The 70,673-nt window shown below is 47.4% G+C and overlaps 2 protein-coding genes across 5 annotated transcripts; one reads left to right on the top strand and one right to left on the bottom strand.

The window, feature by feature from the left end:
• The first annotated feature begins 14,283 nt into the window (after nt 1-14,283).
• LOC102969639 (BLCAP apoptosis inducing factor) lies at nt 14,284-24,640 on the top strand. Of its 2 annotated transcripts, none has more exons than XM_007077700.3 (2): nt 14,284-14,379; nt 22,670-24,640. In XM_007077700.3, the coding sequence occupies exon 2, from the start codon at nt 22,846-22,848 to the stop codon at nt 23,107-23,109; it is 264 nt and encodes an 87-aa protein (XP_007077762.2). In that variant the 5' UTR covers nt 14,284-14,379; nt 22,670-22,845; the 3' UTR covers nt 23,110-24,640. The 2 variants fall into 2 exon arrangements, with proteins under 2 accessions (XP_007077762.2, XP_042836365.1); XM_042980431.1 differs by lacking the exon at nt 14,284-14,379 and adding an exon at nt 22,055-22,476.
• NNAT (neuronatin) lies at nt 18,431-21,023 on the bottom strand. 3 transcript variants are annotated; one of them, XM_042980434.1, is made up of 3 exons: nt 20,704-21,023; nt 19,693-19,768; nt 18,431-19,448 (listed from the first exon to the last, which is right to left on the bottom strand). In XM_042980434.1, exons 1-3 carry the CDS (start codon nt 20,773-20,775, stop codon nt 19,219-19,221), a joined length of 378 nt encoding a protein of 125 aa, XP_042836368.1. In that variant the 5' UTR covers nt 20,776-21,023; the 3' UTR covers nt 18,431-19,218. The 3 variants fall into 3 exon arrangements, with proteins under 3 accessions (XP_042836368.1, XP_042836366.1, XP_042836367.1); XM_042980432.1 differs by having other exon boundaries at nt 19,262-19,448; nt 19,688-19,768; XM_042980433.1 differs by lacking the exon at nt 19,693-19,768 and having other exon boundaries at nt 19,262-19,448.
• Nucleotides 24,641-70,673: the final 46,033 nt, after the last annotated feature.

Raw genomic sequence — 70,673 nt, forward strand, 5'->3', positions numbered from 1 at the left:
CTAGTTTTTATTTTAGGCTTTCAGATAGGCATATAGTGCTTTCTTGTGGTTTTAATTTGCATTTCCTTAATGGCTAATGATGTTGAACATCTTTCCATGTGGTTGCTTCCTTGCCATCTGTATATCCTCTTCCCTGAAATGTCTGTCATGCCTTTTATCCAGTGTCTAAGTGAATTTTTTTTTAATTTTTGAGTTTTGAGAGTTCTTTATATATTCTAGATACCAGTCTCTTAAGTATTTCCTCTCACTGTACACTTTATCCTTTATCCTATATCTCTTGATCCTTTAATATAGTCTTTCATGGAGCAAAATTCATGATGAGGATTTTTACAGGAACTGCAATAAACTAACAGGTCAATCTGAGACGTGACATCTTTACCAGGTTGATTGTTCCAATCTGTGAACACGGTATGTTGCTCCTTTGACTTCTGTCCTCAGCATTGTGTAATTATCAGCATACAGATCCTGTATGTGTTTTATTAAGTTTGTGCCTTAGTATTTTATGTTCATTGGAAAGACCATAAATAGTATCATAGACCACCCAGCTGGTATCCACAGAGAATTGGAAAAATTATTGATGTACGGGAAAACCCATACTTTAGGTGTCAGAAGTAAAGTACTGTGCACAGTAGTAGGAGTAGACAGAGTGTTTTTCCCTTTAAGAACCCCTAAGTATTTTATGGTTTATAGTGCTACTTTAAATTGAATGTCTAAAAATTAATTTCCAATTATTTGCTGCTAGTCTATAGGATTTCATTTATTTATTCACTTTTTTATTATACAACTTACTTGAACATTTTTTTTTTCAATATATGAAGTTTATTGTCAAATTGGTTTCCATACAACACCCAGTGCTCATCCCAAAAGTACTTGAACATTTTTTATTGTGGTAAAATACACATAAGTATTCGATTCTTTCTGATGCTAGTATAAAGGCAATTGTTTTTGTAATTTCCTCTCAGAGTGTTCATTGTTTGTGTATAGAAACACAACTGATTTATGTGAGTTGACTTTGTATCCTGCTACTTTGCTGAATTCATTTATTAATCCTACAAGTTTTTTGGTAGAACCTTTAGGGTTTTCTACAAATAAGATCATGTCATCTATGAACAGAGATGACTTTACTTTTTCCTTTCCAATTTGGATGCCTTGTATTTATTTTTCATGCCTAATAGCTGTGGCTAGCACTTCCAGGACTGTACTGAAGAGAAGGGATGAAAGCAGACATCCTTGCCATGTTCCTGATCTTAGGAGGAAAAGCTTTCAGTCTTTCACCATTGAGTGTGATGTTTGTGGTTGTTTTTTCATATATAAGTTTTATTATGTTAAGGTGGCTGCTATTCACGGTTTGTTAAGTATTTTTTCTCATGAAAAGGGTTGAATTTTGTCAAGTTCTTTTCTGAATCAGTTGAGATGATCATGTGACATTTTTTCTTCATTTTGTTAATGTTATTCTAGGAATAAATCCCACTTGGTCATGGTGTATAATCATTTTAATATGCTGCTGAATTTGGTTTGCTAGTATTTTATTGAGGTTTTTTGCATTAATGTTCATAAGGGATATTGGTCTGTTTTGGTTTGTTTGTTTGGTTTGGTTTTTTGGGTTTTGTTTTGTTTTGTTGTTTGTACTGCTTTCGTCTGGCTTTGGTATCAGAATAATTCTGGTCTCATAGAATGAGTTAGGAAGGGTTCCCTCCTCTTCAATTTTCTGGAAAAGTTTGGAAGGGTTGGTATTGGTTTTTCTCTAAATGTTTGACAGAATTAAGGGGTGCCTGGCTGGCTCAGTTGGTAAAGCATGAAACTCTTGATCTCAGGGTCGTGAGTTCAAGCGCCATGTTGGGCATAGAGCTTACTGAGAAAAAGAGAGAGAGAGAGAGAGAGAGAGAGAATAAGCTAATAAATGTTTGGTAGAATGCACCACTGAAAGTATCAGGCCCAGAGCTTTTACTTTGTTGGAAAATTTCCGATTACTGATTCAATCTCCTTACTAGTTACATCTCTATTCAGATTTTCTATTTCTTCCTGATTTATCTTGGAAGGTCTTATGTTTCTAGGAATTTGTCCATTTCATCTATAGTATCCAACCTGTTCACAGTACTCTCTTATAACCCTTATTATTTCTCTAGAATCAGTAGTAATGCCCACTTTTGTTTCCAATTTTAGTAATTTGAGTCTTTTCCCTTTTTCTCTTAGTCCATCTAACTAAAGGTTTGTCGATTCTGCTAATCTTTTCAAAGAGCCAACTTTTGATTTCATTGATTTTTCTCTATTGTTTTTCTATTTTCTATTTCATTTATCTCTGCTCTGATCTTTATTATTTCTTCCTTCTGCTAGCTTTGGGTTTAGTCTGTTATTTTTCTAGTTCCTTAAGTTATAAACTTAAATTGTTGATTTGAGATCTTTCTTGGTTTTTTTTTAATTTTTTAATGTTTATTTATTTGTTTTGAGAGAGAGAGAGAGAGAGAGAGACAGAGCATGAGTGGGGGGGGGGAGCAGAGAGAGGGCTGATGTGGGGCTGGAACTCAGGAACCATGAGACCATGACCTGAGCCAAAGTTGGGGGCTTAACCAAATGAGGCGCTCCTTTATTTTATTTCTTTAAAGTTTATGTATTTACTTTGTGTGTGTGAGAGAGAGAGAGAGTGCGTGCATGCACATGCAAGAGGGGGAGGGGCAGAGAGAGAGGAGAGAGAGAATCCCAAGCAGGCTCTGAGCTGTCAGTGCAGAGCCCCATGTGGGGCTCAAAGTCACAAACCGTGAGATCATGACCTGAGCCAAAATCAGAGAGTCAGACGTTTAACTGACTGAGCACCCAGACTCCCCAAGATCTTTCTTGTTTTTCAGTACAAGCATTTATAGCTATAAATTTCCCCTTTAACACTGCTTCTGCTGTGTCCCATAAGTTTTGGTATTTGTGCCTTCATTTTCATTTCTCTCTAAGTCTTCTCTAATTTCCTTTGTGATTTCTTCAATCATTGGCTATTTAAGAATTTATTGTTTAATTTCCATAAACTTTTGAATTTTCCAGTTTTACTTCTGTTGAGCGACCTCTTTTTTTAAAATGGGAGAGTACAACATGTTAGTGCCACACTCCTCAGTAAAGAGAAAGGAGTATTTATGAGCTATTAGAACAAGCCCTTCATCTCAGTGCTGCTCGGTTTTGGATGAAGATGAAATTCCAAACAATAAAGTAATTAGAGGATTCTCATGTTCAGATTTTTTAAAAATCCAGCAGTGAGAATCTCTCTTTATACTCAGAAAGTCCTTGGGTTCATTCATTAAACAAACATTTACTATTTCACCAAACATTGCGCCAGAAAAGAAGAGTTACACCAATGAATGAAACAGGGAAACATCCCTGCCCGCATGACGCTTCCATTATAGAGGGGGAAGACAGACAATGAACAATAAATATACTAAATAAATAAATTACATAATATGTTACAAGGCGGTAAGAGCTATGGGAAGAAAATAGAAACAGGGTGAGAGGGATCTGAGTTCGGGGCTAGGTTGCAGTTTCAGAGAGGATGGTCAGGGTCAACCTTGTTCCATACACAGGCCATGGTCGAGTAAAGATTTACAGAATGTGAGGGGGTAAGCCATGAAAATATCTGAAGGAAGAGCATTCCAGCAAAGGGAGGAGCCAGTGCAAATTTGAAAGGGGAGCACATGTCTGGAATCTTCATCCAAAACTATGAGACTGGAGAGCGATGGAAGTGATGTCAGAAGGGTAGAAGGGAGATGGCTCATGGGGAGTCTTATTGGATTTAGGAAACAACTCTGGAACAGATAAAGGGGCACTGAGGATTTTGAGGAGAGTTTTAACACGATTTGACTAATTTTGAACAAAATCACTGGGGCTGCTGAGTCTTGACTGTGATGGAGAAAGGACCCCAGTAGGGAGGCATCTGCAGTAATCCAGGTGAGAGAGGATGGTACCTTGGATATTAGTGGTAGAAATGGGGAGAAGTGGTTGGATTCTGGAGATATTTCAAAGGCGGAGTCACAGAGATTGACCAGATGTGGAAAAACAATCAAGGATGACTCTAAGATTTTTGGCCTTAGAAAATAGAAGGATGGCATTGCCATTGGCTGAGATGGGAAAGGCCACAAATAGAGCAGATTTGGGGGCGGGGGGAAGGATCAGGATTTCTGTTTGGGACACACTGAGTTTGAGATGCCTGTTAGACATCCAAGTGATGGTATCCAGTAGACAGTTGAACATTGGGAGTTCAGAAGAGTGACATGAGCTCCTTCTCTGATAGGGTTGGACAGTGAGAATCAATTCCTTATCAAAATGATGTCATTACATTTGCACAAGCTTTTGTTTCTGGAAGCCATCTGAAGCAATCTCCAGAATCTATCCTTCCACTGAGTGTGCCAAGTTATTTACCGATGTCTGCAAAGTGATGGGAGAAGGGTTCTTATCCACTCACAGCTGCCTGCCAGCTTGTGAAAATACTCACAATGATCTTTCAATTCAACGCTAAAGTGTCTCTTCATCTTGTGCAAAATACTTTCAGTGAGTTCTTCAGCTGCGTTTATAACCAGACCATTGAGACCACACACACAAAAAAAAGGTTTTCAGCATTTGTCTTAAGGCTGACAGACTGTGCGGGATTGGTGATCTCCCTCCTAAGGCACAGGTGCTTGTGTGGGACCCCAGAGGTCATAGGGCAGCCACTGCTTCTTGAGTGCTTACTGCATGCCATGCCCTGTGCTGTGCCACTTGGCGCGTCTGCACAAACACATCGAAGTGTCGCAACTGTGCTGGGAGGGAAGTACTATGCTTATAGCCATAGAGCTGGGGAACCTGAACCTCCAACAGATGGAGTGATTTTCCCCAGTTCACATAGTGCATGAGTGTTGGAGATAGGACTAGAGTGCTTTGAGGGTCCCTGGAGATGTCTTTGAAGCAGCTGTAGTCTCCTGGGTCAGAGCATTGAGGGCTGATTCCAGGTGCGAGGCTTTGGAGGCTCCAACTTCCCACTCTGAGCATTTGCTGAGGGCTGGGCCACCCAGCACTCCAGGACTTGGAACCACTCCGGACTCCTGGGCCTGGCCTCGGGATCAAGGCTCTGGCTAGTCTGCAGCCCCCATGGAGGGGCCATGGGGGCAGGGCAGACCCTGCTCGGTGTGTACCGGAAAGACACTAATGATCAAAACAAGAGGACACCACAGCCACTGCTCTCATTTCCTCTCATTCCGCAGACCTTCCCTGCACTACCTAGAATGCCCTCTCGCCCACTTCTGACAATGCTGGACAGACTAAAAGTAGGGTGTGGGGGCAGATGGGTTTTTATTGACCATTCTCCTGCCTGAAACATCAGCTTCTCTCTGACTGTGGCCCTGATAATCCTCGAGATCCCCTCCACCCTCCTCCTGCAGTGTCCAGCCTCATTAATAAGAGGTGACAGATGGAAAGAGGAGGTCAAGGTGATCATGGAATTAGAGTAGGGCTCAGGGAAGACGGGGGAGGTGGCATTCTGACAGGGTTGGTGGTGAGGTGCCCCTCAGACTCGGAGGGTGACGCAACCACCCACAGCCCTCTTAACTGTGTTTGGGACTGGAGATTAGTTTCTGGGATGCCATTAACTGTCAAGCAGGTTGCAGACTGCACAAGAGCACTCAAGCAAGGAGAGACTAAAATCCAGCCGTTGGCCCTTTCACTGTAGAGCCGAATCCACCCCGAGGAAGGGGTGACTTTTTCTGATTCACACAAAGACAACATATGGGCTAGAGGTAAGCCTGTGCATTAAAGACCGGATCTTAGAATGTTATGTGCAAAGCTTAAGTGTTTTATTTTGACTTAAAACATATAAATGTGTATTTACTCTCCAATCTTTTGATATAGGTCCAAGGCCTTTTCTTTGAGGAGTCCACGGGTCGGAATTCCCATTCATTACCTATGTCTATAATTTCTAATTTTGGTGTCTCGAAAGTGCAAGGGACTCTTGTGAAGTGACCCGCAGGCAGAGGTCTTGCCGATTTCTCTCTCACAGCTGTCCTGTTCGTATCCAGTTACAAAGCGCTATTTTTACAGTTTGCCATTATTGGGGCCTCACAGACACCTAGCTAGATCCCAAAGCTTCTGCACGGCTGCCTTTGTCCGTGGGTATTTGCAAGATATTGTTGCTGAAGGGGGTACCAGCGGAAGACCTCACGTGCTGCCACCTTACTGGTATCTTTCCTCTACCAGTTTTTCAAGCTAGCATTTATCAAGCATTTACTAGATGCCAGCTGGATACTAAATATTTTTCATGCGTTTTCTGCCACACTAGGAGGTCAGATCTGTCAGTCCCATTTTACAGGTGAGGACCCTGAGGCATAGGGAGAGGGAATGCTTTGCCTTGTTTTCTGACTGCACAACTCCTATGTTGACTCAGTTCTAAGACATATTTTTTTTCACATTGCTAAACTTAGGATGTCGACGAAATTTAGAATAAATGAAGAAGCCATGATGTGTAAACATGCTTTTAAAAACTTGTAGACTTTTAGTCTGAAAGCATTTCAAACTTACAGAAAAAAGCACAAGAATACTGCAAAGAATTCCCATATGCCCTTGACCCAGAATCACATATATTATTAACATTTTGCCACATTTACTTCAAAATTCTCTCTCTCTCTCCATATATATGAATCATTTGAAAGTAAGCTACAGACATCATGCCTCTTTTCCCCTAAACATTGCCCAAGAACAAGGAATATGCTCTTACACAAACATAGTATAACTATTAAAATCAGAAAATTTAACACTGAACAATATACTATTATCTGGTTCATAGTTCATAGCCTACATTCAGATTTTGCCAACTTTTCCGGTAACGTCCCTTACAGCAGATTTTTCTAGCACCAAATTCAATTCAGAATTACATGTTGCATTTTGGTGTTGTATCTCTGTCATCCCTTTTAAATTCCTGTCTTTCCTTTCTTCCCGTTGACATTTTTGGCGAATCAGGCCAGTTACTTTGTAGAATGTCCTAAATTTCAATTCGTCGGGTTGTTTTCTCACGATTTCATCCAGGTTACACACTTTTGGCAGGAGGACCAGGTACGTGATAGCTTCTCGGTATATCCCATTGAGAGGCACATATGTTGGCTTGTCCTATCAGTATGATGTTAACCTTGAACACTGGGCTAAGGTGGAGTCCATCAGGTTTCTCCACTATCGTGATCGCTCTTCTTTTGTAATTAAAAAGCCATTTGGAAGGAGACACTTTGAGACTGTGAATATTCTCCTAGCAAACTTTCAACAGTTTTAGCACCCATGGATGATTCTTATTCCAGTTTACTGCTATTACAGTTGCAAAGCTGTGATTTTCGTATGCTATCACCCCTTCTATATTTATTAGCTGGCATTCTGCTATAGGGAAGATGTCTCCTTCCTCTCCCATTTATTTCAAGAGTAGAGACTCATGGATTCTTCTCACATTAGTCAGTGGGAAATTATGCATTACTGTCATTATTTATGCTGATGTTTTATTGTCACTGAGGCAGGATATGAGCCCAGGTCCATCTGATGGCAGAACCTATGTTCCAGACCACTCTTCTATGCTCCACTCTGTTTACTAGCTTTTACCTTGAGCACACTGCCTAAATTCTCTAAAACTCAGCTTTAATACTGGAAGGATCTAAGAGACACGTGTGACACATGACTGAGATTCTAAAGGGAAAGTCTGTGGCATTGGCCCTCTGCTGGGTCCTAGGACAAACCTCGTTCCCTGCCAGGCCCTCAGCACCGTTCTGTTCAGTCAGGTTCAAGTTGCACCAACCTAACACCTGGTCCTCTACTAGGGGCTTTGTATACACAGATGAGTGAGACCTGGCCTCTGCCAGATTGAGGCTGCTCCACACCACTGCGTCCCAGAGAAAAACAATGTGGAATAGAGCCACAGCTGAGCCACGATGGGCTTGTAGCACGAATGAGACATAAACATTTGTGGTCATCAGGCCCTGCGGTTTGGGACTGGTTTGTCCCTGCAGTATAACCTGTCTATTACCCCCTGTCCTAGTTTCTGAAAGTACAATTAGGACCAAGGCAGACTTAGTTCCTGCTTTCACGGAGCTCACAGTCTACTTGGGAAGACCGATGCTAACCAAATGAATAGTTATTTAAGCACAATTATGTTAAGGGCTACAAAGGAAAAGCACTTGGTACTGGGACATCACCTAACCAGGGTGCCTGCCTTCATCGAGAAAACCAGGGAAAGCTTCTGAGGAAGCAACAGTAAAACTAAGAATGAGTCTGAGAGGGCCTGGTAAAGAAAGGCAAGTGAGATATTTCAGCAGAGGGAACAGCATGTGCAAAGGCCCTGGGAAAGGGAGCCTTCAGGTTTCCTGCACTTTCCAAGCTTGCTTCTTCAAGTGCCTCTCAGTTCTGTGAGCCCAGAGATCCTACTGATACATTTCCTTTGTGCTTAAATTAGCTGAAAGTCTACTGCTTTCCACCAAAGAAATATACACTGTGTACTTTAGGCAGGAATTTTTGGCTACAGTCTGTACCCAGAGTCAACATCAACCCAAGTCTCTCAAATAAACTCCCACCTCAACAGACTCCTTGGCCAGAAAGAAGTTCCTGTGCTGAGTATATGTGGGCTCATCTGGCTTCTCCAAGCAAAAGTCGAGAGTATCCTTTTGTGCAACTAAGGATCGAAAAGCAATCTGATTTCCTTTTTTTGTTTGTTGGTTTAGTTTTGTTGTTGTTGTTGTTGTTGATTCTTTGGAACAAGGCATCGTTCTACAGAGTGCCAGGGGAGCAAAGCCCAGCAGAGTCTCTCAGCCACACTCCGGCACCCATTACCTCCTCCCATCCCCATGTCAGGGGTAATCTCCTGGCATAACCTGAGGCAAAAAGAAAGAAAAAAGAATCTCTGCCCTCTGGGAGTTAAACTCCCCAAGTCTTCTCTTTCCTCAGCCTTACCCATTTCAGTCAATCCTTCTATTTTTAAAGCCAAAATCCCAGGAATCATCCTCAATTCTTTTATTTACCCCCTCACATTTGAGCAGTCATCCAGTGCTGACAGCCCTGCCTCCAAAATACATCACAAATTAGCCCACCTCCCTGTATCACCACGGTCTCCACCCTGGGCCAAGCCACCACCACCTAGACACTTATCTTGGCCTCCCCACTGTCTTCCCACCTCTCCTCTTGCTCTCCAATCCGTTTACTTTATAGTTAGAGAGATCTTTTAACACAGAGGGGTTAAAAATGCAGACTTCAGGTCCATGTGGCCTGGAGTCAAATTGAGCTCGATCACCTGTGGCTGTGTGGCCTTAGGCACTTGACTTCATCTCCCCGAATCTTCTTTTCCTGGTCTTTAAAATAAAGATAATACAATCTGTTCTTTATAGAATTACACTGAAGATTAACAATGTCAACGCTCAGTGTCTGGCACACGGGGAGAGCTTAATACATCATTATTGTTCCTATCATTAATGGGTTGAGGACGGGAAGAATATTAGGCACTTGCCCACATTACCACTAGATGTCGCCACAGTCCTTGCTAAAATAGCAGCACTTGTTTCCCAAGTCTGGACCAAAAAAAAAAAAAAAAAAACCTTAGAGTTGGAGAAACTGAGGAAAAAACCAGCAGGAACCTCTGAAGTTCATGAAAGCAGGTCCAGGATTCCAAGCCACTGGTCCTGCCCCCTTAAGGATGGCAAATTCCACACCAGGGCTCCCACAGCTCATCCTGCCCCTGGAATAACCTGCTATCCATTTGAACTAACAGGTACCCGTGAGTGCTAACTGCGCGACAGGACCCATTCTAAGCATTTTACAATATGAACTCACTGAATTGCCAGAAATAACTATAAGAGGTAGATTCTAATGTTTTCTTCATTTTATGGATGGGAAAAGTGAGGCACAGGGAGGGTCAGTAAGTTGCTCAAGGACACACAGCTAGAAAATGCAGAGTGGGATTAAAACCCTGGCATTCTGGCTGCAGTCTGTGCTATCCTAGAGCTTACTTCTTTGGTCACCTTGGCAATAATGTTAATTATTACATTTTAAATCTTTTGATATCACATAGCTTCTTTGATGATTTAACAAATCACCGCTGTTCCATTACAGGTTACCTTTCCCCAGTCTATGTCTTGGGAAGGAAACAATGTTGATTTTCAGAAAAAGCAATTGTCAAATGGTGTGATTACATAGGAAATTAAGTATTGTAGTTTCACAAAACATCACTCTATAAACAACATAACCTTTTGCTGATTCTTCATCATTTAGCCCTAAGTTTGCTATCCAGTCCCAACAGAATTCCATGGACTTGGTCACTGGCTAAATTGGAGGCTTGGAGGACAAATGAGAAAGGAAGGAGCTTGGCCAGGTCTTTAATTCATTCACTCATTCATTCATTCCACAGTGACCGCGTCCTACTCCCTGCCTGGCCCTGTACTAGGCTCTGAAGCCAAGAAATGACCCCTACATTAGCCCTGCCCTCAAGGAGCTCACAGTCCAGTGAGAGTTAACAGACAGGAAGTACGCACACATTGGCCCTGCTTAATTGACCATCTCCCCAGACCGTCTGTAGATGGAGTTTGTCTATTCCCTCCATTCCTAGCATAGTGCCTGGCCCATGTTAGGTACTAGATAAATGTTTGCTGAAATGAATACAAAAGCTCCACGGAGCAGGCAGCAATTCGATCTGGGGCTTTGAGGATTAGAAAACTCTTGACAGGTGAAGACAGAGGAGAGGACACACCCTCTCAAGAGGAAGAACGACAGGGTCATTGTAGAAAGATCATCCTGGCTTCTGTGCAGAGGATGATGGCTTTGGGTGAGATGCGGGGCACTTAGAGGCTGGTTCAGGGCCCAGGGGTGAGTGGATGGTGGCCTGGACCAAGGCTTTGGAGGTGGGGACAGAAAAGGCCTGATGGAGGATTGAGGAAAGATGGACAAGCCTTGGGGAGTGGGGAGCAGGAAAAAACAGGAGCCGTGGGTGAGTCTGGCTGTCTGGTGGAGCAGAGCAAGTTGGAGAGGACTTGGAAGGAAGTTGAGGTCTGTTGAGCAAAATTTGGGGGCATAAAGACCCTTCAGGTCCCTCAAGTCAGAGCCCAGCTTTGGTGTCATTTCTACCACCTGGAACTGCCGTTGGAGGGTGGAACAGTCTTGTGGATACAGAGGAAGCGAGCCAGCTGGGCAGGAGCCAGCCACATGTGAGTGAGAAGCCCTGCCTCACTTTCTGCAGTTTTCTGGGGCCCCAAGGGGAAGAGGGCTGGCCACGGAGGCTTTGTCAATGCCCAGACCTAGCATGAAGGTTACTGGAAGGCAGAATCTCTCCAAAAAGTGCCTTCTGATTCTTGCTCGGCAGCACAAATCACATACCGTGGATTGGGAGGACATCGTCCTCTCTTTTATTATATTTTATTTTTCTTGGGCTGTAACACACATAAAGTATATAAAGTCTCCTAATCTTAAGGTATAGCTTGATGAATTTGTGCCCATGTAGTCACCAAGCAGATTAAGATATAGACCTTTTCCAGCATCCCAGAAAAGTCCCTCTTATTCCTTTTCCATCTCTACTCCCCTCCCCGTGACCCAGGTAACTGCTACTCTGATTTCTATCACCATAAATCATTGTTGCCCACCCTTGAACTTTATATATGAACGGAATCATACTATATGTATTGTTTTTGTGTCTGGGTTCTTTTAGTCGGCTTAATGTCACTGTATGTGATATTAATCCACATATCACATGTCAGTATATTGTACTTTTCTATGTATAATATAGTATTCCATTGGACGAACGTGCCATAATTTGTCAGTTCTCCTACTGATGGACATTGAGCTATTTCCAGTTTAAGCTATAAATAAATCTGCTAAAATTCTTTCGTGAGTCTTTTTGTAGACATAGGCACTCATTTCTCTCAGAATGAATACCTAAGAGTGGAAATTCTAGGTCACGGCAGAGGTGTATGTTCGGATTTAGTAGAAACCGTCGGTTATCAGAAGTGGCTGTACCAATTTCCTCTCTCACCAGCTGTATGCAAGAATTTCAGTGGCTGCACATCCTTGTCTCTACTCCGAGACTCCTCTTTTCTTCCAGTGTTGGATACTGGAACACCAGAGATTGGAATGGGTACATTGATCCCTCAGCCCATTAGCAGCAAGACAGACAGAGGCCACATCCAGTTTGTTTCTCAGCTGGGGGAGGAGTGGACATCTTGATGTGGATGTGACTCTAGGAACTGGGGTAGTCATCTTATGACCATGAGCATGAAATCATCATGAGGATAGCAGATCAAAGATGGAATTAAACCTGGGAGATGGAATGTCCATGATGACACTGCACTGCCAAGCCACTCAATTAATTTGCCATTGGGTGGCAGCCTTCTTATGTTTAAGCCAATTGATTTGTGGATTTTTTTTTTTTTTTTTTTGGTGGTTTTCTTTGTTTGTTTTGTTTTGTTGGCGGGGGTGGGGGACTTATAAAGGATGTAGTCTATTAGCCCTCCTTTTAACCAAACCCAGTGGTGCCATTTCTGTCCTCTACAGCAATCAGCCCCACTGAGCACTTTCTCCTTCTTGAAACCTTCTCGTTGGGATCCCATATTCACCTGGTCTTCCTCCTACCTGTCTGGACACTGCTTCTCAGCTTCCTTTCTTGGCTCCTCCTCCTCTGTCTACTTTTTTTTTGTTTTTTTTTTTAATCTATCTTCCCTCCCTTGGGATCTCATCCAGCATCATGATCCCATCCATCACCTGTGTGCCGATGTTACCCAAATATGAATCTCCAGCCCAGACCTCTCTTCTGAGCTCATCTCATATAAAAATGCCTGTTGACCCTCTCCACCTAGATGTTGCCCAGGCATTTCAGATTTGCCTTCTCAAAGTCAAACTCTGTATCCTCTCCCTCAATTTGATCCTTCTTCAGGTTTCACTACCTTAGGGAAGGGCTCTTGACTCCTTCCTACTCAAGGCAAAAACCTAGATGTTATTGCCATTGCCTTAGCACACACCCACATGCAATCTTTCATCCTTTACTTCTCTACCTCCCCAAACCGCCACCCTGAGTCATTGTTACTTTGCAGCTAGAAAGTTGCAACAGCCTTCTAACTGGTCCCCCCACACCTGCTCCCAACTGTCTTCCAAGCCATGCAGCCAGGGTAGCGTTTCAAAAATCCAAATTTGTTATCATTCCCCTTATGAAAATGGCTCCTCATTACTCTCAGGATAAAATCCAAATTCATCTGGTACCATTACCTGCCCTACTCCTTGCTCATCCCTCATACCCCTCCCCCCCCCCCCCCCCCCCCCCCCCCCCCAATCCTTCCCACCTCATCTGGCACAAATGGTTCTTTCTGCTTAGTGCATTTCCCCTCTTACTCTTGCCCTGCACAACTCCTAACTGTCCTTGGTTTCTCAATCTAAATGCCAGCTTCGCAAGGATGATCCACCCTTACCCTCACCCTATGGCAGGACCCCATTCATTTTTCATAATCCTCCTTACTTTCCCACCGCGCATCCCATGCTGCATAACTATATATTGATTTGATTAATATTATTGACACATAGTGATTATTTGGTGACTCTCTTTCCTCCTCCACCCGCCGCCCCTACACTTCACCCCACTAGAATGGCAGGTTGGAGCAGTGTCTAAGCCACCCTCCACTCCACTTGCTTTTAGCAATGCATTTAACAGAGAGTAAGCGCTCAAGGAATGCGCTTAATTAGCTGATAAATGACTCATTCAATCCCCCATAACAACGCTGTGGAGTAGGCATTTCATCAGACCTAGGGAAGCTGGGTGAGAACCGGGGTAGGCAAGTTGCCCGAGGTATAGTGAAAGCGGAGGTCCTGCCCCACGTCTGGTCTTAAATTCTGAACCTGGTTTTTCCGCTCCTGAACTTTGGCCGCTTGGTGAAAGAGCCAGGGAGGGGGCGGACTTTGAGCCACAGGAAGGTTTTCCCGGATGACACGGGTGATCCGCATGGGGCATTGGAATCAAGAGTTCACCCACGGAAACTAAGGAACGCCCCCTCCGCTCTCAAAGAGTAAGGATCACAATCTGCTGCATATGCATGAGGGGACCATGAAACCGTGATTCGGGACTACCCAAGACGCGCCTGATTGAAAATTCTTCGGGCTTGAAGACTTGAGAACCTCCAGAATTCCTCACACATACATATAAAGTTTTCAAAGGCTCATATAAAGCGGATGTTGAGGGAATATCGGGTGAGGACGACCCAGGTTTGGGTCTTTTGATCAGGCGTCTGCTGGAGGCAGCCCGATCCCAGGAGGGGTCCTCGGTCTGCTCCACTAGAAGACGAAGGGGGCGTCTCCCCGGCTTCCTGCGGCGTCGGCGGCGAGCTGAGGTGGAGGCAGGCTGCGGCAGCGAAGGCGACAGTGGCGGAGGCGCCATGGCAGGGCTCGCAGGTACCGTGGCGTCGGCCTCCTGGGGACGGGATAAGAGGCCCTCAGTGCGGCGATGCCGCCATGTTGTCCCCTCGGGGTCACCTTAGGCGTCGCCCGGTCCCTTTCTGGGGTTTTCCTTCCGCGCACCCTGGGGGCCACCCCTGTCCGGTGTCACGTGATTGCCCTGTGTGGCCCCAGCCTGGGCCTTGGGGGTCCTTTTCCGGCCCGAGGGCGGGTCACCGGACCCCTGGGTCTCGGTCTGGCCTCCAAGGTCAGCGCTCGCCTGTCTGTTCCCAGGAAGGGACAGACAGAGCCGGGGAGCGCGGAGCTGAGGGGCGCGACTACCGCGTCTTCGGCCCGGGGCCCACGGCAGGGGTCCCGGGTTCTGAGAGTCCTGCCACTCTGTCCCCGCCACTTAAATCGCATTTTTTAAATCAGAAAGGGCGTGGGGGAGAGGGGAGAGAGGGGTCTTCCCCACACATACAGGCACCCGCTTTGGTGTCTGAGGTGATGAGGTAATAGGTTGACGCTCTGCCTTGAGTCGCGGGTGCTTCTCACTCCCTCGTAACTTTTCAGGTCTGGACACCCGTTCCCTTTTCTCCAGTGTATATGGGGAGTGGCCCTCAAGGGCAGCTGAAGGAACGGAATGCCTGGCACACCCGTGGCCTAGAAAGAAGAATGGGGGCTGGGGAACAGTTGCTTTTTCCTTCCCCCTTCCCCCGTCCCAACCTTCTGTAAATTCCTTCCAGGCCTCCGTGTTCCTTTTCAACGCTAAATGTTGGGACAGCCTGGGGTCTGTCCTGGGGAGGAAATGATCTTTCTGTTTATAGGTTCGGATCGTGTTTTATCCCTTTCAGGGAACTGGTGTGTTGGGAACAGCTTCTGTTTGCCCTGCCTGACACGGTCCAACCATCCCCTCAGCCTTCTGGACGGCAACACCAAAGCCAGGACCAAAAAAAAAAAAAAAAAAAAAAAAAAAAAAAAAAAAGTTCCAGCTTAAGTGCTAATGCCAAGTGTTAGATCTTGTCTATGTGTTTGTTTCAAATCAGACAGACTAATTAACGTCAAACAAATCTGTTAGGAGATTCAGAGGCCTGGTCAGTTTCCAGTGACCAGATCAATTCCATAGCTGAAATTGGTCTTGTTAGAATTGCTGCCAGAAACAGCTTAACCTTTTATCTGTAACGTGTTGTTTCAGAGAGGAATCTGGAAGTCTGGGTTTGGCTGTCTTTTTTGTTGTTCTCTTATCTTCGAAACATATGCATTCCATTTCAAGCCTGTCACTGTGTGCTATATACCAAGGATCATGCGTTGCCTGCCTCTTTGACTTCCTGTTCTGGGAATGCTCAGGAATCGGGATCCAGCCGGGGGTACGGGCCCTGTGGGAGGGAGAAGGGGCGGAAGGGAGGGCGAACCAGATCCTTCTCAGAGAAGGTGGTGACCTGTCTCTGGGGCAAATAGAGGAAGTCAGAGGTCATCAGGGAAAAAGAGCGTGTTGCTAAACCAATGTTTTGTGTGGTGTGTGCACGCTTGTGCACATTTAAATCTCGGGGGGTAAAACTAACTGCAAATTCAGAATTTCACTTTAGGATGCTGGCTGCTGAGTAGACACAGTTTGAAAATAGGTGATCTAGCACATGGCTCTCGGCAAACCTGCTCCCTCATCCAACCCAGGTGTAATGAGCTGTGGCTGTCCTGCATGAAGCTTGGGAAACGCTCCGCCCCCTCAGTCACAACCCAGATGCTCCACGGATAGAGATGACACTGTCACATAGCACCCCACACCTCTGAAAGCCACGGTACCCAAGCCCTCCTGGAGCTTAACCTGACTGCTTAGGCTGAGACACTAACATCTTCTTGGGGTATTAGTGCCAAGGATCGTGCCCGTTGGTGTCCTGCAAAGCCATTCCAATCCCCTCACAACTCATCTGCTGTATCCTTGGTCTCACAGGGGCAAAGCCTTGTGGTGGTGGCAGAAACAGTTTAGGAAGAAGGGAGGCCTGTGGACTAAGGGTCTTGCAATGAAACTCTAGTGATTTTCAACTTCTATCATTGCTCTCTATCAGAATAAAATGTTTTCATGGTACTGCTTCTGGAAAAATTTTTGTAAACAAGGTGTGTCTGGGCCAGACTTCTAGGCACCACACAGGAATAGAAAGTGAACGCATTCCCTCTGTCTTCTCCAGTGGGCTGTGTTTGCTGCCAGAACATGAGGGTTTGGGGGATGAGGGGTGAAGTGGAAGAGTAGACATTGCACACTCAAGCTACCCATGTGGATGCGTCTGTCATCTCACCATGCCACACGGATGGACGGATGGACAGATGGAGCGGCCCCACAGGTGGGCTTTGCCAAGATTATCTAGAAAGCCCCCGGGCTGCCAGCAGCCTCCTGGCTTTTAAAGGGGGCACAGGAGGCTAAGGGGAGAATGCTGTGTCCAGAGCAGCCAGACCCTTGCATGCCCGTCTACCTGAACCTGGCTGCCTTATAACTGGGCTGAGGTTAGAGCATCTGGGACAGTGGGGCTGTGGGCACACCCCTCGAAGGCTCTGAGGGGAGGCAGCCTTCATTGAAAACACATGGGGAAATGTTCATGGTTCTGTGGGTTTAGTGTGGAAAACCACAGAAACTCCCAGTCGAGGCCTGCCAAGGTACAGCTTCGGAAGGGAGGTGTGGGCATTGCCTGCTGATGAGTCACCCCGGGGCAAGAGGAGACCTGTCTTACCTTCAGGCTATAGTACAAGCGGGAGCCACCCAGCCTAAGGAAGATGGAGTCTCTCATTATACATCCCTACCCCAATCCTGAGGAGTCCTGATTGGCACTTTGGTGACAGAGTGTTTCTAGAATCCTGGAGTTCACTGGGATCTTAGCAGCCCTTTTACAGAGGGGAGCTAAAGGTGAGGGGTAGGAGGTAACCTGGCCAGCTTCCCTGGGCTGATTGATGATAAAGCCCAATACCGGAACTGAGGTCTGCCCCCTCCACCCACGTAATTCTCTGATGCTGTACTGAAGTTATAGATGCCTCTAGAGGTGGTTGCAGTGGGTTTAGAAACAAGGGGGTGCTCAGAAGAGGGGAAACACTATCTGGCTCAGGGTGGGCAAGGTGCTTTGTGCCCCAGAAGTGTTTGTGACAACTGTGACTAAGGGATTTGAGGAAGTGGCAGAGAGAGAGAGATTTATGGCCCTCCAGATTCTCCCTTGGTGTTGACCCAGGAACAGGTGTATAGTGACAGGGACACATGAAGCCAGAGACAAGGCTGAACAGGCGGCAGGGCCATTTGGTGAGGCAGTCAGCTGACCATGCGAAAGGAGTCCTGAGTCACTCAGGAGTGAAAGAGGGGAGAGAGAAGTGAGGAGCCAGCCAGCCCACCTACCCTGACATGACAGGGGAGAGCCCAGGGCCAGGGACCTGGTAAGCATCCCTAAAAATACGGAGGCTAATGCCTACAGAAGTGAAGAACCCACTCATGGAGAGATCTGGAGAGTAGTAGCGGGGCAGGGCAGAATGCCCTTGCAGTGGTCCTGGTAGAGGTTATATGGCCTAGAGGGATAAGCTGGGCAGGGGAGGCACCACACCATACCTCTTATCCCATACTCATTAAGCCAGTGCCTACCCTGCCAGTGCCCATTTCCTTGGGGCTCCTGGATGGAGATAAAATTTTGTGTTGTAAAGTCCTGATCGTCCCTTGGTCCTTAGCACCCCATCTTGAGGGCTACTCCCACCTGTTGCCTCCCATCTTTCCTGCTGATTACCTGCCACGGCCCCTTATTCCAGGACAGTGAAGGCACCCACCCCTCTGGGGAGGGGAGATGGTCCCTGATTCTAAGACCACAAACTGAGATGTAGACTTTTCTCTTTGGAGTGGGGGAAGTGGTCCTTTTTCTCAAAACAGCGTTAAATGAAGTTGGAACTGAGTGTGTGAGGGTCCCAGCTTATTCCCATTTTGTTGCCTCCCCCTCCCTGCCTCTCCCAAGTAGTGTGCTGCCGCACCCCCCCCCCCCCCACAGGGGGTGCATCAGCCGGGTCTTAGGAGTATGTTTCGAAGCTGCAAAGGAGTCACAGGAGACAGCTGTTTGGTGCACCTCCACCACCCCGCAGGGTCCTAGGACACTGTGCGAGATGGGGGAGGTACTGGTTTTTTATTTTTTGTAGAGGTGGTCCCTGTCCTCCAGGAGCTTACAATCTAGCTGGGGAGACACAACTAATGCACACTTATACAATCAGTACAATTAGCGATTACCACAATATTGACCACAACTGCGTGAGACCAGGGAAAGCAAGATCAGTGAGGGGCTAGGGGCTCGGAGAAGGTGTTTTAGTAAAGATGGGACTCATTTACTGGTTGAATAAGTCCAAATTTAGTGACATTTCTTTGGGGTGGGCTTAGAAGGCAGTGGCGGGGGGGGAAGGGGAATCGAGGGAGCAAAGGCAGCAAGGCTGGAATGCACGTGTTGTAGGCAAGGGACAGTGAGAGGGCCCCACTCTATTTCTTAACCCTCTTCCCTCACTCTTGCCCTCCAGTCCCGCCACACAGGCACGCAGTTGGCGCCTTGTCTGCTGCATCGAGATTCAGGGCTTCCGCTGGTGATGATGGAATGTCCATTCTGCTGGCTGGTATGGTTGTCTGGATCTCTGTGGTGGGGCCTGCTGGCATGGCCATGGCTGCGGGGCTGGGTTGGCGTTGTCCCGACTTGGTCCAGATCAGAATGCATTGCCTGTGCCCAGATCTCGGGGGTCTGCTCCCCCCACCCCCCTCCTCCCTCTACCCCACCCAGTGGTCAGAGGGGCGCAAAGGGGTTTGGAAGGGATCTGGTATTGTCGTCATTGTCGGTGCTGCTTCTCCGGGGGCCTACCGGCCCCTCACTGACCTTGGCAAATGCTCCTCTGGCGAGAGAGCACAGGGGACCCCCCATTCCTGCGCGGCACTGGCTCCCATGCTGGCCGAGAAGCACAGGAGCACCTGGTGACGCGGCCGCCCAGGGCTGGGGGTTGGGGCCTCAGTTGGGGGCTCGCTGCCGGCGCTCTCCCAACACCTGCCGCCCGGTCCTCGACACCGTGTACGCCAGCTTCTGCAGAGAGTACCTGAACACCTGCGGTGAGAGACCCAGGACCTGCCCTTAGAGGCAGGTACCTGCAGCGAGTCTGCAGCGCTGCCGTGCCCGCCTCCGCCACCTCCCCCCCCCCCCCCCGCCCCTGCCCCGCCTGCCTGTCGGACTTCGAGAGGCAGGCGCGGGCGCAGCTTGTCCACGAGTCAGGGCAGCTGGAGCTTTTCCAACTGTGCTGAAGGCTGCATGGCAGCAAGCTGATTGGACCCACAACTTAGGTATACCTCACTTCTCGCAATGGGCTGTGTCCCTGGAGGATTCCGAAAAGCGAATCCTACCCAGTAAATGCAGCATTCCAGGAACACCTTAAAGGAAATATGCGATTCCTTTGGCAAAGGGATTCCTTTAGCAGGGAATTCTTCCTGCAAGGGGGTGCTTTTAGGGTAAACGATTTTATGGGCAAAGTGCTTTCTTCTGATTTATTAATTTTTACAAAGCACTTTGTCTCTATGATTTCTTTTTTAAATACAGTGAATTGTCCTTTATTGGGAGCGCTTTTTTTCTCTTCCATTTCTCCTGCAAAGAACCTTTTCTAATTGTTTTCTTCAAAGCGCTTTTATCCGATTCATTTTTTCTGTTAGCTCCTTTGTCTAATTTTTTTCTGCAATGCGCTTTTTATCTAGTGCATTTTTTTTCTGCCAAGTGCTTTTACCAGATTTATTTTTCCTGCAATGCGCATTTTCTCTAATTCATTTTTCCCGCGAATTACTTTTCTTTAATTCGTTGTGGGTTTTTTATGAAGTGCTTTTTATTTTTTCTCTGAGAAGTGCCTTTTTCTAACTTATTTCTCATCCCACCTTCGCAAGCGCTATATATGTTTTTAAAAGACAATTTCCCCGCAATGCGCAATTTTTTAAGACGGAAAATTCTGCTATGCGAGGGTAAAGTCTCTTCGCAAAACAGGAGTGCCCCGCCTCCCTCCTGGGGTCGAGTCTGGGTGTAGCGGGTTTTTCTTACCGCGTTGGTCGCTAAGAGCCTTGGCGATCGTCAGTGGCTGGCGCCCGCCGCGCCCCAACTCTTTGTTCCCGGCCGGGCGCGGGCGCACTGGGAAGGGTCTGCGCGTGGAGGAGGGCGCAAGGAACGGGCGGGGACATGCGGTGCCGACCGCGGCACTCGGGCAGGCAGGGATCGCGGCAATACGGATAGGACGGGTCTGGGAGGCGGCAATTGCGACGTGGGCTTGCCGGTTAAGGGGCGCGCATCCGGACCCCTCTCCCACCCGGAACCTGGGCACACTTACCTGCAGTAGCACGCGGAAAATGTACCAGCCGATGATGAGCAGCTCAGCTGAAGCTGCCGCCACTGCCGCCATGGTTCCAAGAGTGGTGGGTGAGTGGTTGAGAGCGAGCGCGGTTCGCCGAGGTCCGCCGGTCTCGGAGTCCGCTGTTGGGCGCACTGCCGCAGCCGCCGTGGCCGCGCCTTAAGTATCCGCCCGCCACCCAAGTGCGCATGCGCGCTTGGGGGTGTCCATGAGGAGGGGTGGCCGGGGGCGCTCCTCATTCGCCGGGAGAGGAAAAAATAATCCATCTGCTCTTTCCACACCGACCCCCGCCTCCTGAGTTCCATCTTAGCCCCTTTCCAGAAGATTCCGCTGTGCCGCTTTTGAATTTTAGTGTAAAATGGAGGGGAACTGCAACTCTTGAGAAGCGCAAAGGGTTAGGGTAGGGGATGCACGTCTTTGGTGTGGAACCCCTCCCTCTCCGGGCCGTGGCCTGCAAATTTAAGCCCAGTGTCCCGTGACGCGCCAGAACCCACCTTGGGCATGGATGGGAAACCAGGAAAACATAACTTAGAGATCATCTGACCCGCAGAGCAAATAAAAGGTGCCCCTTCCTGGAGCCTTGGCTTCACAGGCCCCTGGTCAGTACTCTTCTAATATTTGATGTGCTGTAAGCCTACATTCTCGGCTTCACAAGAGTCCCTGAGCACATAACCTTTCCCTCATTCCTCGCGTCCCGCTTCGTACGGTTACTACCACGGTGACTATTGTAGGAAAGTGAGCCAGAGCATTGAGCTCTAGGCGCAAAAGTGGTAGTCCCCGGGTATCTACCTTGTGGGAGGGATGCAAGAGGGATTGGTGCCTTTGTGTGCGTGGAAGGAATGGGATGAGCTTACCGAGAAGTGGTCGGCAAGTGCTGTGGGATAGTTTTCTGCTGGACAGGTCTTTTCAGCCTCCCTCTTCTGCTCCCCTCCCCCCAGGCCCTGGTAGGTCTTAACACAGCCAGGGAGGCTCTTTGTACCCGTTGCGCTGGGTGGCTGCAGCCTGGAATGGGGTTTTGCTACCGCCAGCAGAGGGTTGTGGCTGCCGTAGCTCCATTTCCAGGCACAGCGGGAAGACCTGAACGCGGTCTGGGAGCTCAGCCCCAGCGCACTGGTGGCCTGCCGCTCCAGAGCGCCTCTCCAGCAAGCTGCCTAGCACAGGGGCCAACTGGCATTTGCCCCTGTGTGGATAGAAAATTAATTTTGATTAAAAGCTTACAGAGGTCAGGTTCTATACGGTTGCCAGCAGCAGATGGAAAGTGTAAGTGATCCAAGCGAGGTCGGTGTGGATGAAGTAGCATGGTGATTTTTTTTTTTTTTTCATGTTGACTTTCGAAGAAGTTGGCTGGTTTGGACAAAATGATGCTGGGCTGCCATCTTAAACAAAATATTTGGTAGTGCCGTCGCTGCGGCTTCGCAGAGCATGCAAAGATCCATTGCCTGCAAACTCCAGCCGGCAGCACGCTGCTCTAGTTCTCCCCTGAGCACCTGCTATGATAGATACTAGATACAGAATCCTATTCTTATTACTTCGGGGTACAGCACTGAGCCCATGGCCATCCATGGCAACCACAGGGCGGTATTGTGAGGTCTGGGCCCTTTGAGGACGGGCTGCAGCCCCAGGAGGCGATACATGATCTCTGCTGGGCAGGGCCCAGGCAAAGCCAGTCCACTGTGCCGGACCTGCCCGAAGAGCCCTCTGGCCCAACCCCGACAAGCCTAGGGGAGACACCCCAGGAGGCTTCCTGGACAGGTGATGTGGAGAGGAGTAGACTTCCATGGGTGGGCAGGGAGGAAAGGGCATTCACATTTGCTGTTGTTAACCATGATCCATTTTCCCAAATAAGTATACATTCTGTTCCTGTTTTTTTTTTTTTTTTTTTTGTCTGTCTGTCTGTCTGTCTGTTTTTTGTCTGTTTGTCTGTTGTGTTGACTTTTCTCTTCAGGATCCCTGCTGCCTTGGTGATCCCGGGCTGACAGCCAGAGAGCACAGCGGCTCAGCTCCTGGAGAGTGAGGGTTGAAGAAAGCGGAGGGCAGCTGCCTGCGCCCGCTGGCTCCCATTGGGTCGGTTCCTGCAGCGGTGCCCGGTGGCCTTGGTGAAGGCCCTGCCCGGCAGAGATCATGTATTGCCTCCAGTGGCTGCTGCCCGTCCTCCTCATCCCCAAGCCCCTCAACCCCGCCCTGTGGTTCAGCCACTCCATGTTCATGGGCTTCTACCTGCTCAGCTTCCTTCTGGAGCGGAAGCCTTGCACGATTTGTGCCTTGGTTTTCCTGGCAGCCCTGTTCCTCATCTGCTATAGCTGCTGGGGAAACTGTTTCCTGTACCACTGCTCTGATTCCCCGCTTCCGGAATCGGCGCACGACCCCGGCGTTGTGGGCACCTAACAGCCTGCCCTGTTAGCTTTCCAAGGAAGCAGAAGATGGGAGGGGAGGCATTGACATAGGTCATAAAGCATTGGAGTTTCAAATCCCGCAGCCCCGCGGGTGCCACATTCCTGACGGCGCCTTTTTTGGCCTGTGATGTTTTATCCTTATAATGTGAATAATGGCACTGACCGGTGCTTTTATTGTAGAGTCCTATAGTCGTGGGTGGTCTTGTGATTGTGTGTGTTCTGTCCCCATCTCGGTTCCTCCCCTCGCTCCCCAAGGCTGGCAGGATGGTCACCCCCCTCGCCTCATTCCTGCGAGGAGTCTGCACCCATCCTGGTCAACCGTCCCGGCATGACCTGGGCAGATAAAATGCCAGTCTCGTCACCTCTGTGAGCCCTCCTTGTCAGGGTCTCTTCCCTTCCCAGAATGTTACCAACCCCTCAGTCCCTCTCCTGGTTTCCCTTTAGTTCTCTTCTGCCCCTTTCCTTTTTGGGGGAGCGCCTGTCCAAGACAGGGCTCATTTTTGCACTTATCTCGAATTTAAAGAGATTGCTGACGCCCGAGAGCCTCGCTTTTTCATCCTTCTTTCCCCGGTCAGCAGGCTAGACAGAAACATGTCTTGACTGTTTGTTGTCCACAGATCTCCGGTATTTTCTCCACTTCATTTTTAAGAAAGAAGTAACAGGGACTTGTTGCTCTTTCACCTGGGTTTCTGGGCTCATGCTTACCAGCCCAGCCTCACTTTCTTTGCCCTTCCTCCTGCCTTTCTCAACTGTCCCGAGGAGGGGGGGCCTCATCGTGTCTCCTGTGCATGCTCTGCAGGATTGAGGTGTGGTGTGTCCACGTAGATCTAGCAGTCCCCAGCTGAGTGAATGGAAGAGTACTCGTGTGTTTTTTCATAACAGCCATGATCCCCTTGATAGGTGTTTGAATATATTTTGGTGTGCCGTGAGTGTGTGTGTGTATGTGTGTGTGTGCGTGTACAAATACATGTGTATATTCCTTTTAAAGAAGCTTTATCGAACGTGTTCTGATTTTGAGGTTTAGCAACAGCTAGCTATAGCAGGTGCCGCTGCAGTTTTTATTTAGCATGGGGATTGCAGGGTGACCAGCACGCTGGACTCCGAGGTGGTTCAGACAAGACAGAGAGGAGCAGTGGCCATCATCCTCGTGCCAGGAGCTCCTTCAGTCCTGCGCATATAGACTGTACGTTACGAAGAATACACAGGAAGACTTTGTGACTGTCACTTGCTTTTTGCTTTTTCTGCGCTTCAGTAACAAGTGTTGGCAAACGAGACTTTCTCCTGGCCCCTGCCCACCGGGGACTAGCATGGTTGTCCGTCCAGTCTAAATCATCCATCCTTCTCTTGCCTGAGTGGGAAGGGCGGTGGGCCAGGCAGAGGACAGAACTGGAGGCAGTCCATCTAGGGAATGGGACCGTGAGGCCACACTTGTGGAACATTTGGACTGCCATTCTGGAGCTTTTATTTCTGGTGTGTTCGTTGCACAGCTGTTTGAAATGTTTAATAAAGCTTTATAAACTTTACTTTGTGGTTTTATGTGGCTGCAGTCCATTTGGGTCGTGGTGTTGGATTTCTAAGTTGGTGGGGGACAGAGGGTAGCATGGAGGGGCTGAGTCCTTGGCGCCAGAGTACCTTAGCCCGAAAATTTGATCTGCTCTCTGGAGAGCAGATGGTGGGGTTGGGGGAGGGGGAGCAGGGGGCAGGCCAGGCGGTGAACAGGAGGGAGTCTCAAAGTTTTTAGAGATGAGACATTTGTGTTTCTCAGCTCCCATGGCTTCTCGCCTGAAACTGTTTCCCTCCATAGGAGATTTGAGTAACCGATCCCTTGACAAACAACTTAGGACAGCTGGAGCTCTAATCATCAAGGATTTTTATGGTGCTGCTTTTGAAGTAAAAATAAAGTGAAACCCCTTATGGCATTTCAAGTGGAAAAATAAATAAGGCTGGCCTCCAACCAGGGGGCTTACGGTGATGGCTGGAAGTGCGAGAGTGTTGCGGGTCCCTGTCGTTGATGGGCACATGCTCCTGTGACTGTGACCTTTGAGACGGAGTGAGTAGCTTGTCAGGGGCCTGTGCTGGGTGTCCACTTCTCAATGTCTTTTCCTTCTAGAAAACATAACTGGAGCACTGCCTGTCCAAAGCACAGTGCTGTTGTAAGGGTTTATTGAAATAACAGTTATGAAAGGGCTTTGGTAATTTCATAGAAGGTCACATGTTTTACCTAGATTTTTAATTTATTGCTGTAAAGTTTTGTGCAGTTTTCTCCTGCCCTTTTAAACCTCCCCACTGTCAGTTTGTCCCCTTTTTCATTCCTAGTGTTGCAGATCAGTGAGTGCTTCCTCTTTTCTTGACCAAAACTGGCCAAAGATGTGTCCATTTTAAAGGTATTTTCAAAGAACTCAACTTTTATTGACTATATCTTCTGAGTATTTTCTGTCTGATCCTTTTGTGCTTTTATCTCTGAATTCTTCTCTTCTGGGTTTCTGGATATATTTCACGGTTCAGCAAAGTCTTGACAAGGTGAAGAGTCCTACACGTGGAAAGGATGGTTTGTTCAGCAAACATTGACCCCCTGTACTAGGCTTGCTGGGGGTTTCAGGGGCAAGACCCAGACCTGACACTCCAGGAGCACATGATTCTAACCTAGTGGGGAAGACTTAAGAAAATAGACAATTGCAAATTCCAAAAACAAAACAAGCAAAACAAAAAAGGCTTTTGTGGCCCCACTCTCCTGTGGAGACACCTGGATGATAAATGAAGCCAAGATTATTGTTTATTTTGCTCTCCCTCAGAAAACAGCTTTCTGTTGTAGGTCAAGCCTGCCTAAGAGTTACAAACAGGCCTCCCTCTGAAAGATTTGTGGCCCTTTCCAGCAGGGAGCCTGCAGCCCACTACCCCCCAAGGTGACTGCCAAATCAGCATTCTGTCTGCCCAACAGTGCTGCCTTCCACCTTGGCAAGGCAGCACGGGCAGCACTCTGCCTCCTGTTCCTGAAACACCTTTCAGGAACATGAAAAGTAGATGCCTCTTCCGGAAGAGAGCAGGGGCACCAAGCCTTAGATAATCCCACTCTGCAATCCCTCTGTTGCTGTGGCTTCTAGTGTGAAATGGTTCCTCACGTACCTGGTAACCACAAGACCCCACGAGGCATTGGTCTGGGCTTCTTTCAGAACCGGTCTGCACCCTGCTCTGGATATCAGTTTCCTTATAGATCAAACGTAGTCTTTGGAGCAAACTGCAACCTGGCCCTAAATACTGGGGATCCTTTTCCCTAGGATCTTAGAGTCCTCCTGAATGCACTTGAGGAAGGTGACTGAGCTCTGAGAAGGTGGCAGTGTCCTTGCAGGACAGGCTGCACATGCTTTATGCTGTAGTCAGTGTACCAAATGAGCCCAGATATGCCTCTGTCAGGAAGCCTTCCTGGACTTCTTCCCTCTGCCTGGACATCACTTGCCTAGAGCACTTTACTCAGCCCTCTGTTGAGTGTTAGCACTAGTGCTGGTACTCCTGCTCACCAGACTTCCTCCTAGCAGTCACTGGGTTCCTCCTATCCCTCAAGGGGGCCTGCATTGTTATTCAGTCAGTGGGTACTTTCAGAATCCTTGTAGGACTAGGCCTGGGGGCCACACAATGGACAAGGTGGAAAGTCCCTGCCATCTGGGAGTCATCCAGGCTAATGGGAAAGGGCAGGACATTGGGCAGCTCATCCCACCAAGATGTATAAAACTATGAGTTGTGGCAGATGCTATAACAGGAGACGAACAGGATCTGATGCAGGCCGGGGAGGATTGATGGTCAGGCTGGGACCTGAGGACAAATATAAATGAGCAGTGGAATAATAAATGAGATGTTATTTCTCAGCATTTCATCAAGCATCTCTGTTTTTGCAGATAAAGAAATGGGCTGAAAGTAAAATGAAGGGTCACCAATATCTGGCTGCCCTAGAATCAGCCCTGGAAGGCTTTTGGGTAGAGAGGTCAGGCTGTTCAAAGCTTCGAGGACTGTACTGGGAGGTCCTCAGGGGTCTAAGGCTGACATGCTGGTGACAGGTCCCAAAACTCAGTCCCGAGAACTCTTCAGTCTCCAGCTGACTAGACCCATCACAAACACAGATCTGACAGGAATAGGGGGTAACCCAATCAGAACAGCATTTTTAAAGTGGGGATTCTTTCAGCCAGGACCAGGACAACACTGGAGCAGTGAAAGCTGCGGGGCTGTTGAGAAGGCCATTGCTCTGTCCAGCTGGTTGGGACCAGGGAGAAGAGGATCTAAGGAGTGATGGTGGGTAGGGAGGTGAAGGCAGGAGGAAGCTGGGAAGGGAGGGGGACAGAGACTGGTGATGGAAGGAAAGCTATAGGGAAGGAGGCCAGAGAATGGTTGTCACCGGTGTCCAGTCTCCCAGCATCCAGCACAAAGCTCACCTGCTCACACCCCGCCCGCCCCATAATGGGTGAAAGGGTCACCATTCTGAAAAGAGGGAAGAACTAAGGAGTGCTCTACTCAGCAAGTGGTGGAAGACGGTGGGGACTCAGAGGGGCTAGTCTAGCCCCAGCCCAGCACCCTTCCTCCCTGGTGTCTTCTCAAAAGCCAGAAGAGGGGCAACTGGTCTGGCAGGCTTCAGAGAGAGAGAAGTCAGTATCTTGAGAAAAACCGATTATAGAGTGGGCTTACTTGGGAAGGGAGGAACCTGGCCAAGCAATAGCTGGAAGCTTCATGCAGAAGCACTTGGTCCCTCTTTGGGGTGTTGGGATTCAAACAGGGGGTGGGAGTAGACTTGGAGCAAACCTTGAGAGGCGAGGCTTCAGGGAGCCCCAGGCCGTATGCCCCTGCCTTTGTGACCACACCTTCCTGAGCCTCAGTTTCCTCACCTGTAAAATGGAGGTCGGAACATCTACCATAGCCTGGCTCAAGACATCATCTTCACACATATTTCCTCTCTTCTGTGGCCCTCCACCACCAGCTCTTACTGGGCTGAAGCCTCTTAGGGAAGCGATCTGATCATCCAGCTCTCCTACTCATTCGTTCATGTGGGGAGCATTTGCCAGGCCCTGTGCCAAGCTCTGAGACGCTGATGCAGAACAAGGCTGTGCCATCCTTGAAGAGCTCAGCTCAGCAGGAGGGAGGCACCAAGGCAGTCAGATAGGCAGATGATTGCAGTGCCATATCTGGCCTCTCCCCTCTTTTCCTGGGCAGCTGGTGGAGAGTCTACACTTGGCTGGCTCACTGCTTCTTTCAAAGCTAAACCCTCAGCCAATTCCCTGACCTGGTGATTGCAGCCCTCTAAGGGGGCCTGGTCCCCGCCTACCTCCATTTCCCATGTGACTTTGCTCTCCAATGCTCACTCTTCTCCAGACCTCTGTTTCCCCATGTGTATGCCAAGGAAGGGGCCATACCGGAAGCCCTTAACATTTCCAGAGCCATCTTCTGTGAAACATCGGTGAACTTTACCCTTGTTATTTCAGTACCCTTGTTGCTTCTTGGAGATATTGGGTAAAAGAAAGTGTGTTACAACAAGCAAGTGTTTAATGAAAGGATTTCTCGCACTAACGAATAAACTTCAAATCTTTTGGGTGCGGAATTTTGGAGTCAAGGCACACTTGGGAAGGTCTCTGAGGGAGGAAGACAGACAAAGCCCATCAGTGGCTCCCTGTTGCCTTTGCTCCCAGCTCCTTAGTTTGGCCATCAGAGCCATGTACAACCCTTGAGGGCGGGGGCTTGGTCTTTGTCCCTTGACCAGGCACAGGCCTGACCAGGCCTGGCCGAGAATCTGCTGATTGGCTGGCAGGGGGGATGGATGGAGGGATGGCTCTAATCAATTTCTAGCCTTCTAAGGACTCAGGTGGCCCAGTCCTTCCTACGTGTAAGAGAATGCAGTTTGCCTCCCAGCCTCTTCTCAGCAACTCTGAAGTGACAATATTTTCCACACTCCAGACTAATATTTCACACACAGATATTACGGAGACCACTATTTCTCAGACACATGAGAAGACCCTTGCAAAAGGCTCCTGCCTCCGGCAACAGGTGGCTGTGAGTCCTCTTCCTTCACTGGGCCTCAGTTTCCCATTTGTAAAATGAGGCAGTTAGACTAGATAATCTCGAGTTCCTTTCCAGCTCTAGCATCACCCTCAGACGCCCTAGTGCCTAGGGCAGTCATTGGACAGGGAGCATGGTAACTCCAGGATCTGGGTCAAGTCCACATATTGGAGCACAGAGGAATCACAGTGATGGCTACGGCCCCCCTAGAAGATGAACTTGGCAGAACTGGCTGGGAGATTTTCCTGCTGCTGGTGAAATGTCCTGGCAGAGTCTATGCAGGTAGGTTGATGCAGGTGAGGGGTGGGGGTGGGCTCTCCCTTCTCTTGTGGTCCCTGAGTAATGGTTCTTTGCAGAATCAGAAGCCTCCAGGACTGGTGGGTGCCAACCAGATTCTGCCATTCATATTGGCAAAGTGGGTGAACCATCTTTTCACACTGCCTGGCAGGGCTTCCATAAGGTTTTCTGCTCCCGTTCCTTGAATTCCTCTCTCTATTTCACTGTCTATGCCTGGAATCATGCTTTCCCATAGCCAGTTCCCCATCCAGGTAGCACGTTCTGCGAGAAGACTGTGACCCTGATGCCATAACTAGCCAGGAATGGCTTAGCTCAGAGTCAGAGCCATGAGAGGAAGACTTGTCCAAAACTGGGGCTCTGTTGAAAGAAAAAGATTCATCCATTTCCAATGTCACCTCAGAGCACACACCCAACTTCAAAAACTATTTTAAAAGGTCAGAAAGGAGATACGGGCCCATTAAAAACAAACAAACAAACAAACAAACAAACAAAAACAGGGAAGAAAGGAATTGGATAATTAACAAGTGTCTGAATGGGGGAGCCCCACTAAAGTGAAAAGCAACAAAATGACATCAAGAAGGCAAAGACCAACCAATTTGACTACATCAAAACTAAATGTTTCCAAAGTCAAACAGTATCACAAACAGAATAAAAAAGCAGTGGGTATACTATTTGTAGATCCATAATGTGTAAAAGAACACAAGCAAAACCTTAACGGTAAAAATGCAACAGAGAAGTGCATAATTCACCTAAACCGAGTTTACAGAAGAGGAAATAGAATGGACTAAAAATTCGTTTTTGAAAAAATATTCAATCCGCTAATACCTAAAGATCAACAATAAAAACCAATAAGGAAATACAAGTTCTCACCAACAAATTAGGGGGCTAAAGTTTAAGAATACCTAATGCTGATGAGGATACAGTGGGCCAGGCACTCTAGTGCAGGGCTAAGAGGAATGTGAATTGGTGCAAACTTTTTGAAAAGTAATATGATAGTCAAAGACAAGGAGAGACATGAAGCTTTCAAGAAAGGGCAAATGGCCTATTATTTATACAACATTTTATTGTCTAATTTGTGTTAGGCATGATGCTGGGTATGAAATATGAAGATATAAATAAGATACTGTGTCTGCTCTTAGGCATATAGTCAAAGAGGTAAGATACACAGATACTAAAATGATGTATAGTAAGAAGAAGGCCAGAAATATGCCTGGGACATGGACAAAGCATGGAGCAGCTGGGCTGGGTTGTGCAAGTGTGAGGCTTTATGGGAATATCGGGGGTGATTCCTGGAAGAGATGCCCAGATGAGCAGGAGTTGTTCACTCAGGAGGCAGAGCCCGAAGTAAGTAAGTATCATGGACGAGTTCACAGACAGTTCACGATTGCCAGAGCAGCAGAAAGTAAGAATCTGGAAATGGAGAAGGTGGGATCAGATCACACAGTGTCACGTCTGTCTGATTGAAGACTTTGGTCCCTCTTGACAAGAGAGAGCCACTGAAGCATTTTGAGCAGGCGGGTGCCATGGTAAGATTTCTGTTTTAGGGTGATTACCCTGGTTGCTGAGAGACATTTGGAGGTACGAAGGCTAAGGAGGAAATGGTTGCCTCAGTCCAGGTAGAGAGGGCAAGACCTGAATTAGGGCAGGGGCCAAGAGGATGGAGAAAAGGTAAAATTAGAAATACCTGCTCACTGACTAATGGCTGGGGTTAAAGGAAGAGTCATGGATGGCTTCCTTGTTTCTGTCTTGGGTGACTGGGTGGATGGGAGAATACCCAAGCAAAAAAGCAGGGTTAGGGGCTGGAGGAGGATTGTTGAGCTCAATTTCAGACAGTTTGAGTAAAAGGTGGGCATCCAGGTGGAGGTGGCCTGCAAGGAGCTAGGCAGAGGGTTTGGATCCAGCAGGAGATTTGAACAAAAGATTTGGTTTGTAACTGATGACTGTTGTAGCCATGGGCTTTGGGTGAGCTGGCCCTAGGAGAAATGGCTAAGAAGAGGAAAGGGTCCAGACAGAGAATCTGTCCCCCATATAAGGGGTGAGCAGAGAGAAGAGTGCACAAAGGCAACAAGTCAGAACAAGATGGCAAAGGCACCTGGAGCCTGCGTTGGCCTGGAGGGTTTCTAGGAGGGCACACTCGGCAGACAGAAGAGAGAAGCCAGTTGGATAAGGACTGAGAACCCACTGCAGGGAGCGATTGGGGACCCTAGATCCCTACAGGAGCACTGTCCTGTGAGAAATGGGGCAGAAGCCCCCACAAGCTGAGCAGAGTAAAATGAAAGGGGAAGGAAAAGCCGGTAGCATGGCCACCTGTCCTGAGGAGTCTGGGATACCGAGGAGAAATGCTGGAGTTACGATCGGGGTCAAGGAGAATTTCTGAGATGGGCTGAGAAGAGATAAGGACAGGGATGACAGAAGAGAGGTTGAAAGGGCTGTCACCTGATGTTCTCCTCTCTGTATAAATCAGAGGTAAGATCAAAGGACAAGGTTGGTAAGGAAGAAGAACATCCATTGGTGACCTTGCCTAGAGCTGCTATCAATTAGGAAAGTATATATGCCAGTTGGGAGTCCACAGAGGAAGTGTGGGCATCTCCCGAGGGGGATAGATGGAGAACTAAGGATGAGCTTGAAGGAGAAGGTGCAGAGTTCACAGAGCAGGGCCAGACATTGAACCGTGACTGACATTTTAGGAATGCAGACAGGAAGAGACTGAACGGGGAGGGGCTGGAGGAGAAGACCAGAAAAGCAGGGGTCCTAGAAGCTCAGGGAGATGAAACCTTCCAGAAGTCAGGGTGGCCACTGGTGGACCGGATGCACAGAGGTCAGGGGAGACAAGGGCATCCCCTGGACCTGGTCTTTGGTGACCTTTGCTATAGCAGCTTTGGGGGAGGGGACAGAAGCCCACCTGGGTGGGGATGATCCAGAGTCTGGCTGAGAAAGCAGGAGGGAAAAGGGGAAGCTGGGGGGAGGGGAACAGCAGGGCCCAGAAAGGTGCTGCTTCTTGCCTGCTGACAATAGGAGGGAGGAGGGCTTGGGAGCCACGTTTGAAGAGCAGGGACAGATCGTGAAAGGGGCCATAGAGCGGTGGGATTAAGTGTAGAGGTGAAGAGATTAGCCGTGTTGGTGGAAAGGGGCCAAATTAAATCATGTACATTTTACCAGGTAGCCTGATCTCCATGTTCTTCTGGAGGCTTTTTCTCTGCCCTCTGGGTACCGACTACAGCTTTAATTAGCAGTGGTTTCATTCTGCCTCGTGTGTGGGGCCACGTCCTCCTCATTTTTTGTGCCTTTCGGCACCTAGCAACAGGCAGCAAGCTAGGTAAAGGCAGAATAATTATTTTCTGCTTGAAATCAAATGCTTGAAATGAAGGTTCAGAATTCAGTTTCATCACAAAGATTTTGTGATAATTCCCAGGGAATCAGTGAACAAGGAAATAAGATTCAAGGTTGAGGCTGTCTTGGATGTGAGGCTGTCTGCGTCTCAGGAAATGCAAGCTGTACTCCAGGGGGTGGGCACAGGTCTTTATAGTACACACGGTGGATCGTGACCGTTGTCCCATCTGGTCATAGCAACTCCATCCTCCCACCCCTACTGAGTCATACAGCTACCATTAGCCCCATTTCACAGGTTAGGAAACAGGCTGAGAGAGGGAAGGAGAGAGTGATGGGCAGTGAAGTGGATGGAGACTGGGCACAATCTTAAATGCTGCATTCAGGGTCTACGTGAACCACGTGGTGGTATCTCCTGAACATCACATAATTCCATCTCTTCCGTATTTGAACAGAAGTCAAAGTCAAGAGAGAGCCTTGGTCTAACTGGCTGAGCTCAGGACTGGTACCACCCCTGACAGGACCTGGGTGGTGAGAAGTAGGACCTGGAGGAGGGGCCTCCGTGGCCTCTGTGTGCAAGAGCAGCCCAGGTCCCACTACAGCCACATAAAATAAAGAATAGGAAATTTCCCTAACTGTAACAAGGGGCATGAGGAGGAATGAGGGATGCTAGAAAGCCCAAATCCCCAGACATCCATTATAAGAAGTAACCAGCCCAGAGGCAGGGAGATCTGATAGGAAGCCATTGTCCAGATAAGAGAGGGAGATATCTGAACTAGACCAGTAGAGATGGTGAGAAATAGATCAGAAACTCGTAGTAGATAAAAACCAGAAATGACTGGTGTATGATTCACTATCAGGTGAGAGAGAGGGTATGAGAGTGACTCCCATGTGTCTGAGTGGGCCCTGGGCAGGTGGTGGGGGCGCCCCTGAGATGAGGAACACAGCATGGGGAGCCAGCGTGAGGAGCAGGACAGTGGACTCAGATACAGCCAAGGGTCAGTGTCACAGCCAGCTGGAGTCCAGCAGGCACTTGTATCCAGGGTCTAGGACTCAGGAAGAGATTTGACTGGAAGCACTGGCCCAGGGCCATGGCCATTCGGAGAGTAATGGGAACCCCAAGAATGAGTGAGGCCACCAGAGAGAGAATGGGACAGGGCCCAGGGCAGAATCCTGAGTTACAGTGACATGTGAGAAACCAATCAAGGTGTGAGCAGGTGACAAAGGAGAGAGAAAGAAGGACCTCAGAGATGCGACAAACAACTAGGAGAAGGAGAAGGAGAAGGGTTGCCAGGGCAACCATGGTAGTGAAGCGTTCCAAGCAGAAAGTAATCAACATTGTCAAATCCAGCAGAGAATTCCAATAAGATAAAGACAGAATTTTTTCTTTGGATTTGATGGTTAGTAAGCTTTCGGTGACCTTAATAAGAGCATTTTGGGGGAGTAACGGGACACAAACTGAACTAATGTTCAGATGTGAGGGGGAGGTGATTCTGTCACTAAGAATCCTTTGAGAAGTCTGGAAGACTTGGAGATGTGAAGGATTAGGAGTGGGGAGTTTGAGCGTAGGAAAGATATGAGCCAGTTTATAGACATCAGCTCCCAAATGCAGTAAGCATTGTTTAGTGACAAAAATGTATTCATTCCACGTGTTCTGATTTAGTACCTATTATGTGCCTGGCAGTGTGCCTAGTACTGTGGATACTCGGGTGAATGAAGTGAAATAGGCAGAATCCCTGTTCCCATGGAGCTTGTATGGTAATAGAGGATAAAGACATGAATCAAATAGTGGCTCACATAAATATACAACCCCGATAAGCAGTCGGAAGGAAAGGTACTAAGTGCTGGGGTGTGTACAACAAGGGGACCTCCCCTAGGCGGACTCCAGGAAGCTTGCCTGAGAAGGGGACACTTGAACCAAGTTGTTAAAGAAGGAGAAGGAGTTAATTGGACAGAGAAAATTGGGGAAAGGCCTTCTGGGCAGAGGGAAAGGTCTGTGCAAAAGGAGATGAGATGAGACTAGAAAGGCGGGAAGTGCTGACTGAACAGAGCCTTGGAGGCCAGGGCTGAGCTCCTGCATGTGTCCCGGAGCAAGGGGAACAGGGCTAAGACCTGCTCTGGTATATCCCTATAATCTGAGACTGGCTGTGCTATGGATAAATTGTTAGAAGGAGCATAGGTAGACTTAGGGAGACCAGTTAAGAAGTTTTTGTTGTCACGGTAGACAGGATTTGGACATAATCAACATATTCTAGTTAGTCTTAGTGCTGATGGAATGAAATGGGACAGGGAGAGGAAGAGGTATTCAGAATGACCCCTGTGTTTCTAACTTGCCTTACTGGTGAGGTAGCAGTGCTGTTCTCAGAACTGGGAAGCCCTAGAAAGGGACTGGGTCCGTGAGGCGGACCCCAAGTCTCATGGTACACAGCTGAGACATCCAAATGGAGGTGGGGAGGAAGTAGCTGAACATATATCTGGAGCACAGAGTGAGAGATTACTGAGATGGGCTCAGAGCTCCTGAAGGATCCTCAGTAGAAATGTGAGTTAAAGTGGTGTCAGATTTCTGGAACAGTCTGAGGCTATAAAGAGCGGCTGAGGAAGAAGAGGCCAGAAACGGGAGTCCAAGAGGCACCAACACTTGGAAACTAGAAAAGGAAAGAAGAATCGTCCTAGGGCACTGGAAAAGAGGGACCAGAGAGGTCTTTCAGCAGGATGAAGTGGTCATCAGTGAGTATGTGCAGAGAGGTCAGGAGGACAGGGCTGATCCACAAGCCCCTCCCATGTGCAAGTGCACATTCACCATGGTGGCCCTGGCTGATGGGCACCCACCAGGGCCCATGGGAGATCACCTGGGGACCTTGGCCGATGGAGTGGAGGTTGGGTGGAGGTTGATTAAGGAGAGAAAGGAAGAGGAAGCAAAGTCCTCTTTGCTTTTAATGTTTGTCTTAAAGGAAAGGGCTTTTTGATTTTTGTCTTAAAGGAAAGAATGATACTGGCAAGCATCATCATTGCTTCCCAATGATACTGGGAAGCAAGCCTGAGTGATGAAGCGATTAAGGATGGAGACAATTAGTGTGAAATGAGCTCCCAAAGGGGCTGGGATCAAGTGTAGAGGTGGATAAATTAGTTTGGGGCAATAATGTATATTTGACTGAATGGGGCAAAATTAAATTATTTACCTTTTAGAGAGTAACTTGATCCCCATGTTCTTTGGGGAGCTCTGATCTGACCTGGGTACTGACTACAGTGCTAATTAGACCAGTTTTATCCTGTCTCATGGCTGGGATCGTGTCTTATTTTTTGTGTTTCTCAGCACCTAGCGACAGGCAGTAAAGCTCTTTGGGTGCCGAGTCAGTGTTCTCTGCCTTGGAATCAAATATCTGAAGTCAACACTCACATTTTTTGACCAAAAAGAACCTATGACAATTTTCTAGAAGTTACAATGCAGGAGAAAATAGGGGCATTAAGTCGTGAGTGGCAGGGGTGTGGGTGGGTGGAGAAAAAGTAGAGGAGTCGGCTCCCCTCATCCTGGTAAGCTCTGTGCCATTTATACATGTTCACATTCATCATCCCAAGTGAACCTCTCCCTCCCCCCCAAGAGACAAAGCAATACCCAATTTCATATAGGAGGACAAAGAAGTCAGAGGAGGAAGTCTTACTGACACAGCACAAGTGGCGGGAGCTAGGTTCAGGTCCCAGTGCATCTAGTGTAACAGGCCTTCTCGTGACCGGGCTGACCTGGAGAGAAAGAGGAAGAGAGGGGGTCCAGGGGGCGCGGGAGGAGATGCTCCGGGCACCTGCAGAAGGTTGCAGGTACAGTCCAATTGGAGACCTACCAGACGTTAAAAGCATCATATCAAACTGCAGTGATGGAGTTTGCAGCACTAGCTTTCCCTCTCTTTCTCTGCCCCTTCTCCACGAGTTCTCTCTCTCAAAATAAACAAATAAACTTAAAAAAAAAAAAGGAAGCCTCCCCACCACATTATTGATATGTGCATTCTATATTTGCATCTAAAACTATATTTTTAAGTCTTTAACCCATCTGAAATGGATTTTCACATGTGGTATGACACGGAGATCTAATCTGATCTTTTCCCAGATGGATAACCAGCTTGGTGTTGTCCCAACACCATCTTTTCTCCCAGTTCCCTATGTCTAGACTCTATTCAGATCTGTTGATCTATTTGTCTGCTTCTGGGCCAATACCAAATCTTAATGAGCACAGCTTTATCTTAGGTGGCTGATAAGGTAAGTAGCCCTCCCTCCCTGGCCCTTTTTTTTTTTGTTTGTTTTTTGTTTTTCAAAATTATCTTGGTCATTCTGCACATTTAACTTTTTCATACACAGTTTAGAATAAGCTTATCAAAGTTCCATGAAAAAAATCTTGTTGGAATTTCGAGCGGGATTACACATCTCCAGGATGCCAGGTCTTCTCATCTGTGAACGTGGTATCTGTCTCCATTTAATCAGAGTCTTATCTCTTTGGTTTGGTTTTTGATGCCTTTTAATAAAGGTTGGTCACTTTTGTCATAAAGGTTTTTTTACATTTCTTCATAGGTTTATTCCTGAGTACCTTATCAGGAAAAGAAAAAAGTTTTCCTTTTTTTTCTTTTTGCTTTCCAAATTTTAGTCAATTGCTAATCACTATGCTCCATTCACAGACACAGAGTAAACGTGCTTTGTCCCTGGGCACATAAATGAGAACACAGCACACATGTAAAGCAGAGCTAATTGGCTAGAAACAAATTAGAATTTTTGGATTAAATTTTAATTATACAAGTAATACATGAATACATTTTCCTTTAAATAAAATTAGAGCGTTACAGATAAAGTCTCTGCTGGCACCCTCCCCGCCCCACTCGCATCTCTGCCTCTGGCCCCTCCCCCTCCTTTAGAGGTAGGGGCTCTTAAGCTTTTTGCTATTTATTTAAATGTTTTCTTATGCCTATTGAAACACATCTTCTCTTTCTGTGGGTGTTTGCACAGACATGGTGTGTACACTCTGGAGGTGTTGCTCTGAGCTTAGTGCACCCTACAGGACTCCTGGGGCCGCTCTGTGCAGCTGGCAACTGGTGGCCAGAACTGATTATATACCACCTTGATTTCCTTGTTTACTATTGATTGACTGTTAAAATGTTCCCGTTGCCATTCCATTAAGACAAACCTGTAAGAGCATCCTTGTACATTGCCCGTTTTACATATGTACGAGTGTTTCTCTGGGACAGACACTTAGAAATGGAATTGATGGGTGATAGGATATATACATCTTAAATTCTAATAGAAACTGCTAAAATGTTCTCCAAAGTGCCTTATTAATGTAATCTCCTGCCAGCAGTGTATGAACATCTATTTCCCCAGACCATTTCCAAGTTTTGCATTTTTAAGCAGTCTGATGAGTGCAAAATAGTCTCTCGTTTTAGTTTGAATTTTTCTGAACTACTGCAAGACTGCAGGCTTCATGTGTTTACTGCCCATTTATATTTCCTCCTCTGGATTGCTTGTCTGTATCCTTTGCCTAGTTTCTTAAGTTATTTTTGTCTTTTTGCTATTGATTTTTATGAGTTCTTTATGTATTTTGAATACTAATACTTTGTTATGTATATTGCAAATGTTTTCTACATTGTGATTCTTGTCATTTAATTATATGGTACCTTTTGTCTTAGAGAAATTTTAAATTTGATACAAACTTATCAACCTTACTTTTATGCCTTTTTACAGTCTTTTAAGAACACCTTTGCTATATCAAGGTCATAAGCATTTCCTGTATTTTCTTCTCTAAAATTTGTAGTGTGTGTGTGTGTGTGTGTGTGTGTGTACATATATATGCCTTTAAATTATATACAAGAAATAAATTCCATATGCATGAATCTTAGGATCTGACTTTAAACTCCCCATCCCCAAATAGATAGGTAATTGTCCCAACACCATTATGTAATAATATATCATTTCTCCACTGATTTAAAATTGCTACTTTCAGCTGCACTAAATTGCAATGCAGGTCTGTTGCAGAGCTCTTTCTGGTCCATTGATCTATTTGTCTACTCCCGAGCTTGATAATATGCTTTGCTAACTGGCGGGACAAATCCCACCCTTTTTGTTGTTTTTGCAAAATTGCCTTGGTCATCCTTGCATATTTGTCCCACCACATGGATTTTGAAATCAGCCAGCCAAGGGTCAGGAAAAATTTAATTGAGATTACATTGAGTTTATGGATAAATGTGAAGAAAATTGGCATCTCTGTCATACAGACTCTTCCTACCAGTGCTCAGTGCTATATGTACTTCTCTCAGGTCTGGTCAGCTTCTATGTCTTTCTGGGAAGTTTCACATTTTCCTCTGGCCATAGTCTTGCATATTTCTTGATAAATTTATTCCTGGGTTTGTTTGGCCCCTGTTTTTCCTTATTTCATTTCAGCCTGTTTACTAATCACTGTGCTTGGTTTGCAGACACACACGCAAAGTAAACGTTCTTCCTCCCTGGGCACAAATATATGAGCATAGCCAAACACGCAGAGCCAGCATCATTGGCTAAAAACAAATTAGAGTCTTTTCAAATTATACTTTAATTAAACATGTAAAGCATGAATATATTCTCCTTTTTCAAAGTAGAACAATATGAATATAGCTCAAGTTTCCTTTGGCCACCCCCTGAAATCCTAGTTTCCTACCCTCTCCACAACTTTATGTGTCTGCTTTCATAGAAAGGTATAGTATCGATGTGGATATTTTGGATGAATCATCCCACTTTATAAGGATTTTACTGTAAGTTGCGTTTTTTCACTCAATCACATATTTTTAGGATATACTCCCATTGAAGCAAATGGCTCTTTCCTGTTCCTTTTAATAGCTGTATTGTATTCGTCCATGCCACATTTTTCTCTTCTCTGAGGTCCATGGACATTCAGTTGCTTTCTTTCCTCCATTGTAAGCAGCGCTGCAGAAAGCCTTGCACATGCCTCCTCTGTAATTTTTCTCTAGGATTGAGAATGGAATTTTGGCTCTCAAGGTTACCACATTTTTAGTTTTAACAGATACCGCCCAAGTATCCTCCGTAAGTTCTGTACCATTTACACTTGCAGCAAGAGGATACAAGAGGGCTCAAAGCCCCATGTCATACGCGGCTGTCGTAAATATTTGCCAATCTGAGAGATGAAAAATTGAATCACTTTTTAAATTTATATACACTTGTTTGCTAGTGAGATTTTCATGTGCATTGCCATTTGTATTTTCCCTTTTCTGATTCATCTGTTTATTTTTGCTCATTAAAAAAATTAGATTGTCTTTATCTTATTGATTTGTGGAATTTCCTAATATAATCTGGACATTAATCTCTTGTATATGCATGGCAAATATTTTCTTCCAGCCTGTCTGTTGCCTTTAACTCTTTGGAAGCTCTTTTAGACAGAAGTTATCAATTTTGACCTAATTAAATTTATCACTCTTTTCCTTTATTCCTTTTATTTATGCATCACCTTTATACCTTTCTTAGTCCTAAGGTTTAAACGTGTTCTGTGTTCTTTTCTAATAAATTTACCTTTATTGAGGTCTTTAGTACATCTGGAATACATTTTTGTGGTTGGATGAGGTATGATCTAACCTCTCCCCAAACACACAACTGGTTATTGCAACACGGTAGAGTGACCAGTTCATCCTTTCTCCACTGATCTGAAGTGAAGCTCCCTCACACACTGAATCATGGTGTCTAGGTTGGCGTGAGACCCCTGTTCTGTTTCACCGGTCTATATATTCCTGTCTGCACCACACTATTTTGTCTTCTATAGCTTTATGCCACCTTTTGATATCTCTTAAGTAAAGTGCCCCATTTCATTGTGCTTCCTTTTCAATGATCGAAGCTAACTATCACTGCACATTAACTCCTCTGCATGAGTTTTTAAACCTTCTTGTCAAGTTCTGTGATTTTCAAGATTAATTTGGGGGAAATTGACATCAATACAATACTGAGCCTTTTGATCTGTGAGTACAGTAGAACCCTACATTTATTCTGATCATCTTGCATCTCTTCAGTTACATGGTTTTCTCCATAAAGAACCTACCCATTTTGGGATGGCTCAGTTGGTTAAGCATCCAACTCTTGATTTCGGCTGAGATCATGATCTCTGAGGTCCACGGACATTCAGTTGCTTTCTTTCCTCCATTGTAAGCAGTGCTGCAGAAAACAGCCTTGCACATGTGGTAGGATCAAGTCCCACATCAGGCTCCACACTGAGCATTGGAGCCTGCTTGGGATTCTCTTTCCCCCTCTCCCTCTGCCCCTCCCCCACTTGTTCTGTCTCTCTCTCTCTCTCTCTCTCTCTCCCCTTCCCTCAAAATAAATAAACATTTAAAAAAACCCATTCCCTAATGAATTTATCCCTGTGTTTTTATTGTTGTGAACAAGTTCTCTCTCTCCACACTCCCTTTTTTGTTTTGCTTTTGCTTGCTACATTTTTTAAAAATCTACTTACTAATCACTGTACTTCATTCACAGACACACACAAAGTAATCGTTCTTCCTCCCTGGACACAAACATGCGAACACTGCCAAACACACAGAGCAGACATAATTGGCTGAAAATGAATGGGAATTTTTTCAAATTAAAGTTTAATGACACAAGCGAAACATGAATACATTCTCCTTTTTAGAAAATAGAACACTGCAGATGATGCTAACGTCCCTTTTGGCCACCCACTGCCATCCCATTTCCTTCCTCTTCTCCAGAGGTAACCACTGTAATAGGCTCAATGTGCATTTTTCTAGACTTTCCAAAAACTTATAAATTCACAGATAGATACCCACAGGAAATATATGTAATAGTTGTCTCACATAATGAGACTTTTGTCTTTTCCTTTCCAATCTTCATTGATATTGACCTGAATTTTATTATGGTTGTAGAATAGAATGTCAGTATTATCACCCGTCACAATGTGAAAGGAAAGATGTAGAAGTCTGGAGGCAGCAGTGGGGGAAGAGGGGTGCTGAGGGGAGTGATAGGGGGCAGTAAGAGCTTCTGTGGGTGTGCAGTGGAACAAGGCATGAAGGGGCAAGTGGATTTCTTCAAATCGAGAAGATAACCAGTAGAGGTACTTTAAAACTGTGTTAGGGAAAGCAGGGGTGGAAGGGAGTACTTTCCAAGGGTCCTAAAGCCTAATCCCTAACGTGGGACATCCGTGGATCTCATGAACTAGAAATAGGATGGAGCAGGTACTGTTCAGAGAACTCTGATGATCCAGTTTTGACCAGGATCTAATAAGGAAACATCTTCAGGCAGCTTCAAGGAAGCTCTTTCTTTAAGGCAATGCACCTGGGGAGCTTTCTTGCCCACCCCCCTTTCTTTTCTGCCTAGGTGCTGTTGAGTGAAAATGTGATGCATGGAGCTCTGACAGCCATCTTGTGACCAGGAGGGGAGGGCCAAGTGATGCAACTCTCTAGCCCAGAGCCTGGTCACCTGGAACCTCTGACTCCTGGGCTTTTCATTCTGTGAAACCAACAAATGTTCTTACTCTTTAAGCCAAATCTTAGGTGTTCTGTTAGATTCTGGTGAAAGTGTTCTTCCTAATACAAGAGATGTAAGAGCTTTTTAGAGTTGGGGAGGTGACCTCAAACAGCAGGTCACATACTCTGGGGTGATAGTTTGAGTGGGGAGGAGGTGGAGAAGGCTGCTCTTCATCAAAACCCTGCTATTCTCTTGGATTTTTTTTTTTTATCGTTTATTTATTTTTGAGACAGAGAGAGACAGAGCATGAACGGGGGAGGGTCAGAGAGAGAGGGAGACACAGAATCTGAAACAGGCTCCAGGCTCTGAGCTGTCAGCACAGAGCCCGACGCGGGGCTCAAACTCACGGACCGCGAGATCATGACCTGAGCCGAAGTCAGACGCTTAACCGACTGAGCCACCCAGGCGCCCCTCTCTTGGATTTTTTTTAAAACTATGTGTATGTATTACATGGAAAGAAATAGAAATTTATTTTTTTTTAACAGTTCTGATAAGTGTGTCAAAATGTAACCAGTGGTTGCCTCTGGTTACCTTGGATATGTAGCAATTTTCTAAGATGTCCTCAAATTATTTCTGTAATTACAAAAACAGTCCAAGACCCAGGTTCTTAGGGGATGGCACATGAGAGACATGAATTTTTTTTAAATGTTTATTTTTGAGAGAGAAAGAGAGAGAGCGAGCATGAATGGGGGAGGGGCAGAGAGAGAGGGAGACACAGAATCTGAAGCAAGCTCCGGGCTCTGAGCTATCAGCACAGAGCCCGACACGGGGCTAGAACTCATGAACCGTGAGATCATGAGCTGAGCTGAAGTCGGATGCTTAACCGACTGAGCCACCCAGGTGCCCTGAGAGAGGTGAATTTTGAGACAGGGAAAGGAAGTGGCTCAGAGATGAAATCCTAGACAAAGACCTCTCACCTGGCCTCGTGAGGACAGCCATGGGCTCAGGGCACATGTACCGCAGGAGAGCAGTGACAGGTCAGGCCAGCCAGTATACACACAGCCTATGCATCATACCAAGGAGTTTGAGCTTTTAAGGGTAATGAGGAACCAGGGACGTGTTTATGCAGGGAAACAGGTGTGAACCCATTTTCACGTAGTCACATTTCTTCTGTGCCAGAGAAGAAAGTTCAGCTCGGATCCACTCAGGAAAAAGGAGAACTTAATTGGCTTCCGTAACCAAACCATCGACCAGGCTGGGCCTCCAGGCCCCCTGGAGCCAGGGGCTTGGCCATCAGACCCTCCCTGTCACCTCCGGGCCTCCCCATCTCATTGCCTGTCAGCCTCACTCTCTCCGGCCTGCTTCTTCCATATACTGGCACTCGTGGCTATGCGTGCGTCTCACTTCCCTCAGGCTGTGACCAAAAAAGACCAAGGTGGGGGAGGGGGGGCACAGGGATTTGGCTAAAAGGCCTCACATGAGTCAGTGACACTTGTTACTAGTTTCTCTGTCCTCAATGTCCTCGTCTGCAGACACCCATATTTCATAACAGCACCAGTCTTATTAACACCAGGGTGTTGCAAGGGTCAAAGGAGATGATGCTCTGAGATGCTTAGCTGGGACCTGGCACGTAGTGAGTGCTCTATAAATGTTATGAGCTCTCTCTGTTCCCGAGTCAAAAAATCTGGGGACAGACTCTGATTGGCCCAGCCTAAGTCAGGTACTCAATCAGCTCTGGCCAATCAGTGATCACCAATAATGTATAATAAGGTGAATCCCATTCAAAACAGATAGGTTGGAGTGCAGAGTGACTAACAAGGAGAGTTGGTATTGGTCTAGGTAAAGAAGGCAGTGGATGTGTCCTGTTATCCCTCTGCTGTCTGCAGAAAAGAGTTTGAAGAGGGCCCCATAAACCTGGAAGGAGGGAGGATACGTAAGAGGTCACCGCAGTTGTCCCTGAGAAGTGTTGCAGGGCTGAACTAAAGGACAGTGCAGATGGAGAGCAGATGGATTCACGAGAAGTTTTGGAGATAGAACTAGGAAGGTTGGTGCCAACCAAGCATGAGCGATACGAGAGAACAAGAGGTTGAAGGTGATCCCAGGTTGCTGATCCAGAAACCGCCACGAACAGAGCATGGCCAAAGTTTAGCTTCTTTATTTCTCCAGGACTCAAGTTCACTCTACTACCACCACCCCTTTCTGCTCAGCTGCACAAACTTAATCTTAGTTCAAGATAAGCACAATCACTTCCGGACTTTACCTAAGTCTCTCTTGAGCAAATTCTTGGTCCACTTCCAGCTTTTCTGCTTCCCAGCACTTCTTCCCTTCTCTGTGAGGGTGTTCTGTGTTCTGGGATCTCTTATTTTGCCCTGGCACCAAGGTGGATCACCAGAATCTGTCCACTGCCATCCACTGAGCCCAGATATCCCCACTGAGTCCTTGTCCTGACCACAAAGCATGTCCAAGTCCACCAGCCACACTCCCTCTACTTCCTAAACCCTTACCATCAACACCTTGCTATGGGGACACACGGGGGCTTGGGGGACACCCCCAGGCCCATCTATCAGATGGCCATCTCATGAGGGCTCTCAACTTCTCCAGCCCAAGTTGGGGGGGTTTGGTCTTCTGGGCAACACCATGAGGGGCCAGGCAACAGCTCCTTCAACTCTTCTACTTCTTTTGGGAGATCTGGTATCTCCTATTAGTCATGTCTCCGTATGATTCCCCTCCTCACTAGCTGGCCCAACTTTTATTTCCTTTTGGGCAGAAAGACAGCTTCTGCATTCTTCCCTATTTTACTGTTCATGACATCAATTTCAAGTTCTGAGTCCTTCCGTTTCTTTTCTCTTTACCAAAAAGCAGCAGCCACAACCAAATGCCCTGTCTCTGCTGTGGGTTTCAAGAGGCTATTTGAAACCATTGACCGTCTCATGGCATTCATGCTGTAACAACCCCGATCCTCCCCCAAGCTCTGCCTGAATCAGGACAGAGTGGCAATGCCACCATAATTTCCTGCCTTCTCTATATACACATACTATTCCTTACATCAAGAGGTGGCGTCTACTTTTCCATGAGTCTGGGCTGGCCTTAGTGACTTTCTTGGCCAATAGAACATAGCAGAAGGCACATCCTGAGACTTGTAAGACTACATCATCAGAAGCTTTGTAGCTTCTGCACAGGACTCTTGAAATACTTGGTCTTGGGACACTTCCTCTTGCAACCCAACTGCCATGCTGTGAGAAGTCCAGCCTTTGTGGTAAATGCACATATGGGCACTCCAGTGGACAGCCTCCACTGAGTTCCCGGCTGGTGGCCTGCTATGTGAATGAGCCCTCCTGCACAGTAAGCCCAGCTGAGCCTTGAGGACTCAAGTCCGGCTGCCATCTGACTGCAACGCAGAGAGACTTTAAGCAAGAACCACCCAGATGAGGCTTGTTAACTCCTAGAACCATGAGGAATAATAAATTGTGTTTTTAAGCCACTAGAGTTGGGGTCATTTCTTATGCAAAACAGTGTCAGGCAAGGAAATAGGGGGCGGGGAGCACATTGAATAGTATATAAAAGATCATTCTATATGATCTAGGGGTGCCTGGGTGGTTCAGTCAGTTGAGTGTCCAACTTCAGCTCAGGTCCTGATCTCACGGTTCACAAGTTCGAGCTGTGCTGACAGCCCAGAGCCTGGAACCTGCTTCAATTTTTTGTCTCCCTCTCTCTCTCTGCTCTTCCCCCACTCATGCTCTGTCTCTGTCTCAAAAATAAATAAACACAAAAAAAATTATTCTACTACACAACATTTAATGGACCATTATAATACAGTATGGTAAGTGCAGTAATGGAACATAGATATGCACGGAGCTTTCCAGAGGAGATGACCACTGGTCTGACTTCTTAAAGATGAGCAGAAATGAGCAAGATAGAAGGAACAGGAAAGACATTCCAAGCAAAGGAATCAGCATAAGCAAAGCCCCACAAGTGAGAAAGTAGCAAGAGTGAGCTTACAGGCATCTGGTATTCCTGGAATACAAAAGGAGGAGATGGGAAGAGTGAGACAGGAAGTGGACAGAGATCAGGCCCTACAGGGCCTTGGATGCTCCCCACATCAAGGAGTTTGGACACCATCCTGTAGTCAGTGGGTACTGTTGAATATTTTTACACCAGTGACATTTCAGATTTGTGATTTGGAAAAATCCTGCATTAGCCAGTGTGAAGGCTAGATTTCGAAGCTGACAGTCTCTAGGTAGGGAGACAAATTAAGAGACTATGGTCATGGTCCAGATAAGACAGGATGAGGCCTGACCTGGAACAATGACAGGGATGTACAGAACCCAGAAAACTTTACAAAATAAAGTCAGAAATGCAGGATGATTGTTGGTTTTTGGGGTGAGAGCAAGGGTAAAGGGAAATGAGTCTTGTGTGTCTTAGGTGGGGATGGAAGGGAGGTACTTGGGATGGGGAACATGGTATGGGAGCCAGTTTGTGGGGGACAACAATGGGCTCAGTCTCAGGTAGAGCTGAGCGGCTGGGGGCACAGACAGGTGGGACCCATCAGGCAGCTGGATCCCGAAATCTGAGGTTCAGGAAGAAATTCAACTGGAGGGGCCAACCCTGGGACAGGTGGTAATGGGAACCTCAGGAATGAGTGAGATTGCCAGGGAAAGATTGTATGGAGAGAATAGGAGAGAGCCCAGGGCAGAATTGTGAGCCACATACATACATACATACATAGGAGGGGCCCGGAGGTGTGGATGGGGAACAAAGGAGAAAGTGAAGGAAGGACCTGGGAGATTTGACAAAGAGCAGGGTTACCATGGCAACCAAAGTAGTGAAGGGTTTCGAGGAGAAACTAATCAACTGCTATATGGCCTGAGTCTCAGAAAAACAAGAAGCATAATCCTTTTAATTTAGCAATCAGGGGCCTATTGTGAACCTTGGCAGGAAGAGTTTTGGGAGTGAGGGTTAAAAACTAGTTTACAGGGGACAATGGAGGGAATGAGTGGAGGAGATGCAGACCTCCCCTTAGAGAAGGCTGGATGGCTAGGGTAGGAGTTGGGCGGCAACAAGAAGAATGTGGGTGATCAAAGGAGGATTTTTCAAAACAAGAGACCCTAGAATTTTCTTCTCTTGAAAGAGGGCACCAGCAAAGAGGGAGAGGATGAAAAGAGGAACAATTTGTGAGCTGGGATCCATCCTCTGAGCCCGGCTGAAAGGAAACAAGTGGGTATGATTGAAGATGTCTCAAGAGAAGAAGGAGAGACATGGAAAGACTCCTTTGTGATTCCCTTTCCAATCCTAAAAAACTTGGAGAAAAGATTGTCTACACTGGCAAGTTCTGCAGGGTGGTTGAGACCGATAAGAAAGGGAAAAGTTGAGTTGAAGTAGCTAGGAGGCCATTTGGTGACAGCCATTCCTCACTGGCTCCTAGAGCCTTTCTTTCTCTATCCGGTTCTGTGCCCTGGATGGCCGACTTTTACATCCCCCAGGCTCCTTGCTCTCTGGCTTCTAGTTGAGTTTGGTCAGTGGAGGAACCAGTGGGGAGAATGGAGTGGAGGCTCTCCTGGCTGACTTCCTATGGGCTGTGTGTTGGCAGTGACTGTATTCCTTTACTTATGGCCACAGGTAGGGCCCTTTTCTTAAAGTCGCTGCTTTCTCTATGTGTTCTTAAAACCCACACCCTCTTCTCTTCAGGCCTAGAAGCAGTGATGGTTTCTAACTGTTGCTCATCCGTGGGCCCTTTGTCATCGTTGGAACCCTTAGCCCTGCCACACTCTGTGAATAGTCTTTCACTACATTGGTTTCACTTAAATCCTTTTGAGTGCACCTACCAGGACCCTGAATGAATGGTGAATTTGGTTTACTTGGACAGACATGTAGGAGGGTACACAATACTGAGTAAAGCCAGACCTGATCCCTGCCACACACGCTCCCAATCCATCGAGGGAGCCAGATATTAATCAAGTAAATAAAGAAATCCATAATTTCAAACTCAGAGGGGTACCACAGAAAAATCTTTCTAGATCAGAGAAGTAACATTTGATTAGAGGAGTGGAAGTTAACTAGGAATGAGGAAAGCATTGCACATAAGGAAACAGCGTGTGCAAAACTCCATGGTGGGAGGGTGGTGCATTCCAGAAACCAGAGGCCATCATGGCTATAGCACTTATTGGTAAGAATGATTTTGAAACAAGTGACAGAAAACTCAAGAACATTTAACAATAAGAGATTTATTGCCACGCATAATGAGAAGTTCCAAGGGAGGCAATTCGAATGAAATCAAGGACCCAGGATCTGTCCATCTCTCAGCACATGCACTTCTGTTCCCATGGTCACAAGATGGCTGTGGCTACTCCAGGCATTGTATTCACCATACTAATGTCCACAGATAAATGAAAGAAAGTGGTTCTTCCTTATACTTCTTTTTATTTTTTATTTATTTATTTTTAATATAATTTATTGTCAAATTGGCTAACATACTGTATACAGTGTGCTCTTGGTTTTGGGGGTAGATTCCCATGATTCATTGCTTACATACAACACCCAGTGCTCATCCCAACAAGTGCCCTTCTCCTCAATGCCCATCACCCATTTTCCCCTCTCCCCTGACCCCCTTCAACCCTCAGTTTGTTCTCTGTATTTAAGAGTCTCTTATGGTTTGCCTCCCTCCCTCTCTGTTTGTAACTATTTTTTTCCCTTCCCTTCCCCCATGGTCTTTTGTTAAGTTTCTCAAGTTCCACATATGAGTGAAAAGATATGATATCTTTCTCTGACTGACCTATTTCACTTAGCACAATACCCTCCAGTTCCATTCATGTTGCTGCAAATGGCCAGGTTTCATTCTTTCTTATTGCCAAGTAGTATTCCATTGTATATATATAAACCACATCTTCTTTATCCATTCATCAATTGATGAACATTTAGGCTCTTTCCATAATTTGGCTATTATTGAAAGCACTGCTATAAACATTGGGGTACATGTGCCCCTATGAATCAACACTCCTGTATCCTTTGGATAAATTCCTAGTAGTGCTATTGCTGGGTCATAGGGTAGTTCTATTTTTAATTTTTTGAGGAACCTCCACACTGTTTTCCAGAGCAGCTGCACCAGTTTGCATTCCCACCAACAGTGCAAGAGGGTTCCCGTTTCTCCACATCCTCACCAGCATCTGTTGTTTCCTGAGTTGTTAATTCTAGCCACTCTGACTGGTGTGAGCTGGTATCTCAGTGTCGTTTTGATTTGTATTTCCCTGCTGATGAGTGACGTTGAGCATCTTTTCATGTGTCTGTTGGCCATCTGGATGTCTTCGTTGGAAAAGTGTCTATTCATGTCTTTTGCCCATTTCTTCCTTATACTTCTTTTTAAAGACAAAAAAACCTTTTCCAGAAAACCCCACCACCATCACCTCTCATTGGTTAGATTTACAATACCCACTCATAAACCAATCACTGTTGAGAGAAGTAGACCTGACCACTGTGACTGACATACGTCACATGGAGAGGGGCTTCTGCTAGCAAGAACCAAGAAGAATGACTTGATGGGGTGGTGGGTGAGGTGGAGGGCATAATGTGTGATGAAGCTGGGGAAATCAAAGCTGATCTTTCTTTAAAAGCCATTGAATGGTGTCAATAGGAGGTGAGCATAAAGACAAAGATGTGTATTCTGAAATGCCCACATGGGCTGCTATGGGAGCTGGATGATTGGAAGGAAAAGGAGATTTGGAGAGACCATTCAGCAGGTAACTACAGTGGACCAAGCAAGAGATGGTGACTTGGACTAACCTGCTGCTGCTGCTGCTGCTGCTGCTGAGGCAAGGAAGCCCCACAATGGGATGTGGTGGGTGAAGAGGAGATTCTAGACTAACTGTTGAGTGTCTCCCACCAGAACAATGGTGTCATTTTCTCAAAATAGAAAACACCAGACAAGGACAAATTTGGGGAAGAAAAATTAAGAATTTTAATAAAGAGATATAATCAAGTGGAAAAAGAAAAACAGGCCAGGAATTTCATTTGGCTCATGTTGTTGAGATATCAAATATTGGTAGATGGCTGGCCATCGCATTCTGGAGCTTGGAGTAGAGACCAGGACTGCAAATGCAAGAGCAGTCATTAAGGAGAAAGATTGACATGTTGGTCTGGAGCTCAAAGGTGGGTTGGACTGGACTGTCAGTTTGGGAATCAGCCTCAGGAGGCAGACAAAGCTTTAGGGGTACAAGAAATCAAGGGAAAAGGTGCACAGTGAAAGAAAAGTCCAGAGACCCATGGACTTGGGAAGGGGAGTCTGAGAAAGAGAGGAAGACAAGGAAACAGGGGATCTCAGAAGCCCATGAAGAAGGGTTCCCAGAGGTCAGGGTGGTCACTGATGGGCCAGATGCACAGAGGTCAGGGCAAGGGAGTCCCCCTGGCATGGTCTTTGAGGTTCTTTGCCACAGCGACTCTGGGGGAAGGGGCAGTAGCCCACCTGGGTGGGGGATGATCCAGAGTCTGGCTGAGAAATCAAGAGGGAAAAGGGGGAGCTGGGGTGGGGGTGGGGGGAGTGGAGAGCAGGGTCCGGAAAGATGCTGCTTCTTACCTGCTGACATTTGGTGGGAGAAGGGTTTGGGAGCCATGTTTGAAGAGCAGGGACAGGTCTTAGAGGGGTCCCTAGAGCAGTGGGATTAAGTGTAGAGGTGAAGAGATTAGCCGTGTTGGTGGAAAGGGGCCAAATTAAATCATGTACATTTTACCAGGTAGCCTGATCTCCATGTTCTTCTGGAGGTTTTTTCTCTGCCCTCTGGGTACCAACTACAGCTCTAATTAGCAGTGGTTTCATCCTGCCTCGTGTCTGGGGCCATGTCTTCCTCATTTTTTGTGCCTTTCGGCACCTAGCAACAGGCAGCAAGCTAGATAGAGGCAGAATAATTATTTTCTGCTTGAAATCCAGTGTCTGAGATGAAGATTCAGAAAATGTTCTTTTGAGCACAAAAATGTTATGGGAACTCTGAAAGAGCGAGATTACAGGGTAAAAGGGCTGTTGGGGTAGGTGGGGATGGAAGACCAGGGGACTAAAGAGTCACCAGGTTAGTTCAATGCCTGGAGACCAGTAGATGAGTTCAGGAGGGCTAGGACTCCTCCCAGCCTGGGCCCAGCCCTTCGTAGGAGGCAGTGCTGCCCACTGGCCTGGCTTCCCCCTGACTGGTTCATGGCCATTCTTTTCCGAAACCCCCATTGCCCTACCCAGCAGACACACTTCTCTCCTTGAACTCAGCCTCATGGTAGCAGCTGACACAGCTGACCACTCCCTCCTGAAAGCGCCTCTCCTTGCCTCCATGACACCACTGTGACACCAGATCTCCCAGTTAATTCCATCCTTGCTGGCCACTCCTCCTCAGCCTCCTCCACCCAGCATCTCAGCGTTGGGTTCCCTCAAGACTCATTTCTGGGCGCTTCCCATCCTCCCCTGTATTCTCACCCTGGGTAGTCACTCGTGACTCTGTTTTGATGCCCCCACCTGCCCGCTCGGGACTGGCATGCCTAACTACCCAGCTGGCAGCTCTGCTAGGGTGTCTGTCATGGCACCCTCAAACTTGCTGCAGCCAACAGGACTGCTAGCTTCTCCACAAAACTTCTGTCAAAGGCCCAACCTTCAACCCTGCCTCCCGAATCTGGCCTTCGAGAGTCATCTTTGGTTCTTCCCCGCCCTCCCCTCCCACCCAGTCCCAGCGAATCCTGGCATTTCAGTCCCCAAAATCCTCCCCAGTCTGACTTCCCTCACCCTCTACTACCACCTGGCTTCCATCTCTCATCGTCTTTCGGCAATGGCCTGGCAGGACTCTTCCCCCTCAGTCCTCCACTTATCACACAGAAGTAAAAGCAGACTTCTTGAAACCCAAGTAGGATCCTGTCATTATCCTGCCTACCACCAGCCTTTCATTGATTTCCATTGCCCTTAGAACAAAACCATCTTTCTCAAGGCCCACCTCAGCTGCCTGGTGATCTGTCAGCTCCCCTGGGAGAGGCTCCCCTGGGATGTTCCACCTCCCTGTCCTCTGGCCACAAGCAAATTCTTTCAGTTCCTCAAATGTTCCAGCTTGTTCCTCTCCTAGAGCCTTTACTCCTGTTGTTCCTCATCCTGGGAAGGCTTTCCCCTAACTCTCTCCTCTCAGCCTTTCGGGCTTACATGTCCCCTCGGAGAGGCCCTGTCCAGCCCCCCCCCCCCCCCCCCGCCCATCCATCCCTTCCTCAGTATTTTGTCCTTTCCCCTTGGGGCCTTCATAACAATTTCTTACTCTTAATTACTCTCCTGGAAGCTCACCGAAGGTCATTTCTTAAGAGACCATCTCTGCCCACTCTGGTGTTCCCGAACCTCACACACATTTGTTGAGCAGAGAATAAAGCTGTGTTGATGTTCTTTACCTCATTTGGCCATCATAGCCCCATTCTACAGAAAAGAAAACTGAGGCCTCCAGACTTCAGGGCTGTGCCCATCATTCGCCTGTCCCTGTGGTGCACAATGATATAATTTGACTTCCAGGGGGTGGAAACAGCTAGAAAAATGGATATATGTGTGGAAAAAGTGGTGCCATGAGAAACCCACAGTGAGATGCCCAAAAGGAAATTTGATGTCGGCGTCAGACACTTGGGCAACTGAGCTGATGTGAAATAAAGATGTCCAGGGCTCTCACCCCAACAGATGTTGCAGTATGATATAAAACAACGTAACATTTTTTTAAAAAAGGAAGACATCTCAGTGGAATAGACTAGAAAGCCCAGATGCTGATCCCTGGAATATCTCCCACTGTGCCTTAGGAGAGCAGAGACATCACAAGCTAATGAGGAATGGAAGGATTTCTCATTAAGTGGGGCTAGAAAATAATTTTATCTGTCTGGGAAACAAAAAGTAATTTTTACCTCCCTTTATATTAACACCAAAATCAATGCCAGGTGATTAAGGAGTGCACTTGTCATGATGAGCACTGGATGTTGTATGGAAATGTAAAATCACTCTATTGTACACCTGAAACTAATATCACACTGTATGTTAACTAGCTGGAATTTAAATAAAACCTTTCAAAAAAATCAATGGCAGGTGATTTAAAGAGTTAAATGCAAAAAAAAAAAAAAAGCATGCTGCTAACTAGAAACTAGAAAAAAATTGAAATGATTCATTATTCAAACTGTGATTAAGGCAAGGCATTGCAGCCTTCACAGCAATAGAGAGAATTATAATGGAAAATACAAATATAATTGACTATAGGAAATGTAAAGCTTTTCCGTGTTGAAAATTCTCATAAATAAAACATTTACAGAGGCAGTAAGAATTTTCATAATGAAATGTTGGGGCAATAAAAGGCAGTAAGAGTCCATTTATAAAAGATGAAGTTCAAAAGGCAAATACAGTTGCAAATATTGAACTTAGTCATAATAAAATACATGTAAATTAGGATGGGGAGACACCACTTTGGGCCCATCGAAGGAGTACTACAAAACAAGAGGCTTGCAGTGCTGGCTTGGTCCTGGTGGCCTGGGACCTCTTGTGCACAGCTGGCAGGGCTGTGAAGTAGCAAAACCTTTCTGGAAAGCAATTTGCTTGAGATGTGTGAAGAGCCTCGAAAAAGTTCACCCTGTTTGACTCAGGGATTCCATTTACAGGAAGCTCATCCCAAGAAAATGATCTAAAACATTGCCCCAAGACTGGTGCAGAAAGCTGGGCACTGTGGCTTTATTTGTAATAGCAAAGAAGAGAAAAGGGAAAGAAAGAAAGAAAGAAAGAAAGAAAGAAAGAAAGAAAGAAAGAAAAGAGAGAGAGAAAGAAAGAAAGAGAAAGGAAAGGAAGAAAGGAAAGGAAAGAAAGGAAGAAAGGAAAGGAAAGGGAAAGGAAGGAAGAAAGAAAGAAAGAAAGAAAGAGAAAGAAAGAGAAAAAGAAATACTCAAGCCTCAGGAGAATGGTTAACCAAATTATGTTTCATTCATTAAGTGGATTATTAGACAGCCATTAAATGTAATAATTACAAAGAATGTTGACTAACAAGTGGAAATGCTTAGCATATAATCAGTGTAAGAGGGTGGTGCAAAATTATATATATAATAATAGTATTTTCTGTAAACAAATGCCTTAAAAAAGACTATGAAGAAATGTACTCTTCCCATGCATTTTCACATAGCAAGGCTGTGGGTGCTGGGATTCTTGTCAAGATTTTTCTATTCCTCATTCTTTACTCTCCCAATTTTCTGTAATGTTCAGGTATTGCTGTTTTTATGGTAACATATTTCAAAAGTACAGAAGGGAACAAGAATAGTATAATGAGCATAGTATACAATGTACTTGCCATCTAAGATCATGTATTATTTTCACAGTAGGAAAACCAAGAAAAAAGAAAAGTAATCGAGCCAGGTCTTAAGGGAATGGCACTTGCTTTGGGCAAGTTTAGAAGGCAGGGTGGAGGGATGGGGCTGGAAAGGAAAGAAAATGGTCCAAATGCTTGGATGGGCCCCTTCAAAGGGCTGAGATACGGAGACCTTCCTGCTCCTGGGGAGCAATGCTTTTCATCTGAGACGTCCTTCCTAGAATATGGCAGGAAAACCATCAGACATGGTTTTGATCCTGAACTCTGAGTTGTGTAGGTCAGTGCGTCTATTCCTGACTATGCTGTTGAATCACTGTTGCTTCCTCAGCTGCTACCTAGTAGGGCAAATACAGTCCTTTTCCTCCTATGGTGCTCTCACCACTTGTTTTTGTTCCTTAAAATGATCTCGGCTGTTCTTCCATCTCCTCTTCCATGTGACCTTTAGAATCAGCTTATTAAGTTCCATTTAAAAATCGTGGTGGGATTTTGATTAGGAAGGCATTGAATTTGTACATTAATTTGGAGAGAATTGACATCTTCACAATATCGAGTCTTCAGGACCCTAACATTGCAAGGGTGGTTGAGTCAGAGGCTCTGATTAATGAGACTGGGAAGGAAAAGTCGTCATAGAGACGGGTTAAAAACAAGGAGAGGGTGTTGTCATGGAAACCAAGAGAGCCGAGCGTTTCAAGAAGGCGAGAGTGATCAACAATATCAAACCCTGCAGAGAATTCCAATAAGACAGGGATGGAAAAACACCCACTGAAGTTGGTAATTAAGAGGTTATCAGAGCCCTCAGCGAGAGCGGTTTCTGGGGTGAGACGAAGCAGAACCCCAACTGCAGTGCCTGACGATGATAGATAGCAAAGACGCCCCTTTTACAGAAGTTTGGATAATTAAGTTTAGATAATTAGAAAAGTTTTGAGAAGGATTGTCTGCAAGCTAGAGAGTGAAGTGCAGAATCAAGAGAAAGTTTTCAACTCAATTCAACAGATAATCTTTGAGCATCTCCTATGTGCCAGCTAATCCTTTCGGGAGATGGTGAGAACAAGACGACACATCCCCTGCCCACTGGGAGCTGATGGTCTAAACAGGGAAGCAGATATCAATTGGGCAACCACATAAATACGTGAATAATTACAATGATAATCACAAAGGAGAGGTGCACGTGGCTAAAAGCAGCCACGGGGCGGCCGTTGGGAAGGAGAGATCTGTTAGTATTTCCCAGAGGGGATCTGAAAGGTGAGCATCAACCAGGGAAAGAGCATTCCAGGCAGAGGGAACAGCACAGGCAAAGCCCCTGCAGTGGAGAGGGGCAGGGTATGTTCTGGAAAGGGAAAGAAGGCCAATGAGGCTGGGCTGATGGAGGAGGGGCAGAGTCAGAAATGAAGTGAAGAGTTCAGCAGGGTGGGAAGGTTTGGGGCTGTCTTCCAAGAATGATAGGGGTTTAAATATGGCAGCAGCATGTTCCCATTTGCATGCTGAAAGTATGGCTCTGGCTGCTAGCGAGGACAAGATTGCAGGGATGCTGGAGGGTTGCAGGGAGACTGTCCTTCAGACCAGGGCTAGTGGTGGCTTGGGCTAGGATGCTGGTGGTGGAGTTGAAGACAACCAGAAGGATCCAGGAGCCATTGGGAGGTCAAGTCTCCAAGGCTAGAGGCTAGACCGTGGTTGGGGGTCAGTGCAAGTGAGCTGAGAGGCAAGACCCCGGGTGTCTGGCTGATATCTTTCTAGGACATGTGGGACTCTAGTGAAGGAGTGGATTTTGGACAAGAAAAGTTGTCTGTTGAGTGTGTTGAGTGAAATGCCTTTGCACTTCCCAGTTCTGGAGCCCAGAGGAGAGCTCAGGCTGGAAATAGATGCTAGGGTGGCTTCAGGCACAGGCAGGGCTCAAAGAGGGGGTCTTGAAGCAGCTCAGGGGGTGAGTGTTATTAAGGAATAGAGTGTGGAGGGAATGAGCAGAGGGCAGGGGCTGAGTCCAGCATGTAGGGGGCTGGGGACTATACGAAAAAGAGGCTGAGAAGGAAGGACCAGAGGGGGAAAGGCAAAAGGGGCATTCCCAAGGAGCCTAGGGAGGAGAGTTTCCAAAAAGACAGGGTGTCCGCTGGTGGCTGTAGGTAAGGGGGCCAGGAGTTTGGGGCGGAGGAGGGGAGGGTGAAGCCTGACTAGCTTCCCTGGACTTGGCCTTTGGGACACATTGCCAGTTTTTTGCAGGGGGGCAAGTCAGGAGTCAGGGTGGTCCAGGGCCTACCTGTGAAGGGAGGAGAGCCAGGAAAGGGTGCAGAATTTTTCATTTGGTTTTAGTCCTAGTAAAAGAGCAATAGTCACACATTAATTTTCCCAGGGGAAGGCACCTGTGGGATATGAGCCATTGCAGAACAAGGGCAATTAGCTAAATGAGGCCTCCAAGGAAATGAGGCCATGTGGGCGAAAGGGATCCATCTTGGGCAATAACATGCATCCAGCCTCCCAGGAGAGAATTCAATGCCTGGCCTTTTACTGAGTAAGCTATGTCCAAGTAACTTTCTTTCAGAGAATTTGTCTGTGACCTTTGTGACTTCACCGAGTCTTGCTATAGCAGGAATTTCATCCTGCCCATGGTCAGGACTTTGGCTTGCTCATTTTGGAATCATCCCCAGGCTGGGGCAGCCAACCGGGTCCTGAATAAATATATTCTCTGACTTAAAATAAAATGTCAGAAATGGAAGGTCAAAATTCTTAGCCAAAAAGAGTTTGTAATCAATAGAACAATCAGACAAATACACTGTGTGTGTGTGTGTGTGTGTGTATGTGTGTGCATGTGTGCATGCTAAGTCCTGCCCGGGAGAACAAATGAGGACTGGGAGAGCTGGGGATGAGGATAGATTAGATGGTCAGCTTTCTTGCCATGCAGGGCTGAAGGGATATGGCTAAAGGAAGTGTGCTGTTGACACGGAGCCAGGACAACCCGCCCCAGCGTGAGCTCAGGTCTTCACACTGTGGGGTCACAGCCATTGTCTCATGTGATCATTTCAAAGCCTGTGAGGCAGAGAGGGGTGGGCAGCCCATTTTACAGACAAGCAGAAAAGGAAGCCGAGCCCGCGTGGGGCACTGGCTATGCCCCAGGGAAGACCCTGGAGTGTGTTAATGTCCTGCTCTCCCACCCGTGCCTCTAGTGACCCAGCCCCCCTATGCCCCACGATGAGCCCCCACAGGAGCTCCTGCTCCAGAATTGACAGCTGCAAGAAACCAAGGCCAGAATCAGAAGTAGAAGTTATGAAAGATAACAGCGGTGTGTGGGTCTTCAAGAGAAGACATTCATCAGAGGGCTTCCTGGAGCTCAGTCAAGGTCTGCCCAACCCTCCTGGACATCAAAATATAACTCAAAACCACACTATGAGGCCACAGTAGCCAGGTATGAGTCCAGGCCCCAGGACTCAGAAATGGCACATGGTCACAGGCAGGATATACATACTGCTCATGTGTAACAGAACCTTGCCTCTTCTGGTCCCATCCTCCTGTGCCGACAGCCACAGCCACTGTCCCCACAAGCTCTGCATGCTCCCCACCTTTTCCTGGCTTCTCTGGGCCTGCCAGCTCACTCGGCACCCCGCAGACCCTCTGTAGGCACCCAGACACCCTCTGATACTCTCCAGCCCCCACAAGACCTCTGCAAGGTGTCAGCCTATGTCCTCTTTTGTGTAAACACCAAGTTGGACTCCAGATTTCTGCTCTTGAGATCCCCTAAGCTTGCCCGGGACCCCATCATATTGCCCCTTGGGACTCGGCTTAGGGACTGGGGCTTGATATTCTGCTGGGGACCCAGACAATGCCAAAGTTCCAGTCAATGCCCTTGGATTTCTCTTCCACCCACAGGTTGAACATTTAGCTCCTTCATGAGGCCCAAGTTCTGACAGCACTGTGAATTGTCTTTTCAACCTATTGTCTTTGCATAAACTCTTTGCCCCTTCCATTAGCTTTGATTCCAAGCTTTGTGGCATCCAGAATCTTTCCTTTCTCAAGCCCCCATTCTTGCCGTGAAAGGCTATGGCTCTTGTTCCGCGGGCTTCCCTGTGGACAGAAGTCTTCATAATTGTTGTCTGTGCTATCGACTTACAGAAGCCCACACAGGGAGCTAAACGCCAGGGTAAGGACTCTATATGATGTCATTACCCAAAGAGCAGTGCATCCAGGAAGCTTGGGCAGTGGGGGCAGGGAGGGAGGTGGAGGAAATTTCCACCCACACACAGTATAAGAGAAAAATAGTACCGTACCCCACACAGTTAAAAAGGGGGCACCCTGAAGCAGCGAGGAAAGAAGGGATTAGTCAATAAAAGGTGCTGGAGGGATCACTAAGCTGTTTGGAAAAGCAAAATCCACACTTCATTCTTCACTTCATGCCATACATCCACATCGAGTTCAGATGGATTAAAGATTTAAATTAAAAATCACGCATGAATAAAGTAGAAGTGAATATCCATCAGAAACTCTTGTCTGAATGTTACCTTCCCAGCTTAAAAGCAAGGGAAGTATTCACAAAGAAAAGGAAAAGAAAATAGGTTTTAAATTTTAGACTTTTTGTGAAAACTGAAAACAACTTTGTGGATGTCACATGGAGGGTTAATATCCTTGGTGTTTAAAGAATCCATACAAATTGAGTTTTAAAAATTCAAATCGCTCCTGGATAAATGTGAAGGGATGGGAACACTCAATTAACAGAAGATTAATTTTTTATGGCTCATAGGTTGAACCTATTTTCCAGTATCTAATTATTTTTTTAAAAAGTAAATTAAAACAACAATGGGATAACACTTTCTGCCCAGTATAGAGTGAAGAAAAAAATTTTAATGAGAATACCCCATGCTGGTTAGGGTGTGATGAAACAGACAATACCGCTGATGGGAATGTAAATTACTACAGCCTTTGACCCAGTAATTACACTTATGGCACTCCATCGAAAGGAAATAATCTCAAAGAGACAAAGATTTATGTACAAAGAGATATAGTGTGGCCTTGTTTATAGCAACAACAACAATAACAAACAACAACAAATTGAAACAACCCAAATAGCCAACTATTGGGAAAAACAGGTTATTTTATATCCACTCAAATGGACTATTATTCAGCAACTAATTGTAATTTTTAGAGAAAGCTCTGAAGAATTCTTATGATAGATATCAAAATGGGAACACAAGTGAGAAACCAGGGTACAGATGGTATGCTGGATATTATCTCAGCTCTGGAAACAAACAAGAATATATATATATATATATATATATATATATACACACACACACACACATACATACATGTGTATATATATATACACACACATACATACTAAACAAAGAAACAAGAATATATATATATATATTCTTGTTTCTTTGTTTAGATATTCTTGTTTCTAAATATATATTTATTTTGAGAGAGAGAGAGCAAGTGGGGGAGCAGCAGAGAGAGAGAGAATCCCAAGCAGGCTCCGCACTGTCAGTAGCACTAAGCCCCACGCAAGGCTGAAACCCACCAACTACAAGATCATGACCTGAGTCGAAGTCAGACGCTTAACTGACTGAGCCACCCAGGCACCCCAAGAACATTAAAAAAAAAAAAGACAGAAGGGATTTGTGCTGGGACCCTGAACCTAAGGGTATGGACAGGGTTCAGGACAAATAAACTTTGATGAGGACAGGGGAATGAATGGTCAAGTCCCAGAAGAAGCCCAAGTGAGGTCCTGGTTGTTATCTCAAATTCAAAGAATTTTATAGCTGGAGGAGAGAGAGAGGGAGAGGGTCAGCCAGCTCTGAAGTTCGAAGAAAGAATTGCCTTGGGCATCGAGCCCGAGAAACTGCCATTTGTTCAGGGCAAAGAATGAAGTTGATAGCACAGACAACAATTATGAAGACTTCTGTCCACAGGGGAGCCTGCGGAACAAGAGCCATAGCCTTTCAGGGCAAGAATGGGGGCTTGAGAAAGGAAAGATTCTGGATGCCACAAAGCTTGGAATCAAAGCTAATGGAAGGGGCAAAGAGTTTATGCAAAGACAATAGGTTGAAAAGAATTCACAGTGCTGTCAGAAGTTGGGCCTCTCATTAGGGAAATGCAAATTAAAACCACAATGACATACCCTTACATACCTATCAGAATGTTTAAAATTAAAAAGACCCGATCAGGCCAAGTGTTGGTGAGGCTTCGAAGCAACTGGAACTCTCACACGTGGCGGGTGGGAATGTAAGACGGTACAAACACTTTGCAAAATAATTTGGCAATCTCTTTAAAAAGTTAAATATACACCTATCGTATGATCCAATCATTCTTCTAAGATATTTACCCAAAATAATGAAAGTGTGCGTGCATACAAAGACTGGTACATGAACATTAATAGCAGTTTTACTTGTAATAAAATAAGTTTTGTTTCTACACACTGGAAACAGCCCAAATAGTCATCGAGAGGTGAATGGATAAATAAACTATGGTATACCCATACAATGGAATGCTGCTCGGCTATCAAAACACAACATGGATGAATCTCAAAATAATTATGCTGAATGAAAGAAGCCAGACAAAACTGTATGGCTCCATTTATATAAAATTCTAGAGATTACAAATTAATGTATAGTGACGGAAAGCAGATCAGTGGTTGCCTGGGGAATGGAGGGAGAGGGGTAGGTAGAAAGGGAAGGGAAGGAAGAGATCACAAAAGGACACAAGAAATCTTTGCAGGTGATGGTATGTTGATTATCTTGACTGGTGATGATTTCAAGCGTGTATATATATGTCAAAACTACCATATTGATTTAAACATGTGCAGTTTATTTGTATGTCAATGACAGCTCAATAAAGCTGTTACATAAGTAATTAACAAAATAGGAATTATATTGGTACAAGTGGGTATCAGAGACTTTCCCTCATCTCTCGTCTCTAAGTCCAGTTTCCCAGGAACCCAGAGGAGCCCCTGCCCTTCCTGAGACAGCTGTTTTTGCCTACGCTGTTTCAAACTTGGTTTCTGTTGTTTATGACCATAAATGTTCTGGGTTAGCATAGAGATAATATAATGCCTAGAGTGTTATCAGAACACAAGAAGGGGTTTGTAACCTCACCTTGGGGACTCAGAATTGGTCCAGGGGGTGGAAGTGGCACTCAGGAATAAGATGCCCAGAGAAGGAGACACTTCAGTTGATTTCTCAAGGAGTTGGGATCAAGGTAGAAGAGACCACAAAGGTTCCCAGGCAGAAGGAGCAGCATGAACAAAGCCAAGGAGGACAGGAGACAGGACATGAGGTATGTGCTTGGAGGGAGCTAGGTGTTCTGGAATTTGTATTGAGATAAGGGCTGGTGAGAAACAGACAGGAAAAGTCAGCAGAAAGCAGCTCATGCCTTGTTAGAGAGCCCACACTTAACCGTGGTGGTAATGGGGAGCCATAGAAAAGTTTTGAGCAGTCAAGTGCCATGGATAGATTTTTGTTTAATGGAGATCTCTCTGGGACTCGGAGAAGCAGGTGGACCAGGGAGGGGTCATTGCCACAGTTGAGAGTTGACTCCGTGTCACCCAGGTGCGGACACCTGGGGGTGATGACCAGCAGGAAGTCAGGGTCAGGAGTCTGGTTCTCAGAATGCCATCTCCCTTGGAGACATAGAGCTGGGGTGGTCACCATGTCGATGGCCATGGCTTGGGAAGACCGAGAGGTTGAGAGAGCCCCGCCAAAGTCTGAGGACCTCCAACCCACCATTTCAGGGGCTGGCAGAGCCTGGGGCACCTACAAAAGCAGCAGAGAGAAGAAAATGTCAGTGCCACGTGGCCATGTGAGCAGAGCCCAGAGCAGGTTGTCATGGAAACTGAGCTAGTGAAGCGTTTCTAGGAGAGCAGGATCAGCAGGACCAAATGTGGCAGAAAATTCCAAACCAAGGAAGGCTGAAAATTTTCTTTTGATTTGGCAATTAGTAGAACATTGATGAGCTTAACGAGCAATTTCAGGAGATCGTGGACCCGAGCGGGGGTGGAGTTGGAGAGAGATTTAGGAGGTAAAATGGACCAGAGTTGGTGATGGGGTGCTTCTTGGAGGAGGAGGAAGAAGAGGAGGAGGAGGAGGGCAGTGTTAAGCAAGACCCCCAGTTTTCTGCTGTTCCGGAGAAGGGACTGGATGACAGTGGGGAACGCTACAGAAAGATCGGGTTTGCAAGAGGACGATCAGGAGTTCTGTTTGGGATGTTTTTATCTAACAAACACATTTTTGCTTTGACACTGTGCCAGACATTGTTCTAAGAGCTTTACTTACATAAATTCATTTATACTTATAATTATCCCGTAAGGGAGCTACTGCCTCATTTCTTGCCATTTGCACATAAAGAAACAACGAGAAACTTGCCCATAGCAAGGAAGGAGCAGAGTACAGATTTGAAGCCAGGCGAACCGGACAGGTTGGTATGAAGTCCCTGAGATAAACAAATGGGGGTGTCAGGGGGGCAGGTGGACCCAGGCTCCAGGGCTTGGGTGGAAGGTTCTAGTTGGAGGTGTAAGAGCAGTCACTGAGCAGGGAAGGACCCTGACTTACCTCACTCCAGTGAGGGGTTCATGCTGGGGGTCACCGGGTCCAGGTTGGGGCTGAAGTTTCAGGGATGAGTGACCCCATTGGAGTGGGTCCAGGCGAAGGCCCAGCACTCAGGGCCCACTAGGGAGACTGCAAAGACAGGGCCAGAAGGCAGATGTGTCACTCCAGGGGGAGGCCAGTGGCAGGCCTTGTTCAGAGAGGTCAGGGGAGGTGACTGGGTCATGGACGCCTTTGAGAATCTTTGCCAAAGCAGTCTCAGGGAAAGAAATAGGAACCCCAGAAAAGGAGGCATCCACGGGTCTAGCTATGAAGGACAAAGAGAGGAGGGGTGCTCCCAGGGGAGAGAGAATGGTCCAGAAAGGTATTATTTTTTTAATGGAAACTTTTTTAATTAAAAAATTTTCATTAGAGGGGCACCTGGGTGGCTCAGTTGGTTAAGCGTCCGACTTCAGCTCAGGTCATGATCTCACGGTCCATGGGTTTGAGCCCCACGTCCGGCTCTGTGCTAACAGCTGGAGACCTGAAGCCTGTTTCAGATTCTGTGTCTCCCCCTCTCTCTGCCCCTCCCTCCCTCTCCGCCCCTCTCTTGCTTGCACTCTTTCTCTCTCTCTCTCAAAATTAAATAAACAGTAAAAAAAATTTTTTTCATTAGAAAATGCATTCAAATGGTTCAAAATTCAAAACCACCCAAAGAATGCCCAGTGAAAAGTCTCCCTCCCTCCCTTCTCCCCCGTCCCCTAGGTCCCCTTCTTGAAGGCAACCAGCATAGCCTCCCAGAGACAGAAGATATAAATTCACAATGTGGGATTCTGTAAATACACAGAAACTGAGTTTCAGGACATTGAAGCTCTTTGGGGAAGAACGCCTTGCTGGGCGAGTGATGGAAGAGAGGGACACACAGCTGGAGGCGCAGGGGTCCCGAGTGGCGGTGGGAAATGAGTTTTGGGCAAGAACCCGTGTTTCATTGCATGGAACAAAATTATATCGTTCTCCTGCTCCCCAGTACCGTGAACTCGAGGTTCTCCCGGGCCCTCTCGGCCGCAGGGCCCTGGTGGCAGCTTCCGTGCTCGGGACTCTGTGCTGCCCCACAGCTGGAACCAGTGGCCTCCGAGTCACCTTCTGCACCTGGCAAGTGCGTGAATCCCCATGGCTGCTGAAGAAACCTTTCCCGACACGAAAGGCAATGTCTGAAAGGCAGCTCAATCTTTTTATTTATTTATTTATTTATTTATTTATTTTTAATTATTGAAACCAACTGGAGGGTGAAAGAGACATGAGCGGAGCCTCTAGGGCTGAGGGAAGGGCGGCAGAGACTGGGGGCAGGGAGGGGGGAGTGTGGGGGTAGGGCCAGAAGGTTCCTGAATCCTGGCTGCCTGTGGCATCATCAGGAAGTGAAGCTGCGTGCAGCAGGGTCACCATTCCCAGGGCCGCTGGGGCCCCTCTCGCCGTTGGTAAGGGGAGTTCGTCCCCCCTTGCCTCTGAGAGGAAGGCCAAGGGGTTATGGGCCAGGCCCAGGGTCGCTGTGTTCCCCAGTGCCTTTCCCCCACCTCATTCTGTGACTCCAGGCAGATGGCCTTCCTCTCTGGGCCTGGGTCTCTCTGGCTGTAGAAATGGAGGGAGGGGGTCAGGGGAGAGCTTGCATGGGACGACCTATCCTTGCTTCCGCCTTGATCACGGTGGACTCTCAGGGTCTGTGGCCCTCCTTCCCTGTCTGTATTGACTCCCCTACAGCCACCCGAGACCTAGTTCACCATCCGTGGGCCTGAAGGGACCCCACTGTCACACACCAGCGTCATGGATCCAGAGCAGGGGGGCTCATGAGGTCAGTGGCCACACCTGAAGACAAGCTTCTAGTAAGTTGGAGGAGTCGGGGCTGGGCCCTGGGGTCCACCTGAGCCCCGGGTGGTCCATCCTCGGGGAGCCAGGTAGAGGTCACCAGGTCACAAGTCCACAGGTAGGCTATACAGGGCCTCCCACGCAGGGGGAGCTCTGGCCGGTGCAGTCCCTACCGCCTTCACGACGCCTGGTCTCTTGTTCCTGCTGCTTTGGAAAGTGGCCTTCGAGAGCCTGGTTAAGTGCTATGGCCCCTGAGAAGGGGACACTTGGGGAACTGCTATGAGGCACTAACACTCCTTGGGTACATTTTAAATTGAAACTTAATACGTATATGGGGTGAGTGCCTCAGGTTTTCCCCTACCCCCAGAGACCACCCATCACCTGGCTGTTATGAATCCTTGAGGTCTTACTGGGGCTGAGTGGAGGAGAGGGACGAGGGGTGCACAGAAGAATCCACCCATCAGATGTAGAGGTGCGGGATGGGGACAATGGGGTGCTTGTGCCCGGGCTCCTGCCTGGAACAGCTGGTGAGTGTTTGTAGCGTCCCTATGGGGGCAATCTGTAAAGAGCATTCTCGATGGGAGACAACTGGTTGGGTTTAGGACACACTGGGTCTGGGGATGCCCAAAGGACAGGGAGGAGGTTGCCTGGCACAGCAGACTGGCCAGGTACGTCTGCACCTTCAACCTTCCCTGTCTCCTAGAAGCTTCCCGCCCGCTCCTCCTGCACCTGGCCAGGTACAAATGCACCTTCAACCTTCCCTGTCTCTCTAGAAGCTTCCCCCCCGCACGGTCCCAGCAACTATCCTGTACATTCTCCGTTTTCCACAAGACACTGACCTCCTCCCCACCCGGCTCCCTTCCCACCACATGTCTGGCCCCTGCTCCAGGGTGGGCACAATCTTGCCTTGGACCCCAGGGAAGCGGGAAATGTCCCTCCACCCAATATCAGCAGGCCTGTATTTCCCACAGCTCCAGCTCTGCCCCCCACCAACCTTCCCTGAGCTCAGCCCTCCCTCCTGGATCTCCAAGCCCTCGCGCCCTTGGCAAAGGACCCCAATCCCGTCCAAATCTGCTCGAGACCATGCTCCTGGGCCCCATGCCCCACCAGCTCCTGCCTCTCTCGACGTCGTGGCCAATTTCCCATTTGCTCCCCAGGCCCACGCCCACTGGGACCTTGAGACCATCCTCGGCCAGGTCCCTGTAAACTCGATGCCGCCTCCCAGCTCTACCTTGTGTGTCTCGGTGCGGTTGGTACCGTCGACAACTGCCCCATCTACGACCTCGCCTCCGTCCCTGATGTCACCCTCTCCCGTTTCCCCTCCCCACTCCACCTCTCAGTTGTTCCCTCTCCAGGGCCCTGACAGGATTTCTCCTCAATCTGCCCTTAAATGCCGAAGTCCCTCAAGGTGCCCCAGAGGCCCTGCCTCTCCTCACTCACACCCTCTCCACCCTTTGCCGTAACTGCCATCTGTATGCTGTTGCCTCTGTCCCCAAAGGTCCAGCCCAGCACTGGACTCCATACCCATGTGACAACACCCACCCGGCAGCTCACCATCTTACTCGAGCTAAAATGTGGAGGTGGTTTTCTCTCACCTCCCCAAGCGATTGGAACCAAGTCCAGAGTGTTCAGTTTTGCTGATACATTTCTGAGACCCACTCTCTCATTTGCATCCCCACTGCCTCCCTGGTCCGGGGGCTATTCTCACTCTGCCTGTGACTGGGATAACTTCTGACCTCTTCTGCCCAGGTCCACTCTTGCTGAAAACAATCTCCATTGCCTAGAACATTCAGTGGTTCCCCAAGCCCTTGGAATAAAATCCATAATGCATAATTCTGCCCTCTGCCCTCTTTTCCAACCTCATCTCCTACCCCTCTGTCCTCTGCTCACTACACTCCAACCACAAACGTCCATTCGTCCCTCATGCATCATGCACTCCCTGCCTCAGGTCCTTTGCACGTGCAGTTGCTGCTGTTCGAACGTACTTCCCACTTGCACGTGACTCCCTCTGCTTCAGCTAGCTGATGCCTAACACAGCTTGGTCTTAGCCCAAACATCACTCCTGAGAGCAGTCTTCCCTGAAGACCATCATACTCTCATAGCAAGCACCTGCTCTGTCTCCCTCGTAGCTTACTTTTTGTGAGATTACTTGTTAATATGGGTCTTTCGCCTGCAGAGGGGATGCTCCGTGAGGACGGGAACTGGGGCTGTTCCGTTCCCAGCATGGATTCTCACTAAATATTTGCGGATTGGCTAAAAGTATCCAAGCAGAGATGTTAACTGACAGAACCTGTGCACCAGGCACCAGGGATACGGGAGAAGAGGCCGAAAGCCCTTTAGTAGGTAGAGACAGACAACAGACAGGTGCACGGATGATTCCATCCTTGGCCTTCAGTGCTCATCAGTGTGATGGCAGGAATGCAGGGTGAGGGCGAAAGGCTCCAGGGTGACCAGAGCCTCTCTGTGCTGTGGGGTGGGGGCAGGACTAGGCTCCTTAGGTAGGTTAGTCAGGGAAGGCCTCTCTGAGGAGGTGACGTCGTCCTATCGGAGACCGAGTGACTTGAGAGAGCCATGCGAGGAGCGGGAAGGAAGAGAGCCATGTGAGGAGGGGGAGGAGGCATGCCAGGCAGAGGGCAGATATTCATTTGCTAGGGCTGCTCTAACTAGCACCACAAATTTAAACAATGGAAATCCATTGGTGCACAGTTCTGGAGGCCAGAGGTCCAAAGTCAAGTGGTCAGCAGGGTTCATTCTTTCTGAAGGCTGTAGGGAGAATCTGTCCCAGGCCCCTCTCCTAATTTCCAGAGATTTGCTGGCAAGCTGTGGTGTTCCTCGGTCTGTAGATGCAACCCCCTGACCTTCACCTTCATCCTCCCGTGTTCTTCCCATGTGAGTGTGTGTCCAAATGTCTCCTTCTTGTAGGAGCACCAGTTATACTGGGTCAGGGGCCCACCCGACGCCAATACGACCCCATCTTAACTCATTACATCTGCAGTGACCCTATTGCCAAATAAGGCCACATTCAGAGCTACTGGGGTTGTGAGTGTAATATATATGTCTAGGGGGACACATTTAACCCATCACCGAGAGCCTCTAGAGGAAGGGCCCGGTAGGAGGAACGGCAGAGAGGTCAGCGTGGCTGCAACAGAGAGCGAGGGGCAGGGAGCGGCTGGATGGAGGCGGGACAGGCAGGCACCTCACACAAGTCCTTGCTGGAGTTTATTCCAAGCGCAGTGGGGAGTGCGGCGGGTCTGAGATATGACTCCCGTTTGCAAACATCCTCCTGGCTGCCATGTGGAGACTCATTGGCACAGAGTGAGTCTGGATGTGGGAGCCCTTTGAACCTGAGAGGTGAGGAGGCCCATCAAGAGTGCAGTGGGAGACCAGACAGTGTTCCAGAAAGGACAGGCTCCACACGTACACTGGATGGGCCAGAGGGCCAGCGGGATTTCTGGAGCCAGCAGCTCCAAGGACCAAGAAAGGCCGAGCCCTCTGTGCGCACCCAGGTCGGGAGGGGGCTGAGAAGCGTCTGGTGTGGTCGGTAGCCAGGGGGCTTTGGGGGTCTGGTCTACGGCTCAGAGACCAAACTGACCCCTGAACTCCAGGCTGGGAAAGAAGGGACCATCCATGAAGCTGAGGACCTCCGAAGAGAGGAAGCCGGGGGCTAACTGGGCCTGGGGTGCAAGAAGAGAAGCCCCACAAGGAGACTGGGACGGTCCAGATGGGGGGTGGGGGAGAACAGGAGAGGACGGGGCTGCCACGCGAGGAAGGAGGGCATTCCAGCAGGTGGAAGCTGTCACCCGTGGGCTGTGAGCACTAAGGTTGGATGGAGACAAGGACAGACTGGGCCCCTGGGCTTGGTGACTGGAAAGCTTTGGGGGCCCTCCACCAGAAGAGCTGGTGGAGAGGGAGGCTGGTGCACAGAGGCTGGAAAGCCACCCGAGAGGAGAAAGGAAGGAGAGAGAGGAGGGAGGCATCTGAGTATGTTAGTTCTCTGAGGGGAGGCAGCAGGGACAAGGAGCAAGTACCAGTGCGACAACTAGTGACCAGATGAGGCCAAGGGTGCAGACGGGACGCGCGGTAGGGTACACAGGGCTTAATTCAACTGCCTGCCTTTCCGGGGTAAACCGATCTCTCCTGTGTCCCCCTGGCGGGTGACAGCGATGCACTTAGGCACGAGTCTCGTGTTGCCTCCGGGCCGGGAGGGTGTATCGCCCATCTTCTGTTCCCTAGGCCACTTGCAATCGTAAGTAAAGTTGACGAGCGCCGAATACAAGCCATAGAGCACACGAGTCTGAAGTGTCCAGCTCGGTGATTGTTTAATTACGCCCACACCCTGGTAACCGGCCCCCAGATCAAGATACACAGCAATTTCATCCTCCTGGAAGGCTCTGTGGCACCCCCTCCCAGTTAGCACCCCCACCTTCCAGAAGCGATTACAACCCTGACGTCCATCACCCAGGAGGGGTTGTGCGCGTTCTCGAACGTCGTGTGAACGGAACCCGTGTGTTCCCTGTGTCTGGCTTCTTTCACGGAACGCACGTCGGTGAGATTCAGCCACGTCACCGTGTGTACATTTACTGTGTTCTTCTTCATTGCCACGGAGTGTTCCTCTATCTGAATATGCCACCGACGGGTCTGTGCCTCCATTCTCGCATTAGCGGGCCTTTGAGCTGTTCCCGGTTTTCCACGGTGACAAAGCCCCGAACGTCTGCGCGCACGTGTAGGGCAGACCGTCGCACTACCTTCCGCTGAGGGCCTTCCCAGCAGTAACTGGGTCAGAGGGCAGGCGTAAGCTTCACTTTTACAGATGCTGCCAAACAGGTTTCCACACAGATCGTGCCAATTTACACCCAACGAGGTAGGTTTTATTAAAAGTTAGGCGTACTGGGGTGCCTGGGTAACTCAGTCGGTTAAGCGTCTGACTCGTGGTTTCCTGGGTTCAAGCCCCACCTCGGGCTCTGTGCTGGCAGCATGGAGCCTGCTTGGGATTCTTTCCCTCCCTCTCTCTTTGCCTTTCCCCTGCTCGTGCTTTGTCTCTCTCAAAATAAATAAATAAATAAACTCAAAAAAAATTTTTTTTAAAAGTCAGGTGTATTGAGGTATGATTTACATGCAATGGCATTCACTGTCTTTTGGGTACAGTTTTGACAAATGCATATTATTGCATAGTCCTTCACCATAATTGAGATAAAAAACATTTCTTTTTTTTTTTAATGTTTTATTTATTTTTGAGAGAGAGAGAGAGAGAGAGAGAGGAAAGCATGGGGTGGGGCAAGAGAGAGAGGGAGATAGAGGCTCCAAAGCAGGCTCTGCGTGGACAGCAGCGAGTCTGATGTGGGGCTCGAACTCACGGACCGCGAGATCATGACCACAGCCGAGTTCAGACGCTCAACCGACTGAGCCACCCAGGCGCCCCAAAAACATTTCTATCCCTGCAAAACATTCACTCACGCACCACCAGCCGCCGCAGATCTGGTCTCTGTCCCTACACTTTTGCCTTTTCCAGAATGTCATAGAAATAGAATCACAGAGTATTTGGGGTCTGGCTTCTTTCACTTATGACAATGCATTTGAGAGTCTCCCATGCTATTGTTTCAGTATTTGTCCCTTTTTATTGCTGAGAACTGTCCCACTCTGTGGATGTGCCACATTTTTTTTTGTTGTAGCGTTTAATCTCTATTAGTTGAAGGACATGTGGGTTGTTTCCAGTTTGGGGCAATTTGTGGATAAAATCGTTCTAAACACCCAACAAAAGTTTTCGTTTCTCTAGTTAAATGCCCAAGACA

This window comes from Panthera tigris, chromosome A3 (genome assembly GCF_018350195.1).
Source record: "Panthera tigris isolate Pti1 chromosome A3, P.tigris_Pti1_mat1.1, whole genome shotgun sequence".
In the NCBI taxonomy this organism is placed as follows: Eukaryota; Metazoa; Chordata; class Mammalia; order Carnivora; family Felidae; genus Panthera; species Panthera tigris.

Bases quoted from the DNA above. Each gene is read 5' to 3' on its own strand.
- NNAT (XM_042980434.1), bottom strand. From the start codon at position 20,775: ATGGCGGCAGTGGCGGCAGCTTCAGCTGAGCTGCTCATCATCGGCTGG. The intron at 19,769-20,703 runs GTAAGTGTGCCC...ATTTCCTTTAAG, and splicing joins TTTTCCGCGTGCTACTGCAG to GTGTTCCTGGAATGCTGCAT. The intron at 19,449-19,692 runs GTGAGGTATACC...CTCTCACCGCAG, and splicing joins GACACAGCCCATTGCGAGAA to GTGTTCAGGTACTCTCTGCA.
- LOC102969639 (XM_007077700.3), top strand. From the start codon at position 22,846: ATGTATTGCCTCCAGTGGCTGCTGCCCGTCCTCCTCATCCCCAAGCCC.